A 72089-nucleotide genomic window follows, 5' to 3' on the forward strand; every position below is an offset into this window, starting at 1 on the left:
TCGGCTCACCGCGGCCGGTGCCTCCGGGACCCGCGTTCGTCCCCGGGGAGGCGGGGAGGGCAGGGGCGAAGGTGGTTTTGGTACAGGCGCAAGTTTGGAAATGTGAAGTCCTGCGTTTCCGCAGGGCGAGACGCATCTGGGCATACGGCGGACTGAAATGTATGGAAGGGAGCCGCTGCTTTACTGACGGATTACGGACGGGGTCAGAGCAGAAGCTGCTCGTTCCTGCTTTGTGTTGCTCTTTAGAAACAATAAAATAACATTTGGGGGCAAAAAAAGCAAGAACTGCAAATACTTCATCCTTTTACTCTTACTTTCTTCATTTTGTAAAGTTACGGACGTGGGTCTTCAGCTGTAGAAAACCCCCGGGTAGCCCGGGTCGCTCAGGCAGCCAGGGCTTAGCCCTGCGAACCCCCGACTCGAAATTCACCCCTCGGTGCCCAAGCCCCCCCTCAAGTGCCGGCGTAGCCTCACAGCCAAAGGCATCGATCAAACCCGTGTTAGTCGAGCACTTGACGTGCTACAGACACTATTGGTAGAATCGACTTGCTGTAGCACGGAGCTGCCGTCTCACTGTCTGAGGGAAAAGGGGACGGAAAATGCCCCGTTGCTGCGGGAGGCAGAAGGATCCCCGGCGCGGGTTCCTCCAACCTGCGAGGAGTCGCAAGCCCCGAGTCCCGGCGGCGGCTGCGAGCCCTCGGTGCAGCCTCTGAGCCTCCCCCGCCGTTATCCGGCGACGGCAGGGTGGGAAGGGCGGGTACGGCGAGCACCGACGCCCGGTACCGGAGCGTTTCACTTGAAAATAAACAAATGGGTGGCTGTGAGCCTCTGCCGACTCCTCTGCCTGTCCCCCACCCCAGCGATGCCCCTCCGCCACCCCCGGTAGCCGGTGACAGAAAACGTGCCCCCCCCTTCCCTCTGCCTCGTACCCGACAGTCCCCTGTTCCGTTAGTGGAAATTCCGAAGTGTAAACGGGGAAAACTGGCCCAGGCTCGTGATACTTTGAATTGGCTGGAGCTGGAAACACTGTATATGCGTACGATGGAAAGTTGCGCTTTCTCCACCGTCAAACAAACTAATTAGCTAAGGCAGCCCATGGGGAGGGGGGGAATACTAATCTCAAGTTTCCCCTTGTTTATGCTTTTTCTAAAAACGTTCCTGCGCCCGGCCTAGGGTAGGAAAGTCAGTAGCTGGTGGAAACTCCCTGTCCAAGGAGAGGGTTGTTTATGATTACCCGTGTGTGCGCGCTGATGACGAGCGGTGATCTCCCTACACAGCGACGGCGGAACAGCCGCTCGCGGAGTTAGGCAGGCAGGGAGTTAGGCAGGCAGGGAGTTAGGCAGCGCCTCGGGAGCTGCAGGGTTAGCCTCGCTCTGCCTGCCTGCCTGCCTGCCTGCCTGCCTGCCTGCCTGCCTGCCTGCCTGCCTGCCTGCCTGCCTGCCTGCCTGCCTGCCTGCCTGCCTGCCTGCCTGCCTGCCTGCCTGCCTGCCTGCCTGCCTGCCTGCCTGCCTGCCTGCCTGCCTGCCTGCCCGCCCGCTCGCCCGCTCCCCCATCTCTGACGCAGAATACTTGACGTGCGCCGCGGCCAATGGGGTGCCGCCCCCGGGGGCGTTGCTGCCGGCTGATTGGTTGGCAGGAGCCGAGCGCTGCGCAAAAACAGAAAAGCCGAGCGCTGCCGGCTCAGAAACTGCCGGCAGAGATCTGAGGAGCCGGGGCCGGGGCCGGGGCCGGGACCGGAGCCGGAGCCGGGACGGGAGGCGAGCGGCGGCGGCGGCAGCAGCAGCAGCAAGCAGAGACAGAGAGAAAGAAAGAGAGAGAGAGAGAGGCAGGGACTAGACGCGAAAGCAGCAAGAGAGGAAAAAAACTGATCAGCACATCCATAAAAAGCAGAGTGATGATGATGAACATAATAATAGCAATAAAAGAAGAAAATGAAAGACTATTAATAGAAGAGAGAAAAATCTAAAACCTTTAAATAAAAAAGAGGAAATCCCAGAGAAATCAGGGAATGAAAGTTTTGGGTAGCAAAGCTGTTCTCTGCCTTTTTTGAGATGAAATCTTTTTGCGGGTTATAATTTTTTTATTTTTTTTTAATTTCGCGGTTTTCTGCCTTTTTCTTGCATCTAAAGAGGGCATGTCCACCGGCTTTTCCAGCAGCATCTACCCCTCCAGCTCCCACCAGGAAGACAAACCGAGGACAATCTTGAAATATAAAAATTTCCTCCTTGGGATTTGCTGCTGCTGCTGCTGCTGCCTCCGCCGCCACTGCTGCTGCCGCGGTGCAGTGCCAAGACTCTCGGAATAAATAAAAGCGGGCTACTGTGTATCTCTAGCTACATCCAGCTAATAGCTATTATTAGTTGGCCATTTATTTCGAAGATCACAGATGAAGTGGGGACGCCTGTCTTCTTCATTTGGGCAGCGTGTGAAACAATAATACTCGTAACAAAAAGGAGGGAGATGGGGGAGAAAAGAATCCTAACATGAATCAGAAGAAATAATATCTAGCACCCCCCCCCTAAATCAACCTCTCCCCCCCCCCTTTTCCTTCCTCCTCCTCCCCCGATCCCTCTCTCTCCACACGCTCGCAGGCGCGGACACACACAGGCGCGCGCGCACACACACACACACACACACACAGAGATAGACACGCACAGGCACACACACACTGTACTGTGTATTTTCGGAGGAGGAGGAGGTGGTGGTGGTGGTGGTGGCTTTTGGAAGAGGAGGAAGAGGTGGTGGTGGGGAGGGGGGGATCTCTTTCCCCATTTGGAGATGATTGTGCTATTCCTCTTTGCCTTGCTCTGGATGGTGGAGGGGGCCCTTTGCCAGCTCCATTACACGGTGCAGGAAGAGCAGGAGCATGGCACGTTCGTGGGGAATATCGCCGAGGACCTGGGCTTGGACATTACAAAACTTTCGGCTCGCCGCTTCCAGACGGCGCCCAACTCCCGCAGCCCTTACCTGGAGCTCAACCTGGAAACCGGGGTGCTCTACGTGAACGAGAAGATCGACCGGGAGCAGATCTGCAAGCAGAGCCCCTCCTGCCTGCTGCACCTGGAGGTCTTCCTGGAGAACCCCCTGGAGCTGTTCCGGGTGGAGATCGAGGTGCTGGACATCAACGACAACCCGCCCTCCTTCCCGGAGCCCGACCTCACCGTGGAGATCTCGGAGAGCGCCACGCCGGGCACCCGCTTCCCCCTGGAGAGCGCCTTCGACCCCGACGTGGGCACCAACTCGCTGCGCACCTACGAGATCACCCCCAACAGCTACTTCTCCCTCGACGTGCAGACGCAGGGGGACGGCAACCGCTTCGCCGAGCTGGTGCTGGACAAGCCCCTGGACCGGGAGCAGCAAGCGGTGCACCGCTACGTGCTGACCGCGGTGGACGGCGGGCAGCCCCAGCAGCGCACCGGCACCGCCCTGCTCACCATCAGGGTGCTGGACTCCAACGACAACGTGCCCGCCTTCGAGCAGCCCGTCTACACCGTGTCGCTGCCGGAGAACTCGCCGCCGGGCACCCTGGTGCTGCAGCTCAACGCCACCGACCCCGACGAGGGCCAGAACGGCGAGGTGATCTACTCCTTCAGCAGCCACATCTCGGCCCGCGCCCGGGAGCTCTTCGGCATCGCGCCGCGCACCGGGCGGCTGGAGGTGAGCGGCGAGCTGGACTACGAGGAGAGCAGCGTGTACCAGGTGTACGTGCAAGCCAAGGACCTGGGGCCCAACGCCGTGCCGGCGCACTGCAAGGTGCTGGTGCGGGTGCTGGACGCCAACGACAACGCGCCCGAGATCAGCTTCTCCACCGTCAAGGAGGCGGTGAGCGAGGCGGCGGCGCCGGGCACCGTGGTGGCCCTCTTCAGCGTCTCGGACCGCGACTCGGAGGAGAACGGGCAGGTGCAGTGCGAGCTGCTGCAGGGCGACGCGCCCTTCCGCCTCAAGAGCTCCTTCAAGAACTACTACACCATCGTCACCGAGGGGCCGCTGGACCGCGAGCAGCCGGGCGGCGACGCCTACACCCTCACCGTGGTGGCCCGGGACCGCGGCGAGCCGCCGCTCAGCACCAGCAAGTCCATCCAGGTGCGGGTGAGCGACGTGAACGACAACGCGCCGCGCTTCAGCCAGCCCGTCTACCAGGTCTACGTGAGCGAGAACAACGTGCCCGGCGCCTACATCTACGCCGTCAGCGCCACCGACCGGGACCAGGGCGCCAACGCCCAGCTCGCCTACTCCATCCTGGAGAGCCAGATCCAGGGCATGTCCGTCTTCACCTACGTCTCCATCAACTCCGAGAACGGCTTCCTCTACGCCCTCCGCTCCTTCGACTACGAGCAGCTCAAGGAGTTCAGCTTCCAGGTGGAGGCCCGCGACGCCGGCGAGGAGCCGCAGCCGCTGGCCGGCAACGCCACCGTCAACATCGTCGTGGTGGACCAGAACGACAACGCCCCCGCCATCGTCAGCCCCCTGCCCGGCCGCAACGGCACCCCGGCGCGGGAGGCGCTGCCCCGCGGCGCCGAGCCGGGCTACCTGGTGAGCCGGGTGGCGGCGGTGGACGCCGACGACGGGGAGAACGCCCGCCTCACCTATAGCATCGTGCGGGGCAACGAGGCCAGCCTCTTCCGCATGGACTGGCGCACCGGGGAGCTGCGGACGGCGCGCCGGGTGCCGGCCAAGCGCGACCCCCAGCGCCCCTACGAGCTGGTCATCGAGGTGCGCGACCACGGGCAGCCGCCGCTCTCCTCCACCGCCGCCATCCAGGTGGTGCTGGTGGACGGCGCGGCCGAGCGTCCCGGCGGCGGCGGCGGCGGCGGCCTGGGCGCGGGGGCGGGCGCGGGGGGCGGCGGCGGCGGCGCCGGCGGCGGCGGCGGCTCCGGCGAGCATCGCCCCAGCCGCTCCGGGGGGGACACCTCGCTCGACCTCACCCTCATCCTCATCATCGCCCTGGGCTCCGTCTCCTTCATCTTCCTGCTGGCCATGATCGTCCTGGCCGTGCGCTGCCAGAAGGAGAAGAAGCTCAACATCTACACCTGCCTGGCCAGCGACTGCTGCCTGGGCTGCTGCTGCTGCTGCCCCTGCTGCAGCCGCCAGGCGCGGGCCCGCAAGAAGAAGCTCAGCAAGTCGGACATCATGCTGGTGCAGAGCTCCAACGTGCCCAGCAACCCGGCGCAGGTGCCGGTGGAGGAGTCGGGCACCTTCGGCTCCCACCACCACAACCAGAACTACTGCTACCAGGTCTGCCTCACCCCGGAGTCCGCCAAGACCGACCTGATGTTCCTCAAGCCCTGCAGCCCCTCCCGCAGCACCGACGCCGAGCACAACCCCTGCGGGGCCATCGTCACCGGCTACGCCGACCAGCAGCCCGACATCATCTCCAACGGCAGCATTTTGTCCAGCGAGGTAAGGCCGGCCCGCCCGCCCGCAGCACCCGCACGCATCCCCCCCCCCCCCCCACACACACCCCCCCCGCCCCAAGCTCCGCGCGCCCGGCCGTTGGGCGGCAGCGTCCCGCCGCTGCCCCGCTTGGCTTTCCCGGAGCTCCCGCCCCTCCTCTCCCGGCGGGGAAGGCACTTTGCTTTCCCCATCGCCCCTCATTTTCCCCTTTAATTCATTCGCCCGCCGCCTCTCCCCCACTCCTTGCCCTCTAACACTTGGGGAGGCTTCAGCGGCAGGCGAGGGAGAGGTGAGTGCGGGGAGGCCCGCCTTCCCGCCTCGGCCCAGCTGCTGGCTCCCTCTCACCCGCGCTCAGAAACTTGCAGCCAAGCGTGGGTCGTGTGTGTGTGTGGTGTGTCCCCCTCGCTTCCCCCCCCTCCCGGTGCCTGCGAACGAAGCTGGCCCCGGCCGGGCAGCATCGGGGCGCAGAGATCCTCCTCAGCCGTTAGCTGCCGGCCCATCGCCTGGGGGTTGGGGGGGGGGCTGAGGGAATGGCCTGTGGGGGTGAGGGGGGGGTGCTGCTTTTCGCGGAGTCGCTGCAGCTGACAGGAATGAAATGACGTGAGGCGTCATCACAGGGTTTTCTGAAGCAACGTTTTAAAACGGGGCCTTTTTTTTGTCTTCCCGAAACCTTTGCATGTGCAAGTAAGGCTTTGGGGGACACCCACCCCCCCCTCTGGGAGGGTGACGATCTCTACAGTTAGCAGGAACTTTAATTAATTGGCAAATTAGGGTTTATTAATTGACTTTTCTTTATTCTGTCTGAACAGCTCTTTATAACCCAAAGCTGAGTTCGCAAAGGAAAGCACCGAGAAGGAGTTTCCATGAAATTATATGCAGACACTTAACGTCCCCTCCTGTTAAACATGTCACTTATATTGTGTTATCTAGTGTGCAGAGAATTTCTATCAAAGTGTATGCCATGCTCTAATACTCCCCTGTTAATCATTTCCTACTGGGTTAGCTCATACGTGCTCTCAGCACCTCACTGCCTGTGCGCTAATGAAAACAACACGTCCTCTCCTAACTTGAATACTGAAACCTGAATACTGTCCAGTCTGGCGAAGGTGGTTTGAATGATATTTTCTAAAGCGTTAAGTTTTGCGGTAGAATTTCTGATGCTGGCTTGTGAGATCGACCTTTCCTCAAAGTATCTATAGAACTCTGTCTTCTGTTGCCTCTTTAAGGACTTGAGGGTATCTCCAAGTATTTTCTTCCTTAGGGTGCAGTAACTGTACTGTTTCCCCCTATTTTTATACACTGGAATTAAAAATGGGCTGAAAACTAAATTACAATAAGTTTTTTCTCAGACTAAGTGGTACACAACTCTAGAAATAGTTCTGTTGATTTTTGTGGGAGTCCTTGTGATGCTTGACAGTGTGGACTGTGAGAAAACGTGTCAGAATCTCATCCCAAAAAACTCAGGAAAAAATCCCTCATGCCTTCCCATCTGTGCGAATAAGAGCTGGGGTTTTTTTTCCCTTACATCCTAGAAACAGATTGTGTAGGCCTGCTTGCAGCTAAACATTACCATTTATAGTGAATATGGTGAGCTGCTCTGGTATGTTTCCTGATGCTGGTTACAAAAATAACCAAGAGTTAAAATATTTCCCAATATTTTCTTTTTCCTAGACAAAACATCAGCGTGCTGAGCTCAGTTATCTAGTTGACAGACCCCGACGAGTAAACAGGTATGAGCTCCTTAGCCTTGTTTTTCCTAATGAATGCTTTAGCAAGTCTGAATGGGGTGCAGAAATGGGTTTACTGCAGATGTAAAACAGTAGTAAAGCAACGGAAAATTGAATGTATGTAGGTGTATTAAATAAAACACTGTCGACTAAATGAGTTTGAATCACGGCTTTTCTGAACTGGTTTCAAAACCAACTGAAAAGAGAACAAAATCTCGTTTTGTATTAGTCTAAAACGTGCGTTAAATGCTTATGAATGCTTCTGTAGGGTCTTCCAGAAAACGTTGGTCTGAGTCAAAATTTAGCTATCCAGCTTAAGTAAATGCTACCAAATTTTTTATACTAATTACATGAAAACCAGGTGGAGTAATAATGCTTACTGTCCATTTCAGCTAGACTGCCAAGGTCTGAAAATGCCAGTTTTGTTTATGAGGGACAGAGCACCTCTGCAGAAGCAGTGCAGCAGGCAGGAGTGGGTGAATGCAGCACCGCGTTTGGCCATGTGATGGCAGAAGAATGTTTTATGAGTTCCTCTTTCATGTTTATTCTAATGTAAAGATGTTTCTGTGTCTAGTTCTGCATTCCAGGAAGCAGACATAGTAAGCTCTAAGGACAGTGGTCATGGAGACAGTGAGCAAGGAGACAGTGATCATGATGCCACTAATCGAGGTCAATCCTCTGGTAAGTCTGATAAGAGAATGGAAATAGTAGATCTTTAAGTAGGGAGACTAGAAATAACAGTTACTTATAGGAATATAATACAAGAGTGGCATAAATAATGTGAGCATGTTGCATGGGAGGCTGGGTTTAAGTCAGTTTGCTACCACAGTTACCTGGGCAAGGAGACAGTTTTGAACCCCTTCCAGTCACGAGGCAGAGTTTATTTTATTCATTTGGTTGAGGGGGGTTGATATGTTATTCTGCATCGTTTGCTGTAGCAAAACTTCCTGCACATTAGCACAAAGTTGTTGGTACATTTTATAGTGCATTTTTTTCAATGGCAGATTTGCAGAATTTCAAAGCATTAGGCAATTTTGTTTAGTAGGCACTTCAGCTGGCATGGCAGTGTGAAGTGCAGGGGGAGTTCCCAAGGGAAAGAATGAACCCAGTGATTGAATGACAGCCAGACTGTGAGGATTTTTGCTGGGGATCAGTGGAGACACATTGGGTGCTCTGAATGTGTAATACCTTAGCATTTTTTGAGGATTGTTCTTTAATTCAAATTGAGGCACCATATAGTATAAGTGATCTCCATGTTAATAAGGCTAAGGTATTCTTAAGTACATTTCTTTCAGTCCTGACAAAGGAAAGAAATGCTTTAAAAGGCTATGATTTGAATCACCTAGAAAATACATACATTGCAGTGTTATTCCCATGTGTACGGCTTGCTGTCTTTGCTCTCATACTGTCAGTTTTCTTCTGAAAGGGACATTTGTTTAGAGCCTGTGCATTAGAATTCCTTCTCACCCTCGCACTGCATTTTAGCCACAAATGCTCGTGCTTTCTTCCCTACCATAGTCTCCAAAGGTCTGGTATGTCTTGATTCAATACAGTGATTTCTTTCCCCTTGTTTCCTCTGCACTCTATCATGTATAAGGATTTGCTACAAGTGTGTCACACAAAATACTGCCAGAGTCTCTCCAGTCGTCCATTTTTTTTTTCCCCTGACCCCCGTCTTAGAAGATACCAGGGCAAGGGACTCAGTACTGTCATAGCACTGCTGCCTCACCCGCGTGCTCTATTAACGTCCTCTATTTTCTTGCTGCTATAGTCACTGTGCCCTTAACGATGGGAAACCCAGGCACCAGGGGAAGAGGAGGCTGCTACAGGGCCCCTTTATATTGCTGCAAGTCATTAATATGCAGACCTAATGAGATTCGAGAAGAGCCAAGAGTCTCCGGAGCTCCCTGCTTCTTGCAGGGCTTCATGCTAAGTGAACAGAGTGTCTATTTTGTGTCTGGGAACCTGACAACAAACCAGGTCTTGCCAGAAGTTTACATCCGAACACAGAGCCTCTTTCATTTTTGGCCTATATATGGCGTATGATTTATTGTTGTTTTAAAAAGCCATGTATTTAGCCTCCCCCCACCCTTTCTTTCGCACTGTTTCTGATGCAGCGATCAGTGCTACTGAGTTATAAAAAGCTCCATCTCCTCCTGCCCTCCCTGCATTCCATTTTTTTTTTCTTTTACGCATTTTACTGCAGCAGTCATCTCAATGAACATTTCAATCAGCTTAGTCCCTCAGCATAATGAACCATAATAACCAAACAGGAGAGAAAAGAATAAACATCTGCAGAAGGGGCTGGATTTGACTGATGGTGGGAATATAATCATATAGTTGCACATCAACTGAAAGCTATTTTCTTTTAGATGCATTCAGCGCTGTTATTGTTGTGCCTCTGCTCTTTATTCTTTCTCCCCATTTTAAAAAAGTAGTCTATCTCAGATACGAACACTGGAACTACTGTCAAACTTGGCATTAGTCCTTAGCTGGGTAAATTCTTCATTTTCAACATTTCTATTTTATCAAACTAGGGGAAAAAATCTATTCTATACTTTCAAAATAATTTCAAATCATTTAAGAATCTGATGTGGTTTATGAACTTCTGTGTCTTCAATGGTGATTACACATGAAGTAATGAAAGCTGACGGTTAGGTTTGGTCTACTCACAATTAACAGTTTGAGCTGAAACCTCAAATACACAGAGCTTCCAATTTAATATATTGGTGCTGTGATTGGAGAACAATTTGCATGCACAATTTTTTAAATGCTAGTTCCAAATAGATATTTCAATACAAGTCTCTGTAGGAACTGCTTTCATCTTCTACATATGGATAATATAGTTTTCCTGTAAGTTTTGGGCTGAATCCTGCTGTCTTGATGCAAAGAACGTGCCCCTTGACCTCAGCGATGACAAGATATTTTGATATAAAAACTTCACTCTTGCTATTAGCTTTTGGTGATGAATTTTATGGGGGAAAAAAAAAAAGGAGCATAAATCTTGTTTGATCTTGAATGGCTAGAGGAAATACCTGAGGGAATGCCTTCTCAGTTTTTCAGTCGTTCTGGTGCTCTATAATCAATTCTTTCTAAATTATTGAAGGAGAACACACCGGTTGATAACATGGCAGAAAGTTTGGGCTGGTTTATTTTCAAGATGTTACCTGATACTATGCAGCATCATATTTGTTTTCAAAAGCATTTTATTTGCATCCAAAAATATTTAGGAGATAATTCACATTGTCAGCTAAAAGTCACTCCCTAACAGTTTTAGTCAGCAGCATGTTGTGCTCGCAAAACATCTTTTTACCGTTCTGTCCATGACTTCCGTTACTGTCACCAGTGCGCAGTCCTGTGGCACACAAGTAGCTATGCTGTAGTAGTCCATTGCTAGCCAAGCTGACTGTCAAAAGTCACGGTCAATTATTAACTGGGAAGGAAAACATGCAGGATGAAAATCTGTCACTGTGTCATAGATTTATCCTGCACAATTATTTAGTGAAAATTCTGAACTAAGTTGTTCTATATATCATAAAATGTTTTATTATGTTTTGAAATAAGGTTCTAGTTCACCTCACAAGATGTATTTTCTTAATAGTGATTTAATCATGGTTTCAAATGTGCCGGAATGTATGTAAGGGATTCACACTGTTCCTATTAAAATACCACCCGAATGCCTCGTAATTATCCACATTCTTACCTACCTTAACATCCATGAAGTACAGAAGTACTGTCACCTGCATTTAGCAGGGAATGGCAAGTAGTGGGATACTCAAGAGCCTAATTTTCATGGACTGAGTAGTCATTCCATTGACTGGGATAGGAATCTGGGCTTTTTGGAAAATGACTTTCCAATGGTGAAGAAACGCAAGAAGTTTTTGGCAAACAGGGGAGGGGTTTCTCAAACCCCAATGCATGTTCTAATTACTTGTGCTCTTCTTTGTCTGAAAATTGTTGAGACAAAAGCTACTATTTGTTGTAGAACAAATGCAACTAATGCAACACTACTACCTATTATTAACACACTGTATTTCAATCATGCTCTGTAGGAGTAATTTCTAAGCATGAGGTTAGTTTATTTCCCATGGTTGATTAAATTCTTGGCCTCCCTTGTGAAATTGCTGACTTGGGTGCCAATTAATACTCTGCGTGTGTGTATGTTTAAATTGTATGATTAGACACCTGTCCTGTAAGATTTGGACTCATGCCATCAACTTACTTGATATGGTTGCTCACTAGCTACTCAGCTTTCTCAAGCTGAACACACAGAGTTCTTCACAATATTACCTTTGTGACACCTTTTTCACTGAATTGGCATGATCTCTCAGATGCACTTCAGGAAGGAATATCCAAGATGTGAAGCTAAATAAATGTACTGTCATGTGTATACTATAAAATGCATCAGCTTTTTTGATAATCTCCTCTGTGCAGTGCTGGACAGTACGCATTGGTGACCGGCTGAGATCTAAAATTAGGCTTCCACTAGTGGACTTTATGAAAGGAATTGATAGGGGTCTAATACAAAGGCACAGGGTGAACCATTGCCTCACACCTTTTCAGTACAGATTAGGTAAACCCTGAGAGGGTTAGTATGCATTATTGCAGAAGAGCTATGATATTTCAGTGTTCATAAGGAGAAAAAATTGAGAAGTCAGAAGAAGAATTTTAGTGATAAAGGGAGAGAGAAAACCAGTATTCCTTCTGAGCCTATGCAGAGTGACAGCTAAATCCTGTTTTGAAGATCACTTGGGCTAAGAGTCTATCTCGGATAAAGTGAGAGTGAACATGAAAATGGCTTAGAAAAGTGCTTTGACTCAAGCTGAGGGCAGTTTCTTTTTCTTTTTTGCTCTTCTTTCCTTGGGCTGCATGCTTAATAATGTTCACATCTCAATGGTCCAGATAGGGCTTTGAAGTTGAGATTTGGAAGAGCTGAATATTGAAGATGTTTGAGTCTTTATTCATGTTCTCATGCAGATGAAGTCGGTTTTATCCAAGGCAGCACACCAATTACTTAGCAAGAAAGAATGATAATAACTCTGTTTCATAAAGGCCAATTCTTCAGTAGATAAAGTCTTCTACAAAAGATGTTAACATCATTATTCTTATTTACCGACACAAAACATGAATCATAGGGAAATGAGTAACTTGCTCAAGGATAATCTAACCAGAAGGATAGTTGTTCTGGTAACGGAGCTCTGAAAAGGAGGCCTGGTTCCCTACGTCACGCCTATCTCGTATCTAACTGGCTTTTTTAAGAAAAACTACCACTGAAAAAATGGAAAATGCCATTTAATTCCAAGTAAAAGCTAAAGTTATGAAAAAATTACATGTGTTGGTGAAAAAAACCCTCTCAATAACAATATTACAAAAATACTTTGTCAACATTTAATTTGTATTTTTGCTTTATATTACATCATTTAGTCAGTAATACATATGAATGTGTTCACTCATTGCTCTAAAGGCTTGGTGTATGGCTCTTCTCCCTTAATTAAATTAAGAAAGAATACATTCTTTAAAAATGGTTTTAGGCCTAATTTTTGCTTTGATCTAAACTGTCTTTCAAACCAATTAGAATTCATGCACATAGAAATTTTGGTTTTCTCCTTTTGAAATATGAAAAGGAAGCAAATTGGGAATATGCTTCAGAAATGCAACACTACCAAGTATCTGATTCAAAGCACCAGAGTTCAGGAAATGCAGATGCAGATATCAAACTCGATATTTAACTCCTTTCCTAGTTTTTGGTTTCCTTTGAGGAAGGGCACAGGCTTGTTATCCTTCAAAATCTGCAAAGTTAAGGTTGTATGAGAGCTCGTGTTGCCCACTGGCCTATCTAGTAATAAGACTTGAACAAATAGGAATGAACTAGTGGCCTTTGCCATGAGCTTTTATACGTGTGCTGTATTTGGAATAGTGCAATGCTTATCATTTTTCAGCACTTTCAGTGCACTATACTATCTATTTGTATCCACAAAGGACAGTTGAAATTCGTAATTCGGAGTCACCTTTAAAATCTCAGTTTACCTGCATGCAAGGTCTAATACGATAACTAAATGAAAAATATAAAGCATTTTTCTTTAATGTGGATTTGCAATTATGATGGATAGTTTAGTTCTGAAGGACCATATATATAAACGGATTTATGAGGGAGATGAGATGGAAGTGTTATACTGCTGAACGTTTCTTTTTGTTATAAATCAAGAACATGATTCTTGGTGTATGAAGGAGTTCTGTGGTGAATGTCTTACTTCATTTGCCATGATATATCCTTTCTTCCTGGAAAATAGCAAATAGCCTCCCTGCCCCCTCCCTCCCGCCCGCTCAGTCCCATTTTTAATGTTTTTCAATTAGAAACAGACAATTCTATACCATGACTCACAGGAAAAAGGTGGAAGAAGAATAGCCAGCATTCATATCATAGTCAGTGTAAATATACATAGGTGCCCAGGGATTTCAAAATCAGACTGCTAATTTGAATTTATTTTCTGTCAAAATACTGAAACCAAGGGCTTGGTTCTGTACCCATTAAACTCTTAGGGAATGTTGTGACTGATTCAAGTAGGAACAATACCCAACCCAGGCCTCTCTGAACATTTTGTTCCCATCCTAAACAAGCATTTACATTCCAGCAGTGTATATTAAAATTCAGATGTATATTATATAAAATTATTATTTTTTTTTTCTTTTACAAGTTCTCATCTTCACGGGGGGAAAAGTTTGTCATACAAGCTTACATTTTTATACCCCCTACATTCATTACTTTGTTTATTCAAAATCCTGATTTATAGTGTCTATAACATCTCTTTTATAATAAGCTGTTATATAATACTATTCAGTGCAGTGCAGTAGACAAGCAGTATTCAAAAGGGAACTAAAAAAATAATATTTGGATAGAGACATTTTGCAGTTTAGTAGCTGATGTGAAAACAAAATAGTAAAATGGAGGGTAATTTTCCAGGGGAAATAAAAATCCATGAAGGGAAAAAAAGGGTCTATCTTTGAAAATATATCTTAAACCCAATATTATCATAATATCTCCCTCCCCACTGACTAAAGAATATAATTGAATATTTATCCGTAAGTTTTTCTTTCTCCTGCTGTCTTTCAGGAAATGTCGAATGAATATGGTCACTGATACACTGTTAGCAAAATGTAACTGTAATAATTTTCCTCTTACAAGTAGGGCTATTTGTTGTTTACATGTAACTTCGCTAGGAAGTCTGAAAATGGAAATAACCATTTTGTGTTAATTGCCACTTAAATCTTCTGAATGGCAAAAAGTTAGGTTCATAAAATATGTCTTTTCTTGCATAAGAGAGATTTTTGTGCAGACATTTCAATACATAAGATACACACACGCACAGTTTTATAGACTTTGTTATATATTAATTTCTTTCTGGGAAGCCTGCATCTAAATCTTTCTTTTCAGTCTTTGATAGCTACTACCACTATGGAATTTAGAACTATGCAATTTGTACGCCTTGCCTGATGATCTTCATCTGATTCCTTAATCATATCTGCAGTTCACATTTGCATTCTTTAACAGTTCACTGATCAGTAATTTATTTTCAGACTTCTGCATGCCAATTATCAATGCAAGGTTCTAATCGAAACTGGACCTAGCTTTGTATATTACTCAATTTAAAATTAAAAAGTCATTATAAAGTGAGATAAATCTGAGATAAAAAGCTTTTTTTCTTTCTTCACATTTTTGTCTAAGTGACTGCCTTAGTACTCAAGCACTTGTTGATAGCTCAGAAAGATTCTTGCTCGCTGAAGAGATCGTTTTTTGTAGTGTGAGATATTGCATAAATATTACTAATGTAAGTCAAATAATGGTTCAAAACAGTGGTAGAATTCTTAATACTAATCCTCACATTGGAGATCAAGCTAATCCAGTGCTTTACAATGTTGGCTGGTGAATGAGCTATATTACATGAATCTTATTACAGCTGTTCAAGATGTTTTTCCTATTTCTCTTGCAAGTAGTGTCATTTTTTGTAATTCTAATGCAATGCTTGTAAATGCAATGTTTATAACAGATTTAGTTCAGTTTTGACATACACCTATTCTAAGACACTCAGTTCTCCTTATAAATACAAGAGAAAGATATTTCTTTACTGTTTTGCTTTTCTGTACAAAGTTGAACATCAACTTGGAGACGCTGGTATTTATTTTACTCTATGCCTATGATTTCATACACCATTCCTCTCAAAACAAGTATAATCCAACAACTTAGTGACTCACAGTCGGGAGATATTCTTTTGGAAGGCTGATCTGAAGGTAGTCAATAAAAGCATAGCTTGTCATTTGAAATCTTAATAGCATTAAAGGATTTGTAAGCAAACAGTTCCGTGTTGGCAGGGACAAGTGTCTGCTTATATAGGGGAAGCATTAACAATTTTGTCAATAGTATCCAGAGCTATGTCACATTGGACTACGGCTACCTTTGTACTGCTAATTACAGTTATTTATTATAGGATTCTGGCCCATTACTTGGATGACTTGATGATAGTGAGGACTGCTGCAGTAGCAATGAAAACTATCTCTGAAGGAATGATGTAACAATTGATTAATAAGCCTTCCTGATCACTTGAAAGCTGGATTCCTACTTTGTAAGATATGCTTTTAATATCAATAGGCTCTATCTGTATACTAATGTATGCACAGATAGTTCCTTTATAGGACTCATTAATATTTCATTTTCATAAATGAAATCTGTGATTCCTCAATCAGGACATTTCATTTCTTTGGTCAGAGATAGATATATGTAGAAACAATTCCTTCATGTTCCTAAACAAGCATTTTCAACTGGTGAACCACAGACATCAACCTACAAGTGGAATTGAACCTTATTTGAATGGGTTCTAAACAGTGAGATCTGCAAGTGATTTTCTGAGATAGCACAACCAATACCCTTCTTCTTGTGATATTTGTGTGTGTGTGTGCCATTCCGGCACTTAGTTACCCTTATTAAATGGTGTCTTTGACTTCTGAAGACAATCAGATATTTTTTGTTGTTGTTGAGGAGATGAAGGTGGTGGAAGAAGTTCTTACGGCATTTCTATTTCCACTTCTCTCTTTTCTCGGCATAATCTTTCTTATCTGTCAGCAGCTGTTCATGATGCTGAAGCTTATATCTGTAGTTTCTTTTTCTCTCATGCTTGCAGGCATGGATCTCTTCTCCAATTGCACAGAGGAATGTAAAGCACTGGGCCACTCAGATCGGTGCTGGATGCCTTCCTTTGTTCCATCTGATGGACGCCAAGCTGCAGATTACCGTAGCAATCTGCATGTACCTGGCATGGACTCCGTTCCAGACACTGAAGTGTTTGAAACACCAGAAGCCCAGCCGGGGGCAGAACGGTCCTTCTCCACCTTCGGCAAAGAGAAGGCCCTTCACAACACTCTGGAGAGGAAGGAGTTGGATGGACTGCTGTCTAATACACGAGCGCCTTACAAACCACCATATTTGAGTAAGTACTATTCAAAAAGCTGTATGAAAGTGTTCCCTTTGTGGGAATAAAAATTAGCTCTTTCTGCTATTCATAGTAGGAATAATACAGACACAATTTGAGGAGCAGTGGGGAAAAATGGCTTCTCTTGGATTCAGGCACCACTGAAGAAGGCATTGTTCGATGCTTTTAAAAAAAGACAAAACCTTGATTGTTTTTAGTGTGACATGATTGTCAACAACAAAAGTAACAGCTGATATTGGTGGGGGAGTTGCTCAATTTTGTTTTCTGATGCTGGATTATTTGCAAAGTTTTCTTGGATAGATGGTTTAAACATTGACATTGCCAGGCTAACATTTTTTAAGACGAAAATTAAGTCAAGAGAACTGTCCTAGGAGTTTCTTTTTATGGTTGAGCAGTATCTTGTGAATAAACAGTACGTGTATTATTTCAAAGTAACTATTTACATAGTTAACATTAAGGGTTTGGAAGGAAGAAGGCAAAACTTTTTACCTTCGGTCTGATCATCTTTCAGCCTACACAGTATTGACTTTAGTCAGTGCTCCTCTGTGCCTTCTGTCTTGTTCCAAAATCTTGCCTCTTTCTTTAGTCACCTTTTGACTATGGTTGGGTGGCATGGAAGAGTGTGATAGATCTCAAAAAGACCTTCATAATTCCTTTTGGAGTCTGAGTCACTTGTAGAACCCTTGAGTAATACTTTGATCTAATATGTCTTTTTATTCTATTTAGCAGCCTTCTGTATTTTATTAGAGACTGTAATCTCCTTGACTTCAAGAGTTTATGATGTTTATCTCATCCAAATAAGCCAAAGACATTAACATTGCAATACTGACTCTTTTTAAAGCAACAAAAGTCTTTTAGGACAGCAGATCAGGGGTAAAAAAAAGAATCTCCCTGAATGGTATTAATTTATTTATTTTTATAAAGCATTTAGTCGTTCTGAAAGGTGCTACACTGGCAGCCCTGGCGTGCGAAGATCTTTGCTACAGATCATTCTCAGCCCAGACAGCTCAGTTCTGCCTTCTTAATTAGCTGTCCAGGTATTTCAGTCCTTCAGAGAGGTCTTTTTACCACTTAACTCTTTAGATTTGCTTTACTGAAAGCTTCTAAATTTGGATACCAATTCTGATATGTGACAGCCGTTCCTAAAAAACCTGTCCTGAGACAATCAGCTTAGTTTGTGTAGGCTAAAATGTCAGATATCAATCATCTGGTCATACTCTAAAGACCAATGTGAAATTTCACTCAGCTATGACCCAACAACTCGTCTTTCCCTAACTGGTCTTCCATCATTTACCTCTAAGAAACATTCTTTAGTACTAAGCTGTAATCTAGCGGTACTAATTTCATCTCTATCACTTCAGTTAAAAATTTGAGTTTTGTAGCACTGATGGTCTAATCAGAACAGAGTTCTGATGCAGTATGTGCATTACAATGATGATTGTATCCGGTGACACCACAATGGTAGTTCTGTTCTGTTTTGTTCTAGGCCTGGGAGTTTTATTTCAAATAACAATGACATTTATTTTATTGATAGTTTAGGGATTTTAAATTTTGTTCAGCTAACATGAGTGGTATTGTTGAACAATGTGTTTACATATAGACATTGGTCTACATTTTACACTTTTCTGGTATAACAGCATAAAAAATTGGAAGTAAAATGTCAGAAGTAAAGAATATAAATGAGTGGTATTATGTAATCCACACTTGAGAATTCAGGTTATTTTTGCTTTTTTTCTTTGAACCTCAAAGCTAAAACTGCTACAGAACAAGAGTAATATTTCTCTGTTTTATTTTCCCTTATTTAATATTTTCTTTAGTAAAATTCTGGGTTATAATTGTATAGCAAACAACAGGAGCAAAGAAAAGAAAGTGAGCACAATAGTTGTAGCAATGAGTAAATGGTTCATTATTAATAATGTATTCAATAAGGCAAGAGGAATGCATAAGAGGAAGTTGATTCAGGAAGGAACTTTAGTTGAGCCACTGGCTAATTGCAATTGTAATAAAATTAAATTCGAATTAACAAAGATGATCATATAAAAATCAGTTTGTCAGTAGAACGATTTTTTTAAAAGAAGTGGTTAAAAATGTATGAAACAGAACCCTCATATTCAGCAAAAATACTGTATAAAAAATTGCAGCATGTATGAAAATGGCCATATGAAAAATAAGTAGCAAAGAAGAAAAAGCATATTGCAGAATACAAAAAGTATTTGAACTAAAAAGGTCTCTTAAAAAGAGTGATTCTTAGAGCAAAATGATCAGAAAAGAGTGTAAGTTCTAGCAGGTAAACTTTAGGATAGTAATCAGTGGAGATAAGAGAGACTTCTTAGAGCAAATAGCCAAAGGCATGCAAATAAGTATAGACAATTTTTAAGATGTCAAGTGTAGTAAGCTAGGAGAGAATTGGTGGGTCTCTTGAGCTGCAGTTAGTGAGGACAAGGACGTTGCAGAGATTCTAAACTGTTTCATTGCATTTGCATTTACCAGAGGCAGGATGGAGAAAGAAAGACAGGCATATTTAGGAAGCCACCCATCCCGGGTAACTGTTTCAAATAAATGTGCAAGACTGAGTCATGGAAGAGGATGTTGTTGAAAAATTGACTAAAACAAATAGGAAGAAGTCAGTGCATTATGTGTTTCTTTAATTTTTTGTTTCTAACAAAAGCTAGTAACCAAAGAGTGTCAGAAGTTGTGTTTATTGTTAAAAAAGGTACTAGAAAACCTTGTTAATTAGAGACCAGTGAGAAACCTTAGCATACGACATAAAATTGTAACTCAAGGGTTTTAGGAACAAGGTAGCTGGCATCTGCCCAGGAAAACTGGACAGAAAGATTGTCAATCTATTCGAATTTTGATAGAGTGGGTGAGAATTAATCAATATAGTGTATTTGAACTGTCAAAAAAACCCTTTAGCATAGCTTCTGTGTAGTAGAAGAAGCTACTAAAGTAAGCAAGTGTTGTCACAGGGCAAAGCATTACCAGACTCTCTGTGCCTAAGAGAAAAAAATCGTAAGGATAAATGGAACATTTTAGCAGAAGCAGAGTTCCCCAAGTATCCATGTAGAGATCCATGGAATTAAAAAAAAAAAAAGTATCTAGAAATGGAGATGAGAAAAAGGAGGCAATATTTGCAGATGACATAAAATGGTTTGGGTCAATGAAGCCTCTAATAGACTACGTATGCCCACATTGTGCAGTGAAGCATGGTCCAGAAAACCCAGTCTGCTTCTGACCTAGCTCACTCTGGAATTGAAAGCTGCAGAGCAGTGTCAGCACAGTGGAAGAGCTGAGCAAAGTTACTCACTTAAGCTGTGCTATTAGCGCAATAGCTACAAATGTAAACTGGTAGCTCTACATGGAGCTTTCACTGTGCTGTACGAGTGTATCTGCTCAAGTTTGTGTCTGCTTGGTGATTCCCGCGCTGTGTTCCAATGGGTACGTTCAGTGCAGAACCTTAGAAAAGATAAATGAGGAAGATGATGTATATTATCATGAGGAATTTGAACTCTTCTTGAGAAAAAAGACCATGGAATAATTCCCTGAAAAGCCTCCCCCAATGTGGAAAGCCAGCAAGAAGGAAATAAAATGCCAGGTTGTAAAAAGGAATTGAATTGAAAATAGACTAAGAAATAATTACAAAACCCTTACACAAAACATATCACTATGTTGCTCTAGCCAGTCTATTCATTCCATAGAAATACATAGTGTAGCAGCAAAAATACTGAAAATATTTATATGCAAAGTCATATCAAAAGCTTAGTACTAATTAATTTAGACAAGCTATGGTAAGGACATGAAGTAAAGAGGAGACTGCATGAAAATAGAGAAGGTAAGCTGGGTGCTTTCGTTTGCTGTTCTCAATAACAAGAGAGCAGCAAGGCAGAAAAACAACTGAAGGGCAACCAGGTCATGAACTGATAAGATCATACACATTTGACACAAATAATACAGTAATCTGTCAAACTTATGATTATGGGTATGATTGAAACCAAAGGCTTAATAGTGGGGTTTTGGGTGTTTGCTGCTTTGTTGTTTGAGGTTTAGGTCATTGCATGGATAAATGAAAACAGTAGCAGCTATATTACAAATTATAATGTAGAAAAAGATATAAATCCTCATACTTGAAAGGGTTTCTTTATGTCCCATTATCAAATTTTCACCTTACTGGTGAAGCCATTGGACTTATTCATATACCAATTTCCACATAAACATATATATTCTGTATATTATTCTGAGCAGGGTACACCAAAAGTAGATCTCTGTACTCAAATAGTGTATCTTGAAGCATATATTTTTTACGTATGTTTTAAGTATTTGTTATGAATACAGGTTATAAAATTGTGATGGGATCAATAAATTGTAGGGTTTTTGAAAACAGGTTTCTCATAGAGCAACTCCAGGATTCTTCTCAACTTGCATATTCTTCTTACTGTGTAATTTACACTTATTTCTTCTTATCCATCCATGAGATTTGAACACAGCCTTTCTGCAAACAGTTAAGAAATTTTCATAATGTCTTGAATGTTCATAAAACATGAGATTCTGAACTTGACTGGAGAAAATAAGTGAAGTATTTTCCTGGTGAGGAAAATAAAATGTAGCTTTTGAACAATTCCTGTATTTTTAAAATAGATTCTAACCATTTCTATATGGTTTTTCATTCAGTGGTGGTTATATTAGCCATTATTTTCCTAAGTGGTTTTACTGTAGTGACCAAAAATCCTAATCTAAGATTCAAACTCTTGTACCAGATTCTGTAGGATATTTGACAGAGACTATCTTCACAATGAATACCTGATCAGTCTGATTATGATCTATTTCTAATACTTTGGACCAGGTCCTGGGATGGTAACAGTGGGAATAACACCATTACATCCATGTCAGTAATGTTTTGATCTATAACTGATGATAAAGAAGTAGCTTAATTTTTTAATTTTTTTTTGTAACTGTGAAACATTCTAGATGTGCATTTCTTATTATACTTAAAGTAACTTCAGGAAAGCTCTACTGACATTACTGATAGAATACTTTTTTCTACCTATTAAGAGGTTAGGATTTTTTTAATATATGAAAACAGGGTAATATTGCCATATTACCTTAACTTTCTGTGTAGAAATGCTTATTTTGCTCTAAAAAAATGTCTTTGGCATAGCTTAATCTACTTTGGAAGCAGGTTAAAATAAACTACATAAAGGCATAATTTACTACACAGAAAAACAGTGTTTATACAAGGAGACATTCTGGAATAATAATTGTGTTCTAAAGTAGCCCCCTAATTAGCTCTGCAATATTTTCTATATAGATGCAAGCATCTTCATCTTCACTGATGAAACGATTTCATTATCATGGTAATTATTGCCAACACCATCAACATATTTTATGTATGAATCAGGATTTTATCATGTTAGGTATGACATATACATAGAGAGAGGATAAAAAAGCTGGTCTCTTCCTCAAAGAGCTGGCTGCCTAAGCAAGGTGAATTGGAAGGGAAAAAAAAATTCCTTTCTTTGGCTAACTTTTGATTTGTGTGGCATGGTTACTGAACATCAACACTACCTTTGATAGATGCACATAAGTCTAGGCTTGCAGAGTCAAACGATTTGCGTGAGACTTGTTTGTATCGTCCAAAAAATTTGAAGGTCCTCATTCTCATTCTGTGCCTCTGTTTCTCAGTCTGGATAGCCATCGACTCGCTCTGCAGTAGAGGTACAATGAAGGTCTGTACACAATCAGGGAGACTGGGCTTGGGTCTGAGCCAAGCCCCTATGTTTGTGTGAAAGTATAGATGTAGTCTGAGGTTCTCATTCTACAAAGTATTTGTCACCTGCTCAACTTGACCTATCCAAGTCAAGTTGGTTTACAAATAAAATTAAAAAGCTTTCAAAAGTCTTTGCACAGTTGAATGTTTAGGAATTGGACCATCAATTTATTTCAAAGAATCTACCACAGAACTAGCACAAAGAATGGTTTAACTTACAATCATTATCCATCTTCCTGAATTAGATTAGAACAAATGACCTAGAGGAGAAAAATGTTCTTATCTTTATACCAGGACAAGAAGTGTCTCACAATCCTTTGATTATTTTTCAAAGGAATAAAAAAAGTGCGTGTAAATATTTTTGGGGTATTTTGATCTAGTTAGGATCATAAAAGGCCTATTTCTGTATGGCAGGATATGTAACACATTTTCTGCTGATGTTTAACATAAATATATGAAAAGATGTTTTAAGCAAGAAGTCTTTACTGTTTCGGAAAAGTTTCAAAAAAAAAAGAAGGAGGAAATTACAATTTTGTACATTTAATATGATGGGAGAAGAATTTTCTTCGTTTTTTTGTTTAGTTGCATCTCATTTCTGGAAATTAGTTGTGTGGTTTTATCACAGCTGTGATAGACATTATAGCATTACATTTGCATAAACATAAATAACAGCTATTTTGAATGGGACACTTGATCAATTTTTAAAAATGAGGCCTGTCTACATTTTTGCTTTTAAAATTAGCCCACTTGATTTCTAATACAAATCAGGTAAACTTATGAGCTGTCTGATCCCTTCATTAATAATTTTTAACTCAGTTTGTGATTTTCACACATACTTCAAGTAAAAATGCACAGAAGTAAAAGAAACAAATTAGCACCAATAAGTTGCATGTACATATTACAGTTCTTGGGGTAAGAAGAAAGAAAACATTGTAATGCTGGATTAAAAAAAAAAGAAGTTGCATTGAAATGCAATTTTTATTGGTATGAATAAACAAATTATATGTGCATAGTACGAGTTGGTCCTTTGTGAGTAGTACAGTTTTGTGCTCAAAAAGAATGTTAAAATTGTATCTTTCAACTTTAAATCTGATCTGCATAGCTGAATATCCTGCATATCCTGTCACAGACAGTGGAACTCTTCACTTATATTCAGGAATTTACCTCTGGGACAGGATACAGCTCTCATTTCTGCACAAATGAGAATGACTTTGTACATGCAAAATTGCTCAGCAAAAATGGAGGCTGAGTTGAAAAGCCAACATCTGCTAATGCTAAGAAACCTAACTGAATACTTTTCCTTTTCTAAAAAGTCTGATAGAGCATTCCCATTTTTGCTGTATTTAAAATGCTAAGAGATTTATTCACTTGTATCTGAAGTGGCAAACTTGAGGTATATCATCTCTATTAGGTAAATAAAGCTTACATAAAAAGCCCCAAACCTGAAATAAACAGGTAATACTAATTAAAATATAGTAAGGGGAGAGCAAGACTATCATGTATTTTGACTCCGTATTGTAGGTACTCTATGATCTTGAATAAACCACTTACGATGATTCACTGTTCAGTGATTATTGCATAACTTCTGAAAGGTATTTTTTTCTCACATTCATGACTGGTTTGCATTCTTCATCTGAATGTATTCCTCTTGCAACTATCGCTCAAAGGGAAGAACACTTACAGAGTATTACTGCAATAATAGAAAGGAAATGGATAATTCAGAAAGCAAAATTAGAAAGGAATATATAAATATGCAAAGATAACTTAGCCCAATAAAACCTATAAATTACATTATTTTTATGAATTTTTATGAAAATACTGAATATAAGAAATAAGCATTGTTTTAATTTTAAAGCACAGGTGTTAGCTGTTATATTTAAATACTATTTGCTTGAATCTCTTTATGTAACTGTGATCTTGGACAGAATTAACAGTACCCTGTACTGTACAAAATACTGATAAAAGAATGTACCCGTTATTGGGTTTACATAGCATCTTTTATCTTAGACGACTCTAGAGCTCTTTGCAACTACAATGCAGGAAAATAATTGAAAAAGTTAAAAAAACTTGAGCAACTTTTATTTGAAAGAAAATTATATTTTTAGTTTGTCTTAAAAATATCTAATTTTAACTATTTCTTTTCCTCTAATAGCTGTAGAAGTCTGTATTTGCCAGTTCTGACTGGAAGACATAGGAGTCTTGTATATCTAACTATCTCAGACTGGTGCTATATTTATTCATTTATGTCAGTTTTGAGAGTGCTTGTGTCTGCTGTGAATATACCATCTGTGGAGATTTTTTTTAAAATAATGAAATACCATTTTCTGGACTCCTACCAGTGGAATATGAAAAAAAAACAGCAGAAAGATTGCTTGAAACTTTAGGAGTAATTTTTGAGATTACTGTGTTATGCTGGTTTAAAATTCCAAAATGCCTCTTGTCCTACAAATTTAAATCCTATGACAAAAGTAATTTAGCCACTTACGGACATGAGTCTCTTTGGAAAGCAATGAGATGTTTGCAGTTAAAATTTTCAAAGGCACTAAAGTTATTTATTTTTGATAGGCAAAATCTATTAATTATGAATAAATGCTATTCTTAAACGTATGAACCTCCTTATTGTGACAGTCAGGAGCTGGCAAACTGAATGTGTGGCTGATCTTGGGTCTATGCGCAGCAAAGTCTTCTCTCTGCTTGCCTGTCTCTGAGGAACTCCTTGGCCTGCAGTGCGGAGGAAATTATTCTTGTTTCTGGCTCTTTTGCTGCACACAGTAACTCTGATTTTCCACTGTCATTTCCACTGCTTTAATTTTTGAGGGCTTCCCTTCCTTTTCTTTTTTTTTTTTTCCTTGACCAAAGGCAGAAAAATAGGGAAAGCCATTTAAAGAATGCAACAAATAGCCAGTAAGAGAAGGAACTGCATCTATTTATCGTGTTTGGACAAGCACACTATAGGGATCAGTGTTGCTATTTATTTGGCAAGCCTGTAAACAGCTCTATTTGTACACTAGCCACCGAGAATCCACAGTTTCATGTTAGCAGTAGGATGACTGCTGCTGGGAAGTAGCTGTCAATATATTTAATTTGTTTTAGAAACATAGTATGGTGAAGTCATATGATGTATTTGGTACCTTCTTCTAAGACAAGAAGTAGGAGACACAGACAATTCAAATGTAATTTTTAACTTCAATACCTAATAAATTGTTGGAAGAACTAAATACGATGATAGTAATCAACATGGATTCACTGAAGATCCAAACTCTCCTAAAGTAATTTAATTTCTTTCTTTGATAGGATAATGGTCTTTATTGGTTGAAGAAAATATTGTGGACATGGGGAAGCAAATCTTCAGAGCTTGCTTCCTAAATTCTGCCTGAAAATTGTGTTCATGTATGAGTTGCAAGAGTAAATCTGCATTTCTTGCATACACATGAATCTATTTCATATGTGTAAATGATGTTATTTTACATGACATTTTCACAGGTTATCAGGAGTAATGTGGATTAGAAAGAAAAAAAAATGGATGCAGAGTAGATTCACCAAAGAAGTTACGGGGATGACAGACTCCTGTTTTAGCAAGTGACCTGAGTCCTCTGACTTTATCTTTTCACCTCCAGCATCATGGCTGCATTCAGCACTGGAAAAGGATTCATTATGAAACTGGTTGAATGCAACCTTTCTTTATTCATAAGGAATTTTACAGATGCTGATATTGCGGATTCATCTTATGTCAGAGTAAAATTCTGTCACTTCGTGACTTTTTTAGTTGCCTATTTGTGCTTTAATTTGACATCCATCTCTTCTCAATTGGACTTCAGATGACAATTGGAAGTAGCTGCACACAGCTGTGGGTATTGATAGGAATTGAGAACTAAAAAAGTTCTTGCTTACAAATGAGATGCAGTAATAACTTTTTTCTGCTCTACTTGAGATAAAGTGCTGTGTGCTTTGTACTTGCAATATTCTTTATGTCCGGTATGGCTACACTGCTTCTAATTAATTAAACAGGATCCTTCCCAGCACTGGAATGTTATGGTCTGTACTCTTACACTCTCCGGCATGCCATTAGCCTGTGTCAACTAGCTTTCTTCCCTAACAAGTCCTGGACGTGGTGTGGGCGTCAGAACATGGGCCAGGGACCATGCCTGAAGCAGATTGAATATGATCACACTATATAGTCCCCATATATTGCTCGGTAAGGCTGAGAAATTTTAATATTGTGGATATAAGTCATTCCATTCTGGTAGTCTTAAGTGACAAAGAATGGTCATGGGCAAATTTCATTTATGGGCAGAAACCGAGCCAATATGTCGTCTTGAATAAAAGAAGTTTTGAAAGGATTGTGAGAAGTTTATATGATACACTTAAGTACGTTATCTTGCTAAAATGGGAAGGACTCTCTGAAATCTGAGTGTATGCTGCTCATGAAAAACAGTGTTAAGTACTGTGCTTTAAAAATGGAAAATAAAATGTTCACGAAAAGAGAGGGGACATACCTGCCAGATCCTAATGCCACCTAATCCCTGCTAGGAGAGAGGTGTGGTGGAAAAAACATCGCAAAGATAAATTGGATAGGAATACACAGCGTGATGCTGATGTAATACTGTAACGCATGTTACCTCGTGTAAGAACAAGTAAATTTAATTATTTCAGGCCAAATCCAGCATGACTAATTTAGGCACCCCTGAAGGCCACCAAATGGTGGCTTATACATGTCTTCTTCTCCCTTGAATCTATAGGGAACTTGGGCACTTAAGAGCAATTTAGGAGGAATGGTTCGTATCCCTCCTCTTCTCCCCAGGGCACTGAAAATTTTAAGTCAAATTGTAGCCAGCCTTTAGTGTACTCTGCATTGGTTAACTCTCAAACTGACATGTTCATTTTCAGGCTTGTCAGCTTAGAGAGATGTGTATTGTAGATTTCAGACGAGTGCAATAAAACGGTGAATTTTGAAAAGAAAAAAAAAACTGCATGGAGGAAGAAGGAAAGAAGATTGAGGAGAAGAAATGATGGTTGCATACAAATACATAAGCAATTTTTATAAAAAAAGAATCAAATACTGGTATTACTAAGGATAGTACCAAATTTATTAGCTTACAGTGAATTGGAAAGAATGTGAATTTGCTACTAGAACATGTATGCAATTAGAATAAGTTGTTGATGGAGAATTTGGAAACATTCTTATGGTATATGCTCTCTGCTAAGTTTGACAAACATCAGGGATAATTTAGGAGTTATTTAATTGGTCTTAATACAGTACATAATTATAAGAACCCTTGCAAAATTAAATATTCCATGATTCGCTGAATATAATGGTGATGTCATGTATTATCTTTAGTGTTTTCAGGTAGATAATAAGGTTATAGAAGGTTATAGTAGCACAGAAAGAGGAAAATGCTTTCTTCTGCTCACTGTATCTTGTGGGAAAACTGTCTTTGGTATTTTTATAGTACATTATAGAATATAGCGTAGCACTTTCTGTGCTGAATTGTAGTAACTAAAAAGCATTGTTTCTGTAGTAAATAAAGGCAACCAGAGATAAATCAAATCTGACACATACTATGCCACTGGGCTGTTGTGGGCAGTGAAAAAAAAATTCTCAGCATTTAGAACAGAAAATCAAATGCACATAAAAGTATCTTATGTGCCACAGAACATTGATGACAAAATCCAGGACTTGATTCAAAAGAAAATCCTTCTTAATCATATGTTTAATGTAAAGCACATGTTGATTAAGGTCAGTGCTTAAACTTAAGCCTATGCTTGAGGATAGTCCTAACGGGGAGAAATTTTATCTGGTGCTTACATGAACTGGGACTTGGATACTCATTCCTTATTCTTAAGAACTGAAATGGTTTGGGGTTTTTTCGGAGGATCAGCTAAGTCCAGGCAGGATATAAATCTCAGAGTACTCAATAGCACCAGAGAAACATTATTTCAGTGAGTGTCATGATGTGTCAACATTTGTATCAGGTATCCCGCTTGCCATATGAAGATATTTACCAAGACATGTTCCAAACATCAAAAATATCTTTTAAGTATGTATTTTCCAATTTTGAAATGAAGCTAATAGAAGTGGCAATATGTGTCAGTCAAAAATTTGATCAATAAACTTCTTTCAAAAAAGAGTGATGATCTGTTCAAGTTGTTGATACAGAATTCAACACTAATTTCAAATTTGGAAAGTGTCAGTTTTGTACTTAAGTGCAAAGGACAAACCCCTTTCCCCCTTTTCATGGAGTAGGTAACACTACTTGTCATGTTCACTAGATTATGGTCAGTGCAGTGTCCACCACTGTCAAATTTTGGCTTGGCTGGGAATTACTGTTTCTTGAACTGATTTAAATGAATATAGACATGGAAATGTATGCACTTAATGCAAGACAACAGGAAAGGACAATATATGTGGTTACATTGTTCACTTTATGCAAAAGATAGCTTTTTGGCATAATCATCTTTTTCCAGAAGTAAAGATGTATTCTCAAAGGAAGGAAAGATTTTAATGGTCTGTGAGGACTATTTATTAGCTAAAAGCAAGTCTGTTTCCAGAAAAGATTCAATGCAACAAGTACAAACTTTTGCATTGTGGCCTACTTTATTTATTCACAGCCTGAAGACCTAATGCTCACAATTTTTTTTCATTTCACATGAAATCTGAGTAATTGTACCCATCAGTCCAAATGCTGTTGGTTTATTTTAGAAACAATATTTACATTTTGAGTTTTGCAGATCCCAGAAAGAACATTTCATTCATACTGAATTCCATATCTTTATTAGGGACAAATGCTGCCTTGGTGCAACTTACATGTTCACATGTGGGAGCTTCTCTTGCCTTCCCTATCTTGTCACATGCCAGAAATGGCCAGACAGAATGTGGTCTCATTCTTACCTAACTCCCTTGGTGGCCTTCAGGAGTCTTCAGACATACACATAAGCACATAACAGTGGCCACCAGAGCCAACTGACTCACTGACATTAGGGGAGAGTTGGCCTTTTTTTTTTTTTTAAAGTACAAAAGTGTGTTCTATCTTCATTTTTTCAACTATTTGATATAATACAGAGTTAACAAAACCACATTAATTGTGTAAAATGTAACATGGTCATGTGGAATGCAAGCTATTTTGTCCAAGTGTGCTCTACAGAGTACGTAGATTTGAAGCACAAAATCTCTTTAACTAAAGCCTTGAAAGAAAAGAAAAAAATGTTCCCATTAAACTAATTCATGAGGAAAAGATAAATGAGAAAAATATTATTTTCATATTTGTGTACCAAAGTTTATTGGACTGGATAAGACAATCTCTTTTTATAATGGCCTTAGTGGAATTCTCATAAAATATTATTAGCAATGCTTTAAAAAAACTTCTTTAAGTAATAGCTCATTAAAAAAAAAAAAGACTTTATGGATTGCAAAAGATACTGAATTGACACCTGCAATGACTGGAATACTTTTTTATCCACAGAACATGGGTGGCAGCAGAGTAATCCCCATCCTACATCCCCCAGCCCCAGCCCCAGCCGTGTGTCTCACCCTTTACCTGGATGCACCACTACAAAGGGTGAGGGAGCTATGGTAGTTTACTCTGCATTCCCATTCACCTGTTGATCTCTTTCCAAAAATATAGTTGCCGATAACTGAACTAGAGCTCCAGGTTAGCTGAAGCAGCCAGGTTATTTCATATAGAATACTTTCTACCACTGCTTAAATCCTGGTCTCTATTAATTGGGACGAGTTGAACCAAGAATGCTGAATTTGCAGTCTGTTGGTTGTCACTAGAATTATCCATTCCTGGCTCTGTCAAAGCTGATGGGACTTAGTCAAGGACAATGTTTCATCTGCTACAGTTAATGTATAGACTGTAAAGCAAACCATAAAAATACAGAGAGAGTTAAAATTAATAATGCAAATTTAAAACCAACATTGCTGTAATGTATATGAGGTAATTAACTCCTTTTAAAATTATTGTTCACTACAAGTGAAAGGCGTTCACTGCAAAGCCTGAATAGCCGGGCTATTTCTGAGTGGAATGCAGGAGATTACAGCCTCCCGCAAGCTCTGTATCAGTTGCCGTGTTGCATGGGGACCACCTGATCTGCGTAAATGTGGCATGGTGAGGCACACGTTTTTTACAGGGGACCCACAAGGAAAAACGTAATGCGTTGAGTGCTTGCATAGAAGCCCATGTCTGAAAGCCCATATGAAGACAAATATTACTTGGATATTGTGCTAATTTACAGAATTTGGATCTGAAGTAGCAAGGTGACAGTTTACATACCGGCTTTTTCCCCTGTTCTGTTGCATTGCTTGCTTTGATTTAAAAGAGAGGTTTTTAGGTTCAAGTGTCTTCTTTCTCCTAAGTGCAGGGGGATCAGCAATATTTCTGTAACAGCAGCATGCCTGGCATTTGATATTCTTTGGAGATTTTATTATCTAGGGGTTGATTTGGATCTTTAGACTGTTGGCACTTGGGGGAACTCAGCAGTCATTCTGTTATAGCAGATATAATGCTGTGGGAGTTTATGGAGCTCTTAAATATAGTATAGAATGAAAGTGACAGTCATTATAAAAGGTATAGGATGTGTTTTCTTTTGCTGCTTTGCTTGCCATCTGTGGAGGGAAGCAGTGGACCTTCTCTCCATCCTAGTTAGATTAGCTAGCAACATTAAGCGGGAGAAAATTTTGATTCAGAGAGTTAGAAGGTCTTCCAAGTACAGGCAATCCCTTCTAGGGTTTGCCAAAAGAGGAAATGTATATGACTATATTCATGGCTGTAAAGTAGTAGTCTGGTATCAAGTTTGGATGCAATAGGATGCCTCACAACAGGGTGAGAGGAAGATTTATTAAAGAGACTAGGGCTTTGCAGTATTTTCTGTTCATTTCTGATTCATAAGCTAGGAATAATCATTGCATGCTTTCTCTTTTTTGTTTCTTATGTTAATGTTTTTCATTTCTTTTTCTGTTCATCTACCACTGGTGTCTTTACACATCTTCTCTCGTCAGTGTACACAGAACTAGCTTACCATGAACAGGAGGCTTACTAATGTGTACTGAGGAACAAATGAATCTTAATATATTTTTGCTGGGTTCTATTTCCAGTTTTTATTGCAATTCTGTATAAATTCTATGTATTAAGCACTCTTACTGTAACACTCAAAATCTTTGTTAAGGTCTGTGGGGAAGGATCAATAGTCAGTACAGCACAAATTGTGTAACCTAAGAGCTTTAATTGGAATATTTGTGATTTTTTAATCATCTTGTTCACCTGAAACACTATTAGAATATATGTACAAATAGTATAATTACATTAACAGAATTATGAAACTGCTTATTATTAAACCCCTCTTTCTAACTAGTACCTGTACTCACACAAACTTGAAGCTTCCCTATGCACTAGTTTGAGAGTTTGGAACAGGAGATAAAATAGGGATGAAAGAGAGAGCTGTGATCTCAGAGAAGATATTAGGCACCAGAAATTATGGTGTTCTTGTTCCAGCTCTTACACTGACTCTGATACTTCCATTTCTATAGCACTTGCCATCTCTGGATCTCAAAGTGGATTATAAAGAATAGTGATTTAAACCTTCCTGCACCTCTAGGAGATAGGTAAGCAATATTATTCCCATTTTACAGATGGAGAAATTGTGATACAGAGAGGCTTCATGTTTCTTATTAAAGTTTATTTATGAACACACATGCATGCACACACACAGAGCCAGAAACAGATATCAGAACTTTCATTGCCCTCTGTTTTAAGCTAAGTCCATCCTCCTTTCCATTTAACCTCTCTGATTTATATTCCCCATCTGTAAAAAGACGGAAACTGGTATAGACATGAAGAGATTTGCTTGCACATAAAATTCTGTGCAAATACCGGAAAAAAAAACCATGGAGGACAAAAGTTGCCTTTGAAATCCAATGCACTTTATGTGTTGGCAGAGGATATTGTAGGATTTGGGACAAGGATTTTTGTAGGTGGGGAGAGTTGCAGGTGTTCTGCACCCTAATGTGTAATATTTAGTTATTGCTATAAAACAGCCTGATTGTTTTGTAATATAAGCATATTAACTGAAGTTTAAAAATTAAAAAAAATGCACTAATTTACATGGAGAAAGACTAGACACAGCCAGTAACTCAATCTCTGTATTATCTGAAAGAATATTGTAAACAGATTTTTCTGTGCACCTCAAGTGCCACATCAACACCACCAATGCACTGTGTCAGACAGGAGTAGAAGGACAGTAGTGCTGCATGAAAGCAGCAATTGCCCCGGCTGCTTATCTGTATAGTTTTCTCCCATGAAAGTCCTACTGTGACTGTACTGCAGCATCAGTTCCTCAATGGCAGACAGCAATCTAGACCACCCTACCTACGTATTCACAAGAGAACTGAAATTATTAGTGAACTTCTGGAAAAAAGTTATGAAGATCAAATATAAGTCTTGTTATTGTTATTACTATTATTGGAATGATTGTTTCTTGTAATATTTAAAAACATATTTTAAAAGATGTCTAGAAACTTGATCGGTCTGATCATACACTGCATCAAAACATCGTGAAGATTCTGATCTCATTAATCTTAACTACAATGTTAAAAAAATAACTTGCGGAAGCTTTTAAAAATCCTTTCTAATTCTGCTACTGATTTGCTACAGAATTGAAACATCCAAAACATAATATATTAGATGTTTTAATTTTAATGTTACTAACGTGTCTGGCCATTGTCTGTATGTTGAACAGATAGCTTATATGTAAATGTTTTTCACATTTTTCTGCGTGCATCCTATGGCATAGGCAGGCTAGATTAGATGAACATACAACATCCATGTTAACCTTTTCCTGTAAGTAATCTAACTTCCCTGTGATACAGTAGATACGTTTCATATGTTTCCTAGTGAATATATATAGTGAATAAGTATGGCTAATGTATATATTTATGTTAAATGGAATGGAGACTGGATGTGTTTGTGTGTCAGCATGCAAGCATCAACATGTATATATGGATGGCTCGATTCAAAGACTCATTCGAAAGTTAAGATTCCTTTTTGGTTTACTTGTAACACTTCATGCACAGAAATATACTGAATTTCAGGTAGGGATTTAGTTGATTTGGAGCTAAGGTAAAACCTGATTTTATCATTACAAGCTTTACTAAACAATAATGATGATGATGATGATACTTCAGCAAGTGAGTTAGTTCCTTGTCTCAACTTCATATGTGACAGAGATCAGAATTTAACCCAGGGTCTTCCTGAATGCCAGTACAAATCATTTGTTACCTTTGCTCCCAATTACAGTTAAAATAGCCAGTGTCTTGAGGTAATATAGCTACCACAGCTGGTGGATTAGGATATGGGTTTGTTAATGCATTGACCTTCTTCATCTGTGTAACACAAGTTAATTTCCAGCCTGACAGTAAATGCTGAAATTTGAATTGTAGCACTAATGCACCATTTTTTCCTCTCTGTCAAACCAGACTAAAAGGTCATGTGGTGATGAGGATAATGGTTCACTTTGAAAGAGAAGGAAAACCGGCTTCTGAGTCTTTGGGGGATTCTAGATCTTGCTTCAAATAACAAGCTGAACTAGGAAAAACTAGGCTTGGAAATTCCAGTAATATTGAACCTGCAAGTCTGACTATTTGCCTTGTTCTTATACCGATTCTTTATAGGCACATTGGAATACTTGCCATGACATGTTAGACAGAATAATAAAGCAGCATGTGAAGTTTGGGTTTCGGGCTATCAAGCCTCAAAAAGACTTTTCTCTGAAAAGTGAATCAACATTAAACTGTTTGCTACAATGGGAATTTTAAGCGACAGTTTGTGACAAGTTTTGATTGTTTCTCGACACTCTAGGAAATACTAAACCTAAGAACTCTTGGAGACTGATTTTTTTTTTTTCTCTCAGAAGTGTCTTTCTTTCTTTCCTGCAGCACGGAAAAGGATATGCTAGTCACTTCTACAGGACTTACCTGAAGCAGCATGATTTGCACAAAAGTCGACCAACAAAAAGCATCAACTTTCAACTTCATTATCTTGGCCATCCAGTTCTGTGTAACTGAAGGATTTGTGTGCTGTTGGAGACATCATGGCCAACAATAGGACCTAATTGCTCTCAGCAGGCCTGAGAAATGAGTTGAAATGTGTAGAACTGTAGAAACTTCAGAGGCAACTGATCTTGCCTCTCTGATCAGTGTGTGCCTGTTTACAGCACTATATATCTTTCTCTCTCCAAAATGTCACTGAGCCCTTTAGATGTTTATATTCACCACAAGAAGCCAATCGTACAGATAAAAGAAATGTGCATTATAAATGCAATATCACTGTTTTAAACTTGACTGTTTTATATTATTTTTGTGTGATCAAGTGTTCCCCAAACTATTCCAACTTTACAAGAGAGATTGTGATCATGTTCTTTTCACCTGTGGGTCATAAAAATGTTGTTAATCTGAAGACCCACAAAATTATCAAAGACATTCTGTAGTTTATACACCGTGTTGCAAAGTGTTTACTGTACTATTTCAAAGCTTCTAAATAAATATAAAATATATATATATTATATTATATATAATTTTCCGAAAAACGTGGTACAACTTAGTTGATTTTTAAATGGATTCATACAGTCTACACCATACACTAAAGTGAGAAGGTAATTCAGGGTTCCTAAGCTATCCTTGCTAAAAACAAAAATAAAAGAAACCTTTAATAGTACTTCCCCAATATCCGTATTTTGGTCAATCCTGTTTTTCTTGTTTTAAAAAAAAAAAAAAAAAAGCTGTAAGCAACAACATTTTGTCTAAAAGTTGTAATGAATTTTCAATGCCAAAGATGCAGCTGTCAATATTACCAGAATGAGCGCTATGTACTATCAGAGGTATAAATCACTCTCCATTATTTTGATTATATTTCTATGGTTTTTAATTTGGAATCACAAAATCTTTTATAAGGCTCTATAAACTCACCTGTATATGTTGTTAAAAAGAACACTGGGTGTCTGTACATTTTGCAATGTAAGATATAATGTAAGTGAAGTTAAGTATTTTAAGAAAATCATCCCAAACTCATAAGTATGCATACATACATACACACACAAACACCCACACATCTCTCTTTGACATAGTTTTGTGAAACTATACAAATATATTGCCTAAAAATATTTCTCTTGTGGCTAGGAATAGTTGTTGATAGAATTCAAATTACAAAGGCAAAGTATATGCCAAACTATTGACTCTTTTATCACAAAGGAGATTTGAAATTAGGAACATGGCACATTCTCAGCTGACCCCTCTCCCATTGGAGTTAAAAGGGGTTGGCTACCATCTTTGTTGGGAAAAGGATTAAGCCCTTGCATATAATCTTTATGGTCTGTAATAATTCTGTGGTCTGAAACGGTATCTTAGAGCATTTCTTTTCTATGAAATATTGAAAAAGGTAAAATTTCAAAGGTAAAGTTTAAAATTACTTTCATGTCCATGGAGTTTAAGTACCATTTACTAAATGTAAAAATCTAGTAAAATGTTTTTTTCTTTTTTTTTCTTTTTGTATTGTGTTTTTTTCCCTACTGTACCTTAATATGTCAAATATTGAAAACCAATGAGAGAACACTGTGTTATCAACCAAGGTCTAGCCAAATTCGAACAAATTCCTAGTGATGATTCAATATTGAAGTAAGACAAGAGAAAACCTCTCATTGATTGCAGTGGAATTTGGATCATGCCGTTATATAGAAAATCTGATATCCCCACCAGTGCTGCCACAGGATGAATGTGGGAGAAGCTGAATTTAGCCACTGCTATGTCGTAATAGAGTTTGGGTTTCTTCCTTTTGTTGTTTTTGTTTGTTTGTTTGTTTATAATGACAGTTTCTGTTAGATAGAAGTATATAAATCATCTGTACGGGAACCATCCTGCTATGGATCCGAACAAGACTCCTGATCAATTTGCGAGAGCTCTTTGTACAAACAGCTACTGGACCGAGCCCTGAAGTTGTTAATTTAATACTCCGAACAAAAAAATATGCTTGTTAAACACTTCTAATGTGTATGTCTAGCACATTTATATAACTACAAAATATTTTGTGGGATCCTTTTTGAAATGTATATATTATACAAAACACAATCAAACAAAAGCACCAACAATAGTTATTGATTTAAGCAAACAACAGTGAAATGTTTCTCTAGCTGTAGGTAGCAGGACTTTTAGTCACCTACAGGCTTGTTAATTTTATGAAGAAAAGCAATGAAATTTGTGACAATTATTTCATTTAAAGGAGTTTGTTAAATTCTTGTTTCTGCTTTTAAAGAAAGAAGGTCCTTGCCCTTCTTAGAACTGGTTTTTCTTTATTTCCAAGTATCTCTTTAATATTAGACATATACTGTACATTAAGGTTGTTTTCAGTCTTTGGGAGGAGAAGGAAACGTTTTTCCTTTCTATTTCATGGGCAGTTGGAAGTTTTTTTATTTAATGAAACTGCCTTCACATTTTGCATGCCATTTTTTCTGAAAAACTTAACCATACCATACCCTGTCATTTGTTTCCATAACTGAACTCTTTCCATGAACTGTGTATATGATATACATACCCTTTTTTTTGTTGTTGTTGTTAATTTTAAATAATGTAGACATTGGTCCATGTATGCACAGAAATCTTTCTGAGTTCATTGGGAGAGTCCCAGAGGGAATCATGAGGGGATGCAGAACTGTTGAGGAAAAGGAAGTTTTTAAGTACTACAGCCTGGGCTCCCAAGATATTTAAAGACGTAGCTTTTGCCGATTTCCCTAGCTCACTGTGAATTTCAGTACGATAACATTTGAAGACACAAGCTTTAGGACACATAAAACCCCAGTACATAGCTGCTGTGTCCCAAGAGAAGTGCTGAGAAGCGTATCAGGCAGTACAGAGGCTCAACCGCTCCCCTTTCCTTGTTTTAGTGGGGGAGATACCTGTTGCATCCAGCCAACTCCCATTGAAATTGACTGTTCAGCATCTCCCATATATTTCCTCATGCTAGTAGGTGCCTATTGGCAGTGATAGGTATGTAAATGCCTTTAAACAGTAGCTTTTGTATTTGCCTCTTCCTTTAAGCATATGTGATGCAAGTGTCTAAGGACTCTGATTTGCAAATTGGACACAAAAGTAAACTGAACTAATCAGAAAATGCTTAGATTGGATATTAAGGGGAAATATCTATACCCAAAAGCTGGGGTAAGAAAGGTTCTGAAATCTCCTTCATTAAAGGTTTTCAAAAATAGTTCAGAAAATACTTGTCAGGGATGATATAAGTGTACTTAAACTTGCCTCAGATTAAAAGCATGGACTAGCCTCTCAGTCCTGTTGTTCTGTAATGTTCCTAGTAGGGCATGCTAAGCTTTGGAGGATGCGATCTGTATGCAGCTGTAAGGATAAGAATATACTATCCTTCAGTTAGGTATCAGAAACAATAGTTTATGTTTAAATTTACAATTTACAAGCATAATAGAACAAGCTGTCTGTGTGAAGAACTGTCTTTGGAGTAAATTAGAGTTCCAGCACAGAAGACAGGATCTTATAAAGGGTAACAAAATGGAATCAGATCTGTAAATTTTTTTTTTTTTTCCCAATTCCTGCTTTAGATATGTAGCAATGGATTTCTAAGCAGCTTGCCTATTCAATTTCTTCAAAACCAGACTTTGGTTTCTTCCACACAGGTTCTTCCAAAACTTAGAAATATTAAAACATTTCACTACTTGAAATAAAAGTCCAATTATTTAATGCAAGTTTTTGCTGAGCTGCCTATTGAGAGAAAGAAAAAAAGAAAAGAGGTATTTCCGTTAATATAGTCTCAGCTGATTCAAACAAGGTGTAGTAGTTTTTCGTCAGTATTGTTGCAAAATTAAGTGGAATGACAATGCACAGATAAATACAATTTGTAAAGATTATGCTTCCTGCATTATAGTCACTATATATGTGTGTGGGGAGATATGTGTGTGTGTATATAATTATAGTTCAAAATCTGGTAAGTTGCCACTGGATTTTTTCTTACAGGAGCATGCTCCTATCAGTAAATGCAAACAGAAGGGTAGAAACACATTTATGATACTACAAAGTTAGACTTGTTCCTTAGTGTAGAATGGAGTTTTGTATTCAAGATTTGAATTCAGCCCCTTCTTCATGCATTATACCCACAACCAAGCACGCATTTCAGTATTTGACTCTCAAAATTTTACCTGCTCATAGTAGGCGCTTTTTTTTTTTTTTTTTATTTAAGTACTATCATTCCTCAGGGTAAAGGGTGGATAAATAGATAGTCTTCCTAGGCTGATAAATTGTCATTCCAATTTTGCAAGGCTGTTAAATATTTGTACGTCTTATATGGAGAAAGCTGATCATATCCTGCCATTGTTCCATGTTCAAGTCTCGAGTTTTATGGCACTGGGACTTCTGAATTAAAACCTACACAAAGGCTTAGGAGCCAAAGTAACCATCTTTGATATACATTTAGTTATTGCAATTTGATTGCAAAACACTGGCATCAGTTATCTATAAAGAATAGAAAGTTGTTTATTCTATTTGCAGTAACGTAAAAGACAGCCAGTAAGACTTTATTATAATATTGTGCTATGAGAAATTCTGAAACTGTGAGTTAAATCCATTGCACTGATCCCTACAATCAGAGCTCAAATTCTTCTTAAAGAGCTCCTTCGTTTTATTTTGTCTCTAATCTGCTAATCTGTCTTGGTATGAAATGGATACATATATATAAACAAATACACACATCCATTAAAATCCATTGTTGAGCATCTGTGTTTTTGTAGATACCCTCATATGTAAGAAATGAGCAAGAACTAACTTGGACAGCTTTCTTGAATTGAAATTGTTTTGAATTTGAATTTGAATTTGTTAATAAAGTTCATGATATTGACAGACATCAGGAAAAATGAAATCTATGTGGGTGTAGTTCTCCAGAAGGCAAGTGCTTCATTTAGGAAGCATCCTGTCAAAAATGCGTAAATGTGAGTGCTGGAAATCTTGCTGAGTCAAGATGAAACATACTGTGCTAAAGCTTTCTTGTTTGCTGTGTCAGCACTGATTAAAGCGTCCCCTGGATTTTAACCACTTGAGTAAATCAGAAGATATCCAAAATGGCAAACAGGGTTCAGATAACGTTTACCATTCTTACTGAAGTGAGCCGACGGCAATAGGTGAATATATACTAAAATATTTGTGTCTATTCTACAATATGGAAAATTCCGTTAAGCCAAACAATTAATGAAACAGAATGCTTCCAAATACATGCACTTCAAAGATTAAAGTTCATCTGATGCTCAACTTAAAAGCATATTTGGGGTAACACATCTTTGAGGTGCACTAACAGTGAAGAGTAATGTATAACAAAGCCTTACGACAACGTGATAAAGGGAATGTAACCAAACCAGCCTTAAGTTTTAGAAGATCCAAACATTCAGGTTGCAAAACTGAACTGTATTTTATATGCATCAGAGCCTAATTCCATTAAAGGCAATGGCCCAAGCCACAGTGATTTGAAGGAGAGCAAAAGGAAGTTTTCATTTCTTTCTTTATGCACATGCATTTTTAAGCAAGAGCAGCCTACAATGAAATTATTTGACACCAGACAAAGGGAAACTTCACTAGCTCTGCTTTTAACAAGCTGCGCAATCAAGTTTGGAAATTTGGACATGGCTATATGTCAGTGTAAAGCAGACATGTTTCTAATAATTTTGTCTCAAAGCAAAATAATATCACTGTTCAGATTTTCTAAGAAGACAAAGACAGAAATGCAGTCTGAAAGAAATGCAAGATAGATTCATGTTTTTACTATGCAGAAGGGCAGAGAATTAAAAATTCATTGGAGCAGAGTATTCTTACACTGCCATAGCTGTTGGCTGAAAGTGTGAGCAAAGCAAGCAAAGAAAATACCAACCTCAACAATGAATGTTTCGGCAAGTTTTGCTTTGGAAGGTAACAAACACATTCTAAGCACATTATCTCCTTTCAGACCTAGACTGAAAGAGGTTTTCTGTCATCTTTTCTGGTCTAACTTTTACTCAGAGTATAAAAGCAGTCCTCTGAAGGGTTTGCATGTTCACCTCAATGCGGGGCGGGGGGGGGCGGTATTCCCATTTGATGAGAATAAGACAGAAAAAAGACCTAGATGAAGTCTGATGTCAAAATTACCTAGTAATTCCAATCCCATCACTACAGCTTTTCTAGACAGGTATCAGAATAATTTAGGGCAGCAACTTTATGGGATGGTGACAGAAGAGCACTGGTGTGGCACTCTTCCTCTGTGAAGAAGAAAAAGAGAGAGGAAAGAGAGAGAACATTCTCTGCTTTTCCTAGTCTCACAGATGACATTAATTGGTACTTAAATAGTGCTTTGTTCAGGAACATAAATATCACGAAAGAGAAAGATTTCACCAGGAGAGCAATATATTTGTTGTGGCTTATGCTATCTGCAAAAAAAATGATGAATGCAAGCAAACATTCTCCTGCCTAACCCCCTGAAGATGAGGCTAAATGATGCCCTTGGAGCTCATGGCCACTCAGTTTTTGTAAGAGGCTTGGTTTGATTTATATTCTGACTGTCAACAAAGAAAGAGAAGAGAGACAGAGCGCTGGAAGTAAAAGATAGTTAATTAATATAATCTGGGGAGAAAATGCAATATACCTTGTAATGACATCATTAAACCTCACTGAGCTTCTGGAAACGATCTGTTAAAAATTAAACAAACAAACAAACAAACAAACAAACAAATCCCCCCAAATAAAAAATAAATCTGCTGCTTGATACTCCAAGTACACATTTAAATTAGATCAATCGCAGCTGAGTTGGAAAATAACGGCACGTGAAGTATCATATTCCTTCTTACCCCTATTTCCAGGGGACACTAGGGGACAGCCCCTGGCATCCAGCACCTCCCTGGGCACAGGGATGGGCTGAGGCTGAGACGGGTTGTCGGCCCACGGGTGGGGGTCAGGATCAGGCCCGGTGCAGGGAACCAGGGTCAGACACGGTCCCCGGACAACAGGGCTGGGGGGGCCCCTGGCCATGGTCACCCCACGGCATGTCAGGGGGCTTCTCCCCACAGCCCCTCGTAGGATGGGGCCACCCTTGGCTGCTCTGGTGCCCAAAATCAAACCCCCAGGAGCGTTTCTCACCCTATTGTGAAAACAATTTACAAACTTCCTTCCCAGATATATTATTATATTCTGCTTCAAATACTGCTTTTTAATGGATTTTACTTCATTGTGCTTTTCAGCATTTATGTCAGCTGGGTTTGGGGGGTTCCTGGCATTGTGTATAGTTAAGTAATAGACATACCAGTGTAACTTTGAAATTATACCTTTATAATTAGAGGTGGATTTCACTTAGCCCTTATCATATAGAAACTAATATTAAGGTTTCTGGGTTTAATTTTGCTACTTTAATTCCTGTTGTCACTTCCTGTGTGACAGCAGAGGAATTAATTCCATTTTAATATTAATGAAATAAGATTTTGTTGTATTTAGTAAACCTGATCCAAGAAGTACCACTTATCCAGAAAAAATTCCAGGCAAAAGCAGGTAGTTTACCTTTTTTCTTTTTTTCTATAAATAATTTCCAGACCTCCCACTGTTCAGGGATAAAGACAAGAAATGCAGTAACAGAAAATATTTGAAGTCTGCACGGTGCTTTACTGGACTGGGAAAATTTCTTTCCTGTTTCCATTCTATCTGGAGTAAACTGGAAACCACTGTTTGCATGCAAACTTGTCAGGTGTTTAATTCTTCATTTGCAGAGTGAAATCTACAACTTCACTGAACACATTGCTAATATTCACAGATCTAAAGCTTCAGGAAAAAACCAAACCCAAAAATCTTACTGTTCTCATCCAAAAAATAACTTTGAGCACTGGAAAATCCATGCATAGCTGGAAATTGAAAAAATTTTATTTTAAGGTTAGATTTCTATTGACTGCTGTTCTGTGTGCTTTATATCCTTTATTAGTAAGCAAAATATACTCCAGTGTTATGACAGATGCCTGTATCACTGTCCTTATTTTACTGAAGCATAATTGAGAAATTTCATATTGCCATTTATTGCAGAGGTGGGAATAGAACCTAGTTCCTAAACCAAAATAATAAGGAAAAAAACACCACAACAACAGTGATTATAATATAAAATAATGTAAAACCACATGGGTGCTACAATACTGAGATCTCCCCACATGCAGGTTAATGAGCTAACTAGTAGTCTAGAGAGCAATACGTAATTTGGTGCCCTTGGTCTCTCTGTCAAAAGAATATATAATTATTCTTTGCAAAATGGGACAGCTTCAAAGAGAAAAATGAAGAGCTCTTCATCTTTCCACTCAGAGCCTAAATCCTTTTGGCCTTGATGATTAGGGAAGGTTGGGAAAAGAAAATTGGGTCTAGATCCCATCGTATAAAAGAAGCATTTGTCCTCAGCGGCCAACATCATGCGCAAATACTATGATCAGTATGGTAGTATGGTATAAAAATGGCCTTTATCAGCATTTATTTCCCTGCTAGTTTTCTGTTCAATACATGTCTTCCCAGAACACCTCAAAATAGGATCCTATTTTGTTAAGATGTTTGTTAAGAAGTTAAAGACTAAGTACCCAAGATTTCCAGAGCAGATGGTATGACTTTTGGAAAAAATTTTCAGGGTGTGAGAAATCTGTATTCAGTTCTCTCCATCTCAGATAATTTCTGCATCCATATCCAGCTTAGAAGAGTTTCTAAACAGCAAGTTGGAGGATTATCTCCTCTTTTGCTGTTCCAGTCTACAAAAGCATTTAAACTTCTCTTGGTGCAGGAACCAGGCACATGTGCCACCTTCTACAGCTAATCACTGATTAAATATAGACTCATTTGCTTGCTTTCGAGTGAGTATTTAGTATTGTATAGAAAATTTTGCTCGGTAGGTATTTGTAGATGACACACAGAGTGACACTAGGCAAATAACAGAACCATTAGAGAGCTTGCCCTCTTGCCAAAGGGAGAGATCAAGAGAGCAAACCACACCTGACATGTTAGACATATAGATGAATGTATGATCAGAAAATACTCAGACATAATGGTGGTAAGGGCAGTTTAAAAATCTTACACTAATTGGATGCATGACTGGGAAGGGCTGACCTGGTATTTACCTGGCAGATGTTGAAAAGTTCAGAGATTCTGGACAATTGGATAAATTTCCAGAAGGCAAGTCTTTCCTAAGTCATCCTATTGATGGCAACAGAATTACTGTACCAGTTAAGTTGGGAAACAATACTTCTTCACTGTTTCCCTGGAATAAGTACCTGCACACCAGCATTATAAACTGGAAAGACTCAGAGAAAAAATAAAATAAGAATGTGGCTTATGGAATTGCTGGTATAAAAAGAGGATTTGCCCACCCCTCTGACTCCCTGGGACTACTTCGATGGCCTCAGACACCCTGGGGCTGCGTCTCGCCCTGGTTCCCCTCACCAGGCTCGATGCTGACCTCCACCCGTGGGCCAATGTTCCAGCCCTTCCTTGGCCCAGCTCTGTCCCCAGGGAGGTGTCAATGCCCAGGGCTGGGGCTGTCCCCGGCCGCTCTCTGCCTGCCCTTGCTCCTGGCTGGGCCGGTGGGATGAGCCCTGCCCTGATGTCCCCGGGGAGCCCCCAGTCCCGAGGGAGCCCCCAGCCCCTCAGCACCCCGGCACTGGGAGGTCATCCTTCCCAATTCTCCCGCCTTGCTGCAGGATCAGCACTTTGAATGCCATTACCAATACAAGTTTACCTAACCTGTTCTTGCAGACTGTACTAATGCCAGGCACAACATGCCGCCGTTGTAAAAGAGAGTTTCCAAAGACGATGGAAAAAGGAATATTTCATTTTGAGATGGAGTTTTGTTTTGATAATTTTATTTCCTTTATGTCATCCTACTGTAAAATACTAGGGTACCTAGATTGCAGAATAGTAGCTGTTTCCAATAAATCAAACAAGAACATTTCCTGTGCATATGTTGTCACTAATGTTATGCAAGGTCCTTGTTTTATCTTCTTGGTCTTGGTTTGCTCTTACAAAAAAACCCCTTGCACCTATAACAGGTCTGTCTCTCCCTCTTTCCCCAATCTCCTCCCCCTCCAAGTCACTTAAATTGGCCTGACAGTACCTTGAACAAGTAAGATAATGAGAGAAACTGCAGGAGACATATGAAAATAAATTCGTTTGAAGAATTTTGTACAGTTGCTGGTGTGCAGGTAAAATCCTACCTGAATTCCAGTGTAGTCTAAATAAACCAAGGAGAATAAAGGTAGGTTCTTAGCCTAGCATGTATTTGTGTCATTCCAGTCTACTACAGGTGAACAACTTGCCCTGCCAAGTCCATTGTAAAGAAGGTAATCTGACCCATTAATCAAAATACCAAATATCTACGTAGAACTATGATTTTATAGTTGAGTGAATATATATAAATAATCAATGATTGCAAACTGCATTAAAAAGTGAGATACGGGGTTGTCCTTCTCAAAGTCATAGCACAGAACTCACAACTTAGAGAAGAAGAAATGAGAAAATATAAAAGGGTATCTGAATTAATCACTCCACACTCCTGATATAAGCTGATTATACCAGAAATTTGTCAATTTTTCAGCAGCCATCCAGACTATATTGCTTCCAGACTGTATTTCTAGAAGTGAAGATCTTTCCCTGCTCCCATCCTACTCCCAGGATTCGTGTTCCCTTAGGGCTTTTGAAGAAGAAAGAAGAGAGCAACAGAGACTGTTCTGTGTTGCTGCTGGTGAGAATACCTCTCTGGATTGACCTTGTATTTTAACACCCTGTTGTATTCCCCCTGCACTTACTCAACATACAGAAGCTAAATTGGGACAAAATGGCTTTCTTAAAAGATCAAAATCTCAGGAGGCTTTGAACCCTTAAATAATATGGAAGATCACAAGAAGGCCATTCAAGTTAGAAGAATCTGCTCATCACCTTGAATTATATCAGTACCATCCTTCTCTTTATTGCCCTTAGAGTGTGCAGAGTCAAAGACAAAACGGCATAACAAATGACACTCTGTGGCCTGCTGATTTCTGGCTGCCATTTGTACGTTAAATCACCAGCAGCTGTCATGATCAGAAAGAGTGGTAGTCAGTGTTGGAGGGGATAAACATACACAGACAAAAATGAGGGCTTGATTCCTTAGGGGAAGAAAGCAAAACAAAATAGAAATGGAGTGCTATGGACAATACAGGTGGTGAAGGAGTAACTCACAATGTTGTAAAAGGAACATGGGGCAAGTGCTTTACAAGGATCATTTACATCTCTCAGTACTTCTGTCTGAATTTGTTTGGTGTATTGCCTCTCAAAAAGTAAATGGAAAATGCTTTTAAATGTCAGGCATTTTTATTAGAATTGTTTATGTGTGCTTATCTTGTACAACAGTTACTACAATAAACAAAAGTTTGGAGTTTCAGAAGGTTACAGCTAACTCTCATATTTGGAGGATAACACCATCTGCTTCTTAGCACAGTGCGCTCACTTCACCGGGTCTTCACCGTGGAGCCACTTTTTGGTTACCTTTCTTTGAATGAACTGGGGAGCAGGCCGTACCTATGGAACTGTTACTTGGTCCATACTCAGGCCGAAGAGTGATTCCTTCATAACTCACAACCAAAAGGAAATTAGTTGTTGAATGTATTTTTTACCTAAAATACTTCATGTCTCCAAAGACTGATTTGAAAAACTCCTGAGCAACCAGAGGTCAAAGAGTGCCAGGTATACTCAATGTTTTTCAAACGTAAGTTAGTACATTAAAAAAGATCCCGACTTCCTTTCTCCTACAAGTATTTCCTAAGCTTTCTCTGTTTAACAAACACAGGATACATTTACAAACGTCTGCTGGGAAGGTACCGTGAATTTTTCTTCCTCCCTCAGCTGCATATTTATGCAATCCATGCTGAGCACTGTTTTGCAGGTAGGAACTTATGCATGAAACAGTGTTGAATTCCTCTTGTTAGTAGATTGGGTACCTTTCAACTGATTGAGTCTCACCTGCTACATCTGTTAGCACTTCACTGGAAAGTGTCTTTCCTTGATGGCCTGTCACTCTTCAAGAAGGATCCTTGCCTTTTGTTCCTAATCTCTGCACAGCATTGCTTTCTCTTTGTTAGATGGATCACTTCTCCAGAATTCACAATCTTTAATAAACACACCATCGACAAAATGCTTTCATCTATTCTTTAGATTTTGTAACATCTCTAGAAATTATTTTGCTCCTTCTACGTGTTTTGCATAAACTTGTCAGCAAATCTGTTTACCTCACTCTCAGAGAACTAAAGTTTTTACTTTTTAAAAAGTCTTTGTTCTTCTCCCAGCTCAGTAACTATTCATCAGATGGCTTGCACTCTTTGGTGGTGGTTTTTTAACCACTCACCGTGACAACTGAATTGATCATACACAAGCCCAGGGCTCAGATATCCCACTGGTATCAGTGTAAAAGAAAAATCTAAGATCCGGATTTTTATTATATGTAAAATACTGCAGCAAAGTCTTGAATTTTTAAGGTCTAGTTTTAGCATGTGTTACACATTAACACCATCCAATGTCCCCATGCAAATATACTTGACGTTCTCTATTACACGTAAAAAAGTTACTTGCATCTATCATAAAAAATCTGCTTCATATTGTACGTGATTTGCTGATTAATGAAATACGTGCAATGTATCTGTACAAGGACAAAATACCTTTTCTTACTCATACTGTGTGGACATCAGATTTTTATTTATCAATATTGGTAAAACAATAGCACATAGGAGACCCATTCGTAGGCAGAGCTGCTTGTACTAGTGAATGCACAAACACACTAATAAAAGAAGCCCTCGCCATACTGATCTTACAGTTTAATTATTGAAGTCAACAGCAGGATTTAGACAAACAGAGGACCACAAAGGAAAATACCCAACAATGGGAAGTGGGAACCTAAGCTATACAGTACCAAAATTCAGTGGTACTGCATAAAAGATGTGTAAAAAAGATGGCCTGCTGGCAGAGGATGAGCAGGGGTGAAAAAAGTTGAAGATTAGAGCTTTTCTCCACAGAAATATTAAGCCTGGAATTTCAGTACTTGTGTAAGACTAGAGATCTGTCCAGGGACTCACAGCCTTCAGAACTAATGGAGAAAAAATGCTGAAGTTAAGGCGTGGCTGACCTTTTGGAAATTCACAAGTTTTAATTGTGGTTGCATGACATAGCCCAGATCCATCCCATCCAAGTTTAGAGATCAACATTAGATGACCTCATTAGGATGTAGCAGTAAGGTGCTAACTAATACAGGGAAAGAGAGAAGAGTATCAGGGGAAGTTGAAATTGAAGCAGCACTGAAAGAACTGCTGGGGCTTGTTTACATGGCCAAGAGTGAGCTAAAGATAACCATGCTCCAAATTTTGACGCTTCCTTTAAGTGCCAAAACTTCAATACAATAAATTCAATCTTAGGAGCCCCATCTTCTAAAGTGCCAAGACAGAAAGTCCTCTTCAGAAGCTGTACACTGACCAGAGAAAGCTGCATTTTTAAAATCTTGGCTAAATCGAGTAATTGTGTCTGTACGCATCATTCAGAAGTTGGTGCCAAAGTTAGAGCCCTTACCTGGGAAGTGGCATGCCCATCATCTCCCCCCATCCACAGCTGGTTTCCTTCACGTCACTGTCATGTGCACAGGGCACATGAGGTGAGGGTGACTGCACACTGGCCCGTTTTGGAGATCAGTCAAGTACATACCATCACCCTTTTCTCTTGGAACACACCATCTAATACAGGTCTCTCAGATACTAACTAGGCAGCCAATAGTACTTGAAACTATAATCTGTTGTGGGGCTATTAACAATGAAGATGGAACTTTTTTTACTAGTATTAAATTTGTTGTGGTTTAACCCCAGCCAGAAACTAAGTCCCACACAGCCGCTTGCTCACTCCCTCCCTCCCAGGGGGATGGCGGAGAAAATCGGAAGAGTAAAAGTGAGAAAACTCGTGGGTTGGCATAAGGACAGTTGAGTAGGTAAAGCAAAAGTCACGCACGCAAGCAAAGCAAAACAAGGAATTCATTCACCAATTCTCATGGGCAGGCACGTGTTCAGCCATCTCCAGGAAAGCAGGGCTCCATCACGTGTAACGGTTACTTGGGAAGACAAATGCCATCACTCCGAAGGTGTCCCCCCCTTCCTTCTTCTTCCATAGCATTTACATCATGTTCGGGTCCCACACTATCCAAGTGGAGCCTTATCTATGCACCACAGTCTCTCCAGGCGTATAACTGCTGCAGCATAGACTTATCCACAGCCACGGTCACTTTGAGGTGCATCTGTTCCAGTGTGGCCTTATCCATGGGCCACAATGCCTTCAGAGACATGCCTGCTCCAGCGTGGCCTTACCCACAGCCATAGTGCCTTCAGAAGTAAAGCTGCTCCAACATGGCGTTACCCATGGCTGCAGTCCCTTAGGGTGTACCTGCTCTGTCGTGGGCTTATCCACGGCCACATGCTTTGAGGTGCTCCAGCATGACCTCATGAACAGCTGCTGATGCTTCGAGGTGTACCTGCTGCAGTGTGGACTGACCCACAGCCACAGATGCTTCAAGGTGTACCTTCTCCAGCGTGGACTTCTCCTTGGGCCACAATCCCTTCAGAGGTATACCTGCTGCGCCACAGACATAACCACGGCCACAGACGCTTCGAGATGTACCTGCTCTGGCGAGGACTCATCCACGGCCACAGACTCTTCAGGGTGTCCCGCTCCCACGTGGACTCATCTGCAGGTCACAGTCCCCTTGACTTGAGTTCACACCAGGGTTCCAGTCTGTCCAGTGCAGCAGCACAGAAACAGCAGCGATGCCCTGGCCATCTGCCAGCCCATGCACACGGCCGTTGCTGTTAGCAAAATGTTCAGGGGCACAGCAGGGTAAGATGATAAGCAAAGCAAGCAGCGAAAGCAAAAAGCAGCCACTAACGAGCACTGGACTCCAGCATACGGTGAGGCAAGCAAGTCCCATGGCAAGCACAGGAGCCTGCCGATTAATAGCTAAACAGCAATAACAGCAATAAATTCCATCTAGCACATTCCAATCAAATCTGTCATTATCTTGAACAGCTCAAGACCCACTTTGGGCACCAAAAAGCGCTGTGGTTTAACCCCAGCTGGAAACTAAGTCCCACACAACCGCTCGCTCACTTCCCCCGGTGGGATGGGGGAGATATCAGAAGAGTAAAAGTGAGAAAACTCGTGGGCTGAGATAAAGACAGTTTAATGGGTAAAGCAAAAGCTGCACACACAAGCAAAGCAAAACAAGGAATTCATTCACCACTTCCCATCAGCAGGCAGGTGTTCAGCCATCTCCAGGAAAGCAGGGCTCCATCACGCCTAACGCTTACTTGGGAAGACAAACGCCATCACTCTGAATGTGTTCCCCCCTCTTCTTTCTTCTTCCCCCCAGGTTTCTATGCTGAGCATGACGTCACACGGTCTGGAATATCCCTTTGGCCAGTTGGGGTCAGCTGTCCCGGCTGTGTCCCCTCCCAACTCCTTGTGCCCCCCCAGCCACTGGCTGGTGGGGTGGAGTGAGGAGCAGAAAAGCCCTTGGCTCTGGGTGAGCACTGCTCAGCAGTAACCAAAACATCCCTGGGTTATTCAACACTGTTTCCAGCACAAATCCAAAACACAGCCCCATACCAGCTACTATGAAGAAAATTAACTCTATCGCAGTGAAAACCAGCACAAAATTTTATTTTATTTTACATTTTAATTGCTTCTAACCATTATTTTAAAATAGAAGATAGCAGCTGAAGTTTTAAATCAACAACAGAAGCTCAAATAGTTACTGCAGTTCATTATTAGCTTGGAAGAAAACAGAGCAGCGATTATTTCCCTAATTGTCCTTAAAGTCATTATTACATATGCAAGTACAATTTGGTACTCTCCAGAGTCCTTCCCTCATTACACTGTGTGATTCACTAAATTACACGATTGTGATTAGTGCGGCAATCGGTGTCCAAGTGGTATCAGGCAACTACTGGGCTCCTTTTGCGGAGGTCAATTTAATTACATTGTGCATGACAGAAACCAGGCCAGCTGAGTATTGCCTTTGCCACCAGCAATTGACACCTGAGTGTTAATGAGCTGGTAATTAAGAGTTGGCACAGACAGGCACATTTTAGTGTTTGGGACTGGGATTACCATATGCTTCAATGCCTCCCTGCTAAAAGCCTGAAGTTATCCATTTTCTAAAATATACAGGATTTTAAAGTAAAGGCAAATTACGGCATTTGCAAATAACAAGCAAGAAAACACTTTTAATCAGGACTGAATACTGCCTCTCATGAACTTCTGAGAAATCTTCTCTTTCTACTTGTAATCTTTTTGCCAGCATTTTATTTTTTGCAATACCTATTTACCAATACATGCTCACACTGGAATTGCCTATAATCAAAGGCATGTTTTAAAGTTTGTTTAAAAGCAAACAATCGTTGTTATTAATTTTACTACTGTAGTTCGGCCTAGAAAATTTAATCAGAGGTGAAGCCGTATTGAAAGATCTTCCTTACAATTTAGAAATCAATGCAGTATCCTTCTCAAAGAAGAGAAAAACCAAAGTTGGTAAACATTAACAAGCATGAATTTTATTACTAAGAGGCTATAAATACAGAAATGTTAGTTGTACATTTCCTGTTTTTTTACTGATTTCCCTAAGTTGTTCCAGCATCTTTGAGGGTCTGGACTACTGTCATCTGCCATTATTAAAATGAAATCTTGTGTTCCAGCCTTTTCACAATATAGCTTTATAGAAAAGTCGTCTATCTCTGCATTTCTAAATATCCAGGATGCAAATTCTCTAATCTTGGCTGTCATTGATAATATTGGTTTTAACTTTCTGTGAGGCTCTTCTCAGCCAAACAGTGATTACCAGGCTCGTCCTAGAAAAACAGAAAGGCGTGGGTTTGTCTGCAGCATGTCACCTAGGGAGGGTGAAATGGCTGGCTGCTTTTGCAGAGGGTAGTGGGAGAGGCAAAAGGCAGCTCCGCTGGAGTTGCTTTCCCAGTGCCTTTACGCTCCTTTGAAAACAACCTCTACATACTGTCTAAATTTATGAAGAAGAAAGAAGCCGATGAAGGAGACTGAGCTTAAGGAGAACTGAAAAGTGAATGGCATGAAGGAGAGTGTGATGACAAGTCGGGGGAGGGAGGCGGGGAAGGAGACTGGAAAATTAGAGAGAAGGAAAAGCTGTGTGGTAGGGAAGCCACCTCTGAAACATAATCCTAGAAACATAAACCCCAGAAACGTAATTCCCAGGAAACATAATCCCAGGAAAATTAGAAAGAGGGAGAAGGAAAAGCTGTATGGTAGGGAAGCCACCTCTGAAACATAATCCCAGAAAATCAGTATTACCAGCACTCACGATTATGTTGCAGATATTCTGATTTTAATTTATTGTAATGTTCCTCACATCCTGTGACTATATGCAGCTCAACTTTAAATTTAAAAAATACGTATTTCTGTCAGAGAGATTTTAAGCCAAGTGCATAACGTGAGTAAGGGAAATTAAAAACACTCCAATGATTTTTAGCATTTTTATGAGTTTCATGAGGTTAACTCTGCATGTTCAGTGTAAGGAATATTACGAATTAACTGATTTCTGTGATGCAGCATGTATAGCACTTGTGGCTGTAATTCCTGTATCTCAATTTTTTTATATAATAGGGTGATATGATACAGTCAAACCCCAACAATTTTATACAATTCATTATCACAGCAAAAAAATTTTTTTTTGTGAAGACCTCCTGATGGATGCACCTATTTAAAAGTCCTCTTCCGTATCTCTTTCACGATGTCTTGAGCAAGTGGTGTTGCTACGAACCACTCCTTCCTCAACAGCCTGCACCCCGGCTGGCAGCAAGCTTTGAAGCCGTGGGCCCCTTGTAGCAGCTACATTTTATTTTTATGTACACAGACTGACTTGGTGCAGTGGCTTAGACAATTTTCCGGTGGCTTTACGAATCCACAGGCTGTTCACATCAGATGAAAAATGTATTAACTTTACTGAATCTCAGTTGTGGGATTTACTCCTAATTTTCTTCTTTTGAGGAGTTTGCCTTTTTCCGCTGAACCCTCCGCAGGACATATAGCCTTTTATATGCAGATTGCTATAATTATGCTTTGAAATAAGTTTGAATTCCCAGTGGCTTAAACGAGAACATGAAAGGGCAAATGTTACGCTGAGCTGAAGGATATGAAAGTGGCACGTACATCCATCTAAAATGAGATACAGGGATGAACAGCTCTTTACACAGCGACGTCAGCTCTTGACAGGTTATTGAAGGATCTTTTCAGCCACAGAGGCTGTCTTGGTCAGCACAGAAACACTGCCTAGGGATAGCTTATCAGCTTACATTTTTCTTTTTTAATACCGAAAGGTGAGTAGGTGCTAAGCGAGGCAGGAGAAGCAGACCGCCACGAAAGCTACAATCCTCCCCACCGCAGGCTGGCCCCAGGCCCCAGGCAGGCACCGGGCTCCTGGGTGGTCCCGGTGGTCATGGCTATTATATTATTTTGTATAATATAAAAATATTATATTTTTAATACCCCTGCGGCCCAGGGGGGAGGCCGCGGCCTGGGACACCCCTTACCCCAGGCCTTGGGGCCACCTCACTGTGGCTGGAGAGGCCTGGGGCTGAGGGGCTGAGGGCCAAGGGCCTCTCCTGTGGGAAGGAGAGACACGAGGCCACCCACCGTCTTCTGGCTTTATTTACTTATTACTTTATCTTTTTGTTTACACAGAAAGACTACTCCTGGCCCTAATAAAGCCAGCCCACAGCATGCCGGGCTGGGCAGGCACCAGTGGGGCTCTGCCTTTCCCCCCACAGAGGAGCCCACCGCTGCCTCCCTGACATGGCCGGCACTGGGGCGGCAGCACCGAAGAAACGGGAAACGTATACGCCCTGTTCTGCACATTGCTATTTTAGCAGCGTAAAAATGTTATGTCAGGGAAGTAGTTACCTGCTCTGTTACTGAAAAGCCACGCAAATTCTTCCTGCAAATGGAAATACGCCAGGTCCCTTTATATGTGTTTTCTCACGTGTACATTTTAATGCAGCCTGCTAGATTATGTGCATATATATTCCCTTTTTTGTTTAAAATGTGTTGTCTATGGAATTGTTAAGGTGGTTTTGGTTTTGTTTTTTTTTCATTCATGTTTGCACAGCCAGGATTAGCGTTCAGGTCCTCTGAAACACTTGCGCGCTTCTTTTAAAAAACTTTTGAGTCGCACAAAAGCGTGACGTTTTTGGCCCGGGGCTTTTTAAACACTTCTTTTTAAGTTACTCTCTTTCGATTAGCACCTAAAGGCTTCAGGGCGGGACGGCCTTCCGCGGCCCCCGGCCGGGCAGGGGGGGGTTCCAGGTGGCCTGGGGAGGCCCTGACCGCACACCTGCGTGGGGAGATTTTTTAAGGAGTGGGGGGGGGGGGGGAGGCCTAAGATGGAGCTTCAGCCGCGACGAGGTGGGTCTGACAGGGCCGAGCGCGGCTGGTGTCGGGCGGGGGAAGGTGTCGGGGGTCGCGGCCGCGGGCTGTGCCCTGGAGCCGGGGCAGGCCGCGCTGGGCTTCCCCCCCCCCCCCCCCCGCCCTTGGAGAGGTGCCTGGCCGGCTGCCGCTGTTCAAAGGCAATAAAAATAAGTTAGACGATAGGAAATCTGGGCTAATAGGTGTCATCTGGGCTAGAGCGAGCAGCTCCAGCTGGAGAGGCTTTGCCTGCTGAGGAGGCAGTGTCGGGGGCAGGAGGGGGGGCTTTCCCTCGCTTACAAAGACCTCTGGTCACACCCTGGCCTTAGATGAGGGTAAAAAAAAAACAAAAAACAAAAAACAACCCACAAAACTCCCCACCGAAACCCCAGTGAGGTACTGTAATCAAGGGGCTGGTGTAGGCTTAGAGCTGTGTGGGATGGTGTTCTGGAGTATTGATCCAGATGCGTTTCCCTTCAAATCTGTATCGGGCATTGGACCTCAGCGCTGGGGTTTTTTTGGTTGATAGACAGGAGCCAACACCTGTGCTCTTCTTAGTGATATTGGTCTAAAAATAGAGGCGTAATAAATAATGAAATAGAGCTGAGTAGAAAATAAATACTCTGGAGGTAACACTTTCTGAATCTTGAAATTCCTTCTATATATTGATGAAAGTTTTTTTTTAAAGGGTGGAACAATAGGAGGTTTGCTTTGACTAAGCGTGGGCTGAGATCTAAGAACTTAAAAAGTTGCTCTGTCATGGTCAAGTGGTGGTTGGGTACAAGCTTTCGAAACATCCCCCCCTTCTTTTTCATTCCACCTCCATGGAAAGCGTCTGCCTTGATCTAGCCAGTTTGAAGACTTTAATGGCTGGGCCAGTTGAAAACCTTCATTTTCCTTCAGTACTTGAAAATGGATTATCCGTATTCAGAGGTTATAAAGGAACAAAGAGAAAACTGAATGTGCTCTAGGATTCGGTTGCGTTATAGCTAGATGCATTTAACTGGTGCTGTTATTGAATTGTCTGTTGTTTGGTATGGCTTGGAGATGGAACAGAAAATTGTGGTAGTTCTGGATGTTTGAGAAGGGTTTAAATACTTACAGATGTTAAGAATGCTACTCTTGGATGGATGCACTATTTAGAGCAGCTCCCCAAACGTTTTTGATCACACACCCCTAACAAAAAAAATGCACACCCAATTTATGAGTATGTATTTATAAATTAGGTACATGTACTACTGTACTAACATATTATGGACATTATAAAACATACACAAAAATAGAAATTTAAAAGGGATGAGATAAAGATGAAACAAATCCTATTTTAAAAATACTTTATTTATTAAGGGTATAAAAATATTTTTTCCTGCACCCCAGTAGATTGTCTTGCACAATCCTTGGGGTGTGTGCACCCCACTTTGGGGACCGTTGACTTAGAGCATCTTTATAGTTGACCAAGTAAAGAAACCAGCTCTCAGTGTGGTAAAAACAAGTGATGATATAATTTGAAATAAGTGCTTTTATGACTGTAGAGTTCGTTGTCCTATTTCTAACACCCTCTTCTCCTTCCCTCCTTTGTATTCAAATTCTTCACTAGGTTATCAGCTTCATGAGGTCAAATATCCTAATTCAAATTCACTGGTAGTGAGAACTGAATTCAGCTCAGCTGTGGAAACGCTTAATGAACTTAGTTATACCCTTTGCTGATACTCTCTGCTATGATTGTTATCTTGCAACTGCTTCCAGAGTTTTGTGAAGGCAAGGGAAGTTTTAATGAAGTTCTTAGATTGCAGCAATAGCTGAAAACTTAGTTATTTAAAGTTTTTTGAAGGGATCTTGAGATCAAGACCTATTAATTTCTGGGAAACTGGACACAAGTATGTATATTGAAGTTCAGGCATATGTTCTGCTTTCATTTTTATGTGCTAGTTCTTTTCTCTGCTGAAAGCGGTTCTTCTGCAATGAAAAAAGTGACAAGAACACCAGTATGAACAATACATTTTCTTCTCTGTAGCTGACAAATTTCTGGCAGTGGGAAGCGAGAGGGAGCTTAATGAGAAATCTGATTTATCTGGTAAGATCTCATATCTTAGAAATATTTGGTGTAAGAGTTTGTCATTTGCTTTTAGTGAAGGAAATTATTTTAAAAAGTTGTCGTCCTTGGCCTAACACTTCAGAAAACTGCATGAAAATCCTCATGGAAATGAGAAAGTAGTAGGATGTATGTTTTAATTCTGAAAGTGAATCCTTCCTCCCAACGGGTGTGTAGTAGCTTCACTCACCCTATGAAATGAAAGATGACACATTTATAATGTTTGTTAGGAATAGTAATTAAGAAGATTTATATTTCATTGGTAAGGGGGCATATTCAGCAGCTCATTGGTGCTATAACCTCCCAGAGAACTGATCCGGTGTTCAGTGTGTACTTTCAAGGACTAAAATCAAAAGGGGAGATACCACATGTCCACTCTTTAACGCAGTGCAGTGCGGAGATCCCTGAGCTAGCTCAGATGTCTCCAGTGTGAAATGCTGCCCTCAGTAAGGAGTTTTCCTCCCGACCCCCTTGCCACTTAAGATAGATGCAATCCTGTGCTGTAGCCACTGTTTTACTTCTGGGACTTGAACTGGTGTCTTTGCACAGCAGTACACTATGCTGACTTTTTTATCAACCTGTTTGCTGAGATCTCTGAACTGAGATGTACAAACTGGTGTCTACTTACAGAAACTGTCAGGAGCCATACTGTTGAGTTGAATAATCATTGCAGAATCTTTACGTGGTATATAGAGCATGATAGACGTTAAAAACTTGATTCAGAGAAATGAGTGCACTGAATGCAAGACCTCTCCAGTTAACTGACAGGGAATGCTGACTGGAAACAGGATGCCAGTGTCTATGTGAATCTCATTTTTTGCGCTCATGATTTAACTTTTATTTATTCATTACATAGGAAATCTGGACAGCAAGGTTCTGATTTAGGCAATTATCACACAAACTGGCATCGAGTTCAGATAGTGTAAATTGTAAAAGCTGCAATATTCAGATAATCAGTTGAGTGCTGAGTGTTTGGAGTAGCACATTCAGGGTGTATGACATGGCTTGCTGATGAGGCAAGCTGACAAGTGTATATTACATTAAGTTGTGGCTGGACAGGGAAGAGGAACTATGCATGATGTCCTGGCTGCTGCTGTGCTCTTGAACATGTTTTACTTTCACTGGAAAGGGAAAGAGGGAGAAATTGCTCCTTTCCTGGTGCACTCAGACTGGGGAAGGCTCTGGTGAACAGAGTAAAGTGGTCAGCTAGCAAGATGGGCAGCAAGAGGAGATCCTGCTTTCAGCAGGGAGCTGCTGGCCAAGCCTGACTTCAGGAGCAATGACAGACTTTACAGAGACCTGAGAGAGGGTTGTCTGATGTCTGCTCAACTTGAGAAAGGGCTGAAAGCTGATGGGCCAGTAATCAGGACTGGGAGGGACCCCTCCCCTTATTTCAGAGATGTGAGTAGGGGGAGGGAGATGTTCCCCCTACCTCAGCAGTTTCTTTAATCTGATCACTCACTGGATTTAAGATTTTTTTTTTTCTGCTTAAGTGCTGTCTTGCAAAATTATGTCTTGGCACATTCTAATAAAATACTGTTTGAGTCTGTAAGCCTGCTCTCTTTGAAGAAGACGCATAAAAAGATTAGGCAGCCACCCCTCCAAGTCTTGTTGAGCTCAAGTCTCAGTATGGTTCTGGATTTTGTTTCAACCTGGACTCTTCAAAGTGGAGAAGAAATTTGAATGGAGGGGAAGAGGGGTGGGAGGTAATTTCTTTGAATAACAAAGATGCAAACTTTGAAATTTAAGTTACAGATGCTTGGCTATTTACTTCTCGATATATAGGGGGTTTTGTGTCTTTTCGTGCATAAAAATCTTATTGTTTTTCTTTAGTTAAGAAAAAGACTGCTTTGGAAAAGAGAAATCTGTAGGCAATTTAATTCATAGAGGGTAAGGTTTCTGAACTTGTCTGATCAAAATAACCTCACTTAATTTGAAAGAAATTGCATTTCATGCTGCTGTTCTTAAAGTACCTGGTTATTGTTGTTGCATACAATAAAACTGCTGCTTAAAAGTCTTTTTCTGTAAAAACTCCTTTAATCATGCTGGGGAGAAAGTAATTTTCCCTACTGCTCTCTTCTTGCTTAATATATATCTATCTTCCCCACTATATTTGTGAGCTCAGATGTATGTAAACAAACAAACATGCCATTGGAAGGTTCAAGAAGCGATTTAATGATTACAGCCCTTATCCACCTTTCCGATTGCTGAGACTACTTTATATTAGACTTATTTGGGGGATGCTACACTGGTGGCTGTGTGAGCTAGTATGTTGCATCTCGCTATCCAGTGATTTATTTCTTTGAAAGATCTACGCTTAAGAACTGACTGTGTAGAAGAGAAGGTATATGCCAAGACTAAAGCTCTTCATTGCTTGCCCTCTTACAAGAAAATACAAACAGGTGGGCTGGTAAGGACCGCTTGCAGGGTGATGTCTGTGGGTGTGAACACCAGTGGGCTCAGTCCCATGGCTTGCAAGTAATTCCTTTCATAATACGGCACCAAGCAATTGTCAGTCTGCGATTAGCCTCAAACATTCCTGAAGCTTAAGATGCTGACCTGTAGCGCATGCTATGCTGTTCATCCCTTGAGCCTCTTTCTGTTTCTTGCAGATGCTGTAGAATAAATGAGAAAAGGTTGGATTTTGAGGACTGAAGTGACACCCTGGTAATTTTGCTATTATACTGATTTTTGTAGGCAAAAGAAATAGATATGCAAATTCACAAACTATACCACATCCATTCTGATCCTTTCTTACTGTTCTTTAACAGCAATAAACTTATATCTAAATCTGAGGTCTTGACCCCCCTCCTCTTAAATCCCTTTCATCTCTCTTATCCTCATTTGTTTTTGGCAAAACATCCTTCCTTTCACTTTGACTCACAAGACTTGATTATCTTTGACATAAGAGCTGTGTGTCTGTAGTGAGAGGCAAGAGTCAGAAGGCAGCTCCATGCATCCACTGATCCACAAACCAACATTCCTCTTGAAATGCACAACTGTGTAGGTTAACAAGGTACCCTCTGCAGGCTTGCTCAGAAGCATACAAGGTTGTGAAATGCCCACAACTTGCTTAATTTCATCCTTTTGTAGATTGGGAAGGATCAGTTTTGTTGATTTCAGGATCTCAGGAGGTAAACTCTGGTACTTAGGCTTAGTGATTCAGATCCTGGGCTACAAACATGTGAGAGAATGTACAACCATTTGCATGCAAGTGAGAGTTATGTACTTTAGGATGTTTCACTCATAACTGGTCCCTGGAGAAACCGGAATAAAATGCTGCCTAATAAATGAGGAGAGATGCTAAGATTTGTACAGTGCTCAGAGCGATAGAGAGGGCAGACATCCAGGTGCTGTTAGGACCACTCCTCACCACATTGAACCTTGATTTTCTTGGGAATCATAGAGCCATTACACGCTTTCCATCCAGGAAAGATGGACTTACGTGAGTCTGTTTTGTCAGTCTCCAAGACAAGCAGCCCTGTCTGCTGCTCTGTGGTTGCTGGGAATTAAATCATCCCCTGCCCTTTTCTTGAGTCTCTCACATGTCTGTCTGTGGTGGTATTACCTTCAAGAGATGTCACTCCTTTGAATGGCTGTCTTCTCTCAGCATTTCAAACTAGTGCGTGGTTGGATGATGATTGCTATTCAGCTCTTCCTGTGAAGAGCTAGGTTTGAACTGATGACCAAATTGACTTTTCATGCGCAAATTTGGGCATGACAGTGAAGAATTACTTCCGAGCTTTGCAATAAATATGATAATTATAACAACAATTATCATACAGATAGGAGAGAGCTGGAAGAAAATTGTTAGTCTAGATGGGGAAGTACACTCCATTGCCTCCTGTATTCCTATAGGTGAAGTGGACAACTACTATCTACCTGTGGATCACTTATGTGTTTTGTTTAATCCCAGCAGCAAGGAGGACTGGAGAAGCCCATCCAGCACCAGCACATTTGAGTGACCGGATACATAGTTTCTGTTCAGGTTAATGGTGGTAGTTTGAAGAGTTGGGTTTGGTTTTTTTTAATAGCTTTCTTTTGTATGCTAGATAATCTTTCAAAACTCTCAGTTTTCAAAGATGAAATTTATAGAACAATTTGAAAAGTGAAGATCTTCACAGTGAATATTCCAGACTGTCTTTAAGGGAGATCTGCAGAAAACATGAAAGCTAACCAGATGACTGCTAGATAAAGTCTTTTTCATGGATTTCATTACATACCTGATGAAAAATGAGGATGTAACACTTGTCTATTTGATCAGTGAAGAGCGGAAGGAACTAAACCTTCAGAATACTGTTGTCCTTGAAAGGAGGAAAAAAATGGTAAACTTCATTCCCTGCAATATTGAACCTAAACTAACTACCAGTGCTTGCAAAATAGTGAAAGGAAAGGGAAGAGAGAGACAATAATAATTCAATAAGATCATGTGAACTTTCAGAATGTGTTTGCACATATAACAATACATTTTTTTTTTTAAAAAGGAAGCAACACTGATGTCTTATATTCATTCACAGTTCTTTCCTAACTCCCTAGACATCTGAAGAACCTGATCCTGCATACTATCACTTTGTGTATTAAATTTGGAGTTCAGTGTTTCACTTCTGATATAAATTTGGATTATATAATTGTTTTGAAATAAGCTTTAGCTGAATATGATATAAGCTGCATCACTTCTGAGGAGCAAAAGAGATGATTACTGTATCTGAAAAGTATGAAAGACTCATACTGGGGCACTAATGTGCTCGGAACTAGTATGTGTGTGTATATATATATATATATATGTATGTTGTGGTTTAACTTACCTGATATTGCAAACGTATTATAGAAGGAGAACAGTTAGGAATTTATTTACATAACTCTAAACCACTTCCTATCCCAGAAAATGTGCTGGATTGAAAGAAGTTGCAAGTTATTTAATGTGACAGAACAAAAATCTAGCTACTGCTGAAAACAGAAGGTGAAAATACAGAATGGACGGGTGATATTTAATGAACAGTAGCTGTGTATTATTGAACATCAGAAAAGGATCTATATAGCCAGATTAAAGACAGATGACCTTTTTAGAGTTTAGTTAACCTTTTGGTCACTTTTGAGAGTTATCACTTATGAAGATAAAGGTCAAGCAGGAGCTTGGTCTTCATATATTATCTTTTTCCTGCGATGAAAGTTATGCTTCTCTCAGTTCTGCTTTCTTAAGGAGCTGTAGGAGTTGTTCAGTTTAACAAGAATAGTGTGTGGAACACTTATGGTTTTCTGATCCTTTTCAAAATGATTTTGCAGGGGGAATTCTTTTGTACGAAATGGATGGTCCTTGATCTTTAATCTTTTTGGTATCTTCCTGTTAGTGTAAAAAAAAAAAATGTGAAAGAGGTCAATGCTTCATATAAATTGATGCATTACTTTTGAAATCAATGTAATTATGCAAACCTGCACTGAGTAGCCTTTGTCTTTCTTCCCACCAACAGCTATTTTTAAAAACAAACTATTGCATCCAAGAACTCCATAATAAAAAAACGCAATTGTATTGCTGTTATTTACGGATTAGTAGGTGTACAAACTCCTGATCAGCCAACTGTTTGTAAACGCGACACATTGGTTTATAGCCACTCCAAAGGTGGCCATGGCTAGTCCTTTACTAGGAAACCTGTCCAGCAGTTGCTAATTCTCTGACAGGTTATTACTTTTTTGGTTTGGTGTTGGGTTTTTTGTTGTGTGGGTTTGGGGGTTTTTTTTGTTGTTTGTTTTTTTTTTTTTTTTAATTGCATACTTTAGTTCCTCATTTAGGTAAAATTGGAAGCCTACTTCAGACAGCTGTTTGGCTAGTTTCAGCATTTAGGTTACTGTTACAGATGGGCAGAATACTTTCTGAATTTCGTAAGGCTTCTTTCATCTACCCTTCTTGAGCTGATGTAGTCAGGATCAAAATGAAATGGAATTTTGCATCACACAGGAAACACATGCATATATGACTAGGTTTGCAAGTATTTGTCTTGGTGGTTTCAGTGGAAATTTAATAGTTCTCTGCCAGAGTGAATTTCATACCCAGGGAAGAGGGGCTGTGGGTGAGATACAAAAGCTGCCACTCGTGCTTTCCTTTCTACCTCTCATGAGAGCAGCAGGTAGGGAAACTGGACTGATTGTTAGAGGACTGTCGATGGTTTTAAGCATATAGACTTCGTAGAAAATAAATAACTGTTCTGTAAGTGCAAATAATGAAATATTTGCCAATGATCAGTTTTCATTTTTTTTTCTGGAAGTTTAACTTAACATTTGCAGTGATCAAATAGGTCTTATGCTAAAATTAATTTTAGCAAATGCTTTAGGAAAGATTTGAGTTGAATAGGAAAATAACTCCTCCACCATCCTCCCTGGAACGTTACGCAGACTGGTATTCTGTGTGTTGCACAAGAACTAGCCAAGTGAAAGTGTCTCCAGGCTAGCTTGAAATCTAAAACAAAAACCCAGAACAAACAAGACAAAAAAAACCCCAAACCACATGTAACATATGTAACATGAATAAAAATGGTAATTTTACAGGCTGTGTGCGTGTTGACTCCTTACAGAATTGAAGACACAATGCATATTGCATGGATACTGAGTTGTAGATTAAGAATGCAGAAAGGGCTGAGGGCTATTTGCCCTTTCCTTCAATTGATCATTAACAAGGCTGACTAAGAGGGAGACCTGATTGTCTTTTCATTGTATCTAACAAGTTGTTGTGCCAGGTTTAACCAAGGGTCTTTCTACCCTGCTGCCTCAGAGCTTGCAGCATTCACCAAGGAGAGTGTGAGGAGGTGCAAAGTATGCACCGTATGGGCTTTACACCGCTACGCTTGCCCGGCATCTAGCCATCTGGAAGTTATGTCTGGGCAGTCATGTTCTAATGGTCACACTCTCTACAAATTGAGCAAATCTCAGATTTGCTGTTCTTTGGCAGTGACTTACAAAATTTTGTTGAAAATTTCCATGAAAAGCAGAATTACTTTTAACTTCATTTTAAACCTCCTCAGTGATGACTCTACTGGGGGCTACCTAGTTCTTTCCCCCTGCCCTGCTATAGAAGAGAGTAATCTCCTCTTCAGCTTCTTTATACAATGCATAATTTTGTAGACTACTGCTCTCTCCCTCCCCTAGTTTTCTCTTCAGATGGCAAACTAATCTACTTAATCCCTTTCTAAAGAAGATTTTCCCATACCTTTGATTATCCTCGCAACATTCTGCATCTTTTCTACTTTCTGAATCTCTTTTTTGAAATGGGATTAATAGAATTGCATGCAATATGAATTCATAAATGTGTGTGTGGTCTTTCACAGGGATATCATGATGCTTTCTGGTTTACTGTTCCTTTCCTAATAATTTCAAACCTTCTATTTGTCTGCTTCTGAATAGTCAGTTAATTCTAGTATCTTTCTGGCATGGTAACTCTCTCTCCTTAAGTGTTTTTGTGAGGCAGAGACCAATTTTTTTTCTCCATGTACATCTTTGCATTCATCTTTGTCTTCACTCATCTGCTTGAGATACTCTCCAACCTGTCACAGTAATTCTCAGCTCTTAAACTGTAAACTCAATACCCTACTCTCCTTTCTCTTCATGCATCATCTTCGTCTCTGCCCCATCTTGATCACTTGAGTGCATTGAACAGTGAAGAACCAGATGTATATATTTCAAGGACTGTCTTAGCAACTGCTTTGAAAGGACAGTTTGCTTTTTTCATTAATTAATAAGTGATCAAAGGATAGGAAATGAAGGGTAGGATCTTCTCTCATCCAATTACAGTTCAGGTTCTTTAGGAGCCTTTAATGAGAATATGTGACAAGAGCTTCTAGGAAACATGAGTACACTTTATTGATAAGATTATCCATGTGTTCCCTGACCCCTTTGAAGGGCTTCAGCTCAAACTGAGAAGTGATTTCTTACCCTAAACAAATCACTCCTCTTTCCCTGGTTTGTGTTCATGTCTGCTAACTTTCCTTTTTTTATGGGTTTTACTTTTTGCTTTGCACACAAGTGAGGGATTAAAATTTACTGTTCTCTTGAAATTGTTTTTAAAGATTGCTAAGTGGCAAATAGACACAACTCCTCTTCCATATGTGCTCATGGAGGTGACAAGTTATAGGATGCAGTTATTCAGCATCTTTGTATTCGGATTCCCTTAGGACCGTTTTGATGAACAGTTGAGTGACTGTCCCAGTCATTTGTGTTTTATGTTCATTTCATGAATTTGTTCAAAGATGTTTTCTACTGATAACTGTGTCAAGTATTCAGATTCAGCTGTTAAATAATAGCATTGGCAATGTGGTGAAAATGTGAGTGAATGGCTCTGAGGACTGTGCTGCAATAGCATGGTTGCTGGATGTTGTGGGTTAACATAGTCTCTTCCTGTGTGTATCTTAAAATACAGAGCAATTTAGTAAAGCTTTTGCTACATTTAAATGAGGACTGGCACTTCCAGCAAATGAATGAGGTCTCATACACAGAGCAGGGCTTACTCTTCCTTCTGGCTGAAGTATTTTGTTTGGCTGGACTGTCTCTGGCTGCATTGACCTTGTAAAGTGGTGTGAACCAACAGGAGTGGATGTATAGCGTGAGCTGGGAGGAGCTGAGGACTTCGTGTGCATACTTGAAGCATATCAGTGCATCTTTTTGTCATCTTTTTCACTTTGGATTAGTTTTCATCTGATTCCATGGGCTTGGTGCTGTGATTTAGCGTCATCCAAAAGGAACCCAGTGTCTGCCCCACTGTGCAAAATGAAGCATAGTAAATGTGTATGTTTGAAAGCTTCTTAAAAAGTGCACTTCCAATCTGCTAATCCCTAAATGTTGAAGCACCTGGTGTTCTCAAGGATACTGTTGTAAAATCTGCCTCAGTTCTTGGCAAGACAGGGCAGTTTGGGAAGCAGCTATGAGGAAGAGTTCAGTAATTGTGTTTCCTCTTGGATCTGTTCTTCTGGTGTGCGAAAGGATGGCTCCAGACTCTGCTTTCCCATGTCACAGGCAGGTTTGCTGTGTACAGTCACCTGTGCACCAAAAGTGGGGTGATGATTTGTCTCAAAGTGGTGACTGAAGTCTTGTTATGGACCTTACCTAAAGACCATTAAAAACCACGGCTCACCATAAGAGAACTTGTCCATTACAAGGCTGCTATTAACATGGAGTGATCATAGACTTAATCTTGCAACTGCCTAGGCTGAAATTAAAGACAGTTTTGCCTGAGTAAGAGGTGCCAGACTGGACCTTTATATGTTTTTATTTATAAATTGTTTTGAAGGATGTGTCCTTTTGATTCTACATACCCGGTGCTATTATTTTGGAATATAGTCTGTGTGAGGCCTTTGTTAAGAATCTTTGGTAATGGAGGTCTTGGAGACTCCTTTTACTCTTAGACATTAGAAAGAATATGGAACGATTCAACTGATTATATCAGTTCTTTGTTATTAGGCTTTTTTGCTTGGTTAAAAAAGCAATAAGGTTATGAGTTTCTCATCTAATAATGAGAAGGTCTGGAATGGTTTACATCAACTGTTCTTCAAAATTAGGAAAGGGGAGCTGGATCTAAATTGAGAACTGTAATGCCAGGCTTCACATTGATGGAAATAAACTTTGATAAATCTTTAATTGCTAAAAAAGCAGGATTTATAATGGAAACATGAATAGACATTTGAATGTATAGCATGTTTTTAAGGTGCCACTCATACATATTGTATTACCTTTGTGTTACTTGTTTAAATATGACTTCTCTTACAGTTTTAGCCCAATTCCTGCTTTTAGAGGTCTTTATGCTTTCTTAATTCTCTGTTCTGCATTATCTGTATTTATTTGATGGCATAGTAAAAATAAAACATTGCTAAACAGCTATACCTAGTCCATAAAATTGGCTTGGCCTCTTCGTAACTATCAAGTTTAACACAAAAAGGTATTTAGTGTTTTTAAGGTGGTGACTTTTTCTAGAATGGGATGCATTCTAAAATGTTGAAGTAGAAGATTACATGAAATAAAAGGAACAAAAAAATAACACAGGAATGCATGCTGATCTTTGCATATTAAAATCCTGCATAAGTCATTCTGTGAAAATTTTTTATAGAATAAAATATTGTGTACTTTGTGGCTGGTAGAGCTCTGTACAGCACTTTAAATAGCAGAACTGCAAGCACAGAAACCTTTTTTCTTTAAGATTAAAAAAAGCCTTCTAATATCTGATGGTCAAAAAGGCCCCTATTGGCATAACCAGGACATTGCTGGAAGGAGTGGTTGAGTTTGTTGTGTTACTGTTGTGTTCTGAAAGCTCTTTAACCTCAGAACAGGACATACCATTGCTTGTGCAGGTGCAATGTACTCGTAGATCTTTAACTAGCTATGTGGATGTAAACACTTACTAATTAGCTGGTATGTTATGTCAGGTAAGGAAGTTATTTTGGAAAACAGCAATTTTGACTGTAAAGGATTTACATAGTACTTGTAACAGTATGCAATGTTTTCCGCCCCCCACCACTTAGAGTACCTCAAAATGGGATTTAAGCACCTCATCAAAAAGGAGCTTTCTCTAACTAAGTTTTTGTGCCACTAGCTTAAGTCACATGCAAAGATTCAAAAAGAGCTTGCTTTAGTAGAAATCTGACAGTGCTAGTCTTACAGATCTTTTTTTTTTTTTTATTAATGTTGGTCTGAATTAGGAGTGTCTTTAAATAAAACATCTGCATCTTAATGAACGTTGAGCAGATTTATGCCCTTTATCTATCCTTTGACCTTAATCCTTATAACTCATCTGCGTGTCCAATTCAGATATTCACATTAAGTCACTTATTCTGTCTTTCCCTTTTCTTTGGAGTTTGAGTGAGTTAGGGTAAATAATATATGATACAATTTTTCCTATGTAGACAGTTCCTCCCCTCTTCCCCTAACTTCCCCAATCATCGTTATCAGTTTAACACTTTCTTAATAAAAGACACTCTAGTCTTTCTAAAAGAAAAGATATTATGGAGAATAATTGAAAAGTAGGGTAATTGAAACTGTTCCTATTACATCTGGCGGAAATTACATTAATCATGTTGGACCTTGCAGGAGCAAGTAATAGTTGTTTTCATGAAACTTGGTTTGAGTAAAATTATTTTTTAATAAAGACCATCAAATCTATTACTAAATTTAACTCCTGAATTGTCACTATTTGTAAAATAGCAGGTGGAATTTATGTTGAAGTGACTTCTAACAGAGAAGCATCGTTTATTAAACTGCTTGGAAAATAAGACTACCTAAATGTTTTAATTGATAGTTGCAAGGATTAGCTTGACTCAAACATTTTTCTGCACACTGAGGTGCACATGAAATACTGCAGAAGACATCATCAGCTGCCTTGTGACAGCAGTTGCTTCATTAAGGTGTTATCTGGCTCCTGAATCAAGTCCCCCAATGAAGTACTTCACTCAATGCTATTATATCTTAGTGTTTACTTATTGTCAGATTCTGTCTATGAAAGATGTAAGCAATTTGCATGAGCAAAACTTAATTTAAAATTCTTCCTTGCATAGGGCCTCAGTAAGAGAGACTTTGTGCTTCATATTCTGACTGCTGTTCCTACCTGAAGATACTGTAGGCCTAAAACCTGCCAAGTCCTGATGTGCACAGCTGTGATGACTGGAAAAAGCTCCATAGAAGAGCAAGTGCATAAATAACTTTGTCAGCCTTCATTGCTGGATCCGTATGTCTGTGAGAATCTCTCTGCAGGAATCTGATTCTGACACTTGAAGTATGCTTTGCACTTCAAGTGGGGGTGTCAAATGGGAAAGGCAGCCAATGTATTTAACAGTGTGATACTACATCTCAGTTGGTGGGCACCTCTTCTTGAGCTAGCAGAAGTGATTTAGAAATGGTAAGAGTGATTTGGTGGTTAATACTAAAAGCATTAATCAAGACCAGTTTTAGTTCTAAAGTTGAAACCAGCCATTCAGACTCTTCAAAGGTTTTAAAATTTTACCAAAAAAAACCCCAAACCCAAGCACAAACCCAAAGCGGGGGGACGTGGGGGACTGTAATTCCTACATTTTGAGTTTTGTCAATGGCTGCATAGTTTTTTATCCTTGAACAAGAGCAATTACCAGTAATGTACTATCACAATTCTCATGTCTTTCAAATACTCCCTTAGTTCATAGAAAGAAAGAATGCAGATGCAGTGTAATCTGAACAAGACAGACACGTAGCATGCTTTTGCAGAAATTAAATGAAAGTCTGAGTCACAAGGAGTAAACCCAAGGTCAGATACATTGCCTCCTAAGTTCTATTTTATGTATCGCTCATTTACAACCAGCGCCAATGTTCCTGAAAGGTTAACTCTTTGGTTTTGGAATGGGCAGTCTGTGAAGAAGCTGGAAATGTCTTTTGCTAAGATCTTGTTAGCTTTTTCTACATCTCTAAGATCATCTTATAAGGCAACATGAATAGCCTGTATGTTATTTTTCTATCTGGCATAGCTGGTTTTTGTCTTATGATTTCACGAGCAGGCAGAAATAATTTGTAGTAGGATTTCAAAGGGTCTCCCTCCACTTCATTGAAACTGATAGTAACTCAGTGGTAGGGTGGTCACGTTTCCTGAGAAGAATTTGAATTGAGAGTGGTAGGGGTTTTTCCTTCTTACTCCCCCTTGCTGATCTTGCTTGTCACCTATAAAAGCTATTTCCAGGTTGGTGAAGCAGCACTAGTAAATTCTTTTATTATTTTTCCAAATCTAATTGTTCCTTTGCTCAGCTGAAGTGAAAAGTCGGAGGAGACTCAAGCCATTTAATCTCTGTGGTAAAGGTGAAGTATAATGCAACATGAAGGTGATCAGAGTAGAGACAGTCTATCACAGTAGCATGATACTGCACCTGAATTCATAGGGCCCATGTGCTAGTATGGCTAGGCTCTGTCTATGTCTAGTGGTTAAGTCTACCAGATTGCACAGACTTGGCTTGTTGTTGATAAAACCTAGGAGGGCTTGGATACCATGATTCCTGGACAGATTCCCTTGTGGTAACCCAGGTATTTTGAATCCTTGGGGAAAAGAAGCTGGATGCAGCTGAATTAGAGTTTGGCAGCATAAAACACTTGGATCAAACAAGGGACTGTTTGCACTTCAGCTTCCTCCAAGGATGAGCAGAATAGCATATTGATACCAGAAATTTCCTTCTTTTTTTTTTTTTTTTTTTTGTCACTCAAATCCTGTTTTGGTTTGCCATGAGCTGCGAAGGGTAGAGAAAACAACCCTTGCTTAAGTTAAGAAGGACATCAAGAGAAGGGAAATGATTTTACCAGGCCGAGAAGTGTCCTTACCAAAGTCTTTCCTGCGTCTCCTTTACAGCTGGCTTTTGGAGTCCAGCTGCACTCGGGTCTCCGGAGATGTGGCTTGCTCTTTTGAATGCACAACCTTATTCTTGGTTGTTTGGGTTTTTTTATTTTAATTTAAAACAAAATCAAACTTGACTATTAAAATCCCCCATTAATCACAATAATCTTTTTCCTTTTGGCTGCAGTAAGTACCTCAGACTATGGTTGCTAACTGGTGAGCCCTGGAGAATCCTCTTGGAGTGGTTAACGTTTACCTTCCCACTTGATTCCTTTTGTTGATCTACTCTCCAGAGCATAATGGAGTAATGTATGTGCTTCATTACAAAGTATTATCTTAAATTATCAATTAAGCTGGCTTCATGCGAGGAAGCTGGAGTCTGGAGTGAAGTGTTTCAGTTGTTCTCTTCCCTGGTAGACGGGCAACAGAGGAGCGTGTGGGAATTCGGGTTTGGCAACTGTAAACTACTGGAGTAAGATTTACCAGAGCTTGTTGGTAAGCACCCTGTTATGTTACGGGATGGCTGCTGAACACTTCATCACATGAAGCATTTATTTGCCTGAATAAACTAACTACTTAGGCGATAATCGGCGAACTCGTGAGTGGCTGTGTATTATTTGAATGAATGAGGTTCAGACCTGGGCATAAAGCACTCCTGCATCGCAAGAACTCAAAAACTCAGGTTCTTTGAGGGATTGTGTGCTGCTGCATGTAAAAGTATGGTTATTTGATGTAATACTAACTTATGTATGGTAAGATGGCCATAAGTGTCATGAAGGTGTTAAAATTGTTGTCTGTTTAAAAGCTATCTTAGGATTTATTGAAACTTTCTGAGTAAATTTTCCACATCAAACATTTTTGCAGAATCCCAAACAAAACTCATTAAGCAAGTGAAAAGCCCAATTAGCGTGTGTGGTTTTTTCCACACTCACTGTAGCATGATTAGAGATATGATCAGAAACATTCAGTGGTCAGAACTGGACAAGTGTGTGGGCAAAAGCTTTTCTCTCACCTGTCTTCTCAGTGTATTACCTATGATGATAATTTGTTCCCCCCTTCCATTTGTGTAGTCAGAGAGGAAGAATGAGATGGTTGTAGGCAGGTTTTCGTTTATGAATAAATACAAGAGTTATCTTACATCTCTATGAAGATGTCTATTTGTATGTCTGTAAAAATGACTTACTTTCTGGATTATTTGGAGCAAACCCACTTGCATTTATATAGACTTTCCATAGAGCTCTTCAGCGTCCACTAAACGCTGCACTAACCACTTTTATATAATGGCCTCGATAAAAAGAGGAGACTAAAAAACAAAAGTTTATATTGATTATAAAGAAAAGAAAAACCTTATGTTTTCAAGTATTTGCATGTATATATGATGTTAGAGGACTAATTTCCTGAGTAAAGTTCAGGGGAATTGCTCAGACAAGTGGTTGCACAAACGATCTTGTCCTGCAAATTCATGAGTGTGAGTGGCCTGATACTGGAGTTCAGCATGATGCTGGGCACACATAAGGAACTGTGCGCATAGAAGATACAAAACATTTATAGCCTTAGAAATAAGGTAAAAATTAATAAATATGAATAGTTGATGAAATAAAGTTTTGAGAAAACTGCACTGCTTTTTTTTTTCTTTCCCCAGAAGTTTCTCCTGTGGGACTTGTTTTGTCATTGTGGGAATATTTGTTGTGGACATCAAGAAGGCAGGCAGATATCAGGGCAGATAGAGGTGAAGGGCCTCGAGTTCTGAATTTAAACTTTCATTTTTTGGCACAGCAGCAGCTCATATGCAGTATTATGTTGTTCCTGAAGAGCTTGGTCAGTGGGATACAGCAGTGCCCTGCTGAGTGGATCAGTAATTGTGAGGCTCTGTGTTGGTCTCATATCAGTTGTTACCATCTTGCAATGTATTATCCATTACCAAAGGAATTTATCTGAAAAAAAATAAACAAATAGGTGAGGGTTCTTATGGGTCATGAAAGGCTTAAATACATCTAAACTCTCATCTCATCCTGACCTATATCTAAGCATGAATGAACACTGGATACAATCAGGTTTTTGGGACCTGATGTCATGGTTTCTCCCCCCCCTCTGCCTTCCATGTGTGCAGGTGGAAAAGACAAACTCTGATTGTATTGCTAACAACTTATTTTGAAACTAGGTGTATTTTGTGCCTCCTCAAATACTGATGTGAGTAAAACATCTAAGAAGCAAATGCAAATGATTCATTCTTTCCACTATGGAGGTGGTCCATGTTTTATCTCTAATATACTATAAATTCAGAAAGCTAAAAGACGGAGCAGTAACTGTATGGGCTGTCCGGTCTTCCAGAAAGCTTGTTTGGGTGGTATAAAAGAGCACTCCTCCTTCATAGACAGAATTTTCTAAATATTTATTTTAAAGTACCTTTGTAGTTCTACAACAGCATAATTCAAGCCCTTTCAAGTCAGGGAGTTTCTTGTGCATTAACAATACTCTGGGTATTTTTTATATTCTCTAAGACTATAGATGGAAAGGAACAGACCATCGGGTCATTTATGAAATGCATATTTCAAATTTGGGTTACCTTGTTGTATGATATTTTTCTTTTCTAACCCTGAGACTGAAGTTACGCCTTCTGATGATGGAAGAGGTGGTTAGGTAGAATAAATACTTGCTGAAAGGTAGACTCTTTCTGGCAATATCTTCTTCAGCCTCACTAAGCATGTTCCAGAGCTCCGATCTTATCCATCTGAGACTTCTGCCTCTGAAAGACAAAAACATAATGCTGATTAAACCTAAACCTGCATACAATTCAGTATT

At 40.2% G+C, this 72089-nt stretch overlaps 1 protein-coding gene across 5 annotated transcripts; it reads left to right on the forward strand.

Moving 5' to 3' along the window:
- Positions 1-2742: 2742 nt before the first annotated feature.
- On the forward strand, positions 2743-39268 carry PCDH10 (protocadherin 10). Of its 5 annotated transcripts, none has more exons than XM_052815413.1 (7): positions 2743-5400; positions 7066-7124; positions 7696-7802; positions 16295-16600; positions 29828-29923; positions 31894-31968; positions 34297-39268. In XM_052815413.1, exons 1-6 carry the CDS (start codon positions 2779-2781, stop codon positions 31926-31928), a joined length of 3225 nt encoding a protein of 1074 aa, XP_052671373.1. In that variant the 5' UTR covers positions 2743-2778; the 3' UTR covers positions 31929-31968; positions 34297-39268. The 5 variants fall into 5 exon arrangements, with proteins under 5 accessions (XP_052671373.1, XP_052671381.1, XP_052671390.1 ...); XM_052815421.1 differs by lacking the exon at positions 34297-39268 and adding an exon at positions 33838-34263; XM_052815430.1 differs by lacking the exon at positions 29828-29923.
- Positions 39269-72089: the final 32821 nt, after the last annotated feature.

This window comes from Harpia harpyja, chromosome 2 (assembly GCF_026419915.1).
Source record: "Harpia harpyja isolate bHarHar1 chromosome 2, bHarHar1 primary haplotype, whole genome shotgun sequence".
NCBI classification, from domain to species: domain Eukaryota; kingdom Metazoa; phylum Chordata; class Aves; order Accipitriformes; family Accipitridae; genus Harpia; species Harpia harpyja.

Excerpts from the sequence above, each read along its gene's own strand:
- PCDH10 (XM_052815413.1), top strand. The coding sequence starts at position 2,779 with ATGATTGTGCTATTCCTCTTTGCCTTGCTCTGGATGGTGGAGGGGGCC. Across the intron at positions 5,401-7,065 it reads GCAGCATTTTGTCCAGCGAG|ACAAAACATCAGCGTGCTGA; the intron begins GTAAGGCCGGCC and ends TCTTTTTCCTAG. Across the intron at positions 7,803-16,294 it reads TAATCGAGGTCAATCCTCTG|GCATGGATCTCTTCTCCAAT; the intron begins GTAAGTCTGATA and ends TCATGCTTGCAG.